The following is a 71691-nucleotide window of genomic DNA, read 5'->3' as shown; positions in this document are numbered from 1 at the left end:
GTTTTTAGTAAAGAAGGTATAAAAAATAGATTTTTTTTCTTTTTGCAGGGAAAGATTCACCCTGAGCTAACATCTGTTGCCAATCTTCCTCTTTTTTTTTCTCCTCAAAGCCCCAATGCATGGTTGTATATGCTAGTTGTAAGTCATTCTACTTCTATGTGAGCTGCCACCACAGCATGGCAACTGATAGACAAGTGGTGTGGTTCTGTGACTGGGAACTGAACCCAAGCTGCCAAAGTGATGAAAGCACCAAATTTTAACCACTAGGCCATCAGGGCTGGCTCAAAAATAGAAATTTTTGTTTGTTTGTATTGTTAAGAAAGATAAACTTGTCCTAAAGTACTAGGGGAAAAGGAGGTATGGGATAAATTCTGAATGTAAAAAGAAAGTTGTAGAAGGTTTGTGGAAGAAGAAATCTGAAAAAAAGAGTTTTGTGCATGGTCAAGTTGGCTAAGATTAAAATGAATTTACTTAAGTGAATAAGTTTTAATATCAAAAGTAAGATGATATGAAGTTAGAATTTGGTTTTCTCTCTCTCTTAAAAAGATAATTTTCTTCAACTTTTAGTGTGTTCTTGATATAAAGATTATAAAAAAGTTTTCTTTATTTTTAAGTAAGTCTACCTAAGGCACATAAATTCTAACTTTTGTCAAAACGGTTTCCTAAAATTACATGGGAAACATTGTCAAACAAATGATGATAAACCTTCTTAGGTTATATTGTGTGGGTGAATGTTATTAATATGTGTTTTAAAAATTATATAAAGTTTCTAAAATTCTTATCTGTCCCAATTACCAATCATAATTCTAGTTAGTGTCTTAAAGTGTTGTGTGTCACAGAAATAGCTGGGTTTCTTTGTCAGTTGCCATTTTTGAGTCTTCTGTCATTTACAGAGAGTTATTGTTTTACTCTGATGCGTTTGCAAATGTTTCATCTTCAGAGAGATTCATGGAAAGGACTCTGACACTTACTCTAGAATACAAGCTTCTGATAAACTTTCAGATTATAAAACTGAGCTGGGTATGAAATTATACAACTCTAACTGAGAAATTGATGGCTTCATAAAACTGCTAACAAAAGACTAAGATGGAGAATTGTTACACGGGACTGAATGAACTGATGAGGATGATTATAATTTTTATGACTTCTCATCTGAAATATTGCTGATTTTTTAGTGTTTTGGTTTTTCTGATTTAAGGACACCTTTTCTCTTTTCTCTTAAGCTAAATGTGACTTATAGCAATTTAGTAAATGATACCTTTGTAAACAGAATTGAAAAATTTGTCTTTTTATCCATACCTGATTCCTCCAGACTTTGGAGACTCTTGGTGAGTAAAATTCTTATTTTCATGGCAATATAGTTATTTACATAAGTTCAATAAGAATCTTTTCTCCTTATAGTAGGACACAATGGGAAACATTGGTTATATTACCAAAGCTTCGACTGGAATGTCATATTAGAGAGAAACATGCAGACTCAGATATGACCAGACAGCTAAGAAACAAAGATTGACTTTATCAAATAAAGCAATTTGGAATTTGGCCTGGTACCTTTCTTACAGGATTCCAAGCAACCTTACTGGGTAAGTAAAGAAGGTCACTTCCATGGCAGGTGCAAAGAAGTTGGGGTATTTTGGGGAACCTCGAGGGAAGAGAGGAATTCACCAAAATCTATAGGCATTGCAGGTGGAATCTGATGAAAAGTCCTTGCCTTGGCTCTCCTGTCCTCAAGAGGCCTTTAATGTTCAATCTGAGATTCCTTATAAAAAGTTCCAGCAAAGCAGATTTAAAAGAGCCCATATGATCAATTACTATTCTTGCCATACTTATGTAAATAACTGGGCCAAGTTTATTGAAACCAGACTTATTTTACCAACCAATTAGTCTTTCTTTGTCTATCTTTAGTAAAAATGAGGGTGATTTTAGAGAGAAAAATTATGTTTCAGTAGAAACTATAATATACACTTGTGGATATTAGATTCTAGACCTGTTGTGTTTGAGGGGTTTTTTTTGTTTTCTATCTGTAAACTGAACTAGATCCTGAATTTTCCTAGTCTCCTGAAATATCTGGCTACAAATGTCCAAACTAATGTCTTCAATTTTTTCCCCCATCATTTTCTTTTGGAATCATTGAGAACTGAAAACAATCTTTTTCCTGGAGCCCTGCAAACTAACGCTGGACAACTTGATAGAAACGTAAGAGACATTCATGTCTGTTGCTGTGTAAGCCACTCAAAAAGACACCTGAACACCTGGTGATACCATCAGAGACAATTCAAACTACAAAAGATCCTTTGACCCTGACATCTAGAAATCTTTTTGACTGGTTGCCCCCTGGGCTCCAAAACTGATTTATAATTTGCCATGACCATTAGCCTTGTTTTTCTTTTTGTTTCTCTAGAAATACTTTTTATTAAATACACAAGTAAACCTGGTTACTTGTGTAGGGGAGCAGAATTTGTCACCTCAAGATGTGTCTCTGTGGAATGAGGATTATTTTGGGCAGTTTATTTTTAAGAAGCTGCAGTCAGGGGAGAAGCTCTGAAAACCAAGTAGAAGTCACCCTTTGTAATAGACATTTACATTTGTAAGGGAAATCTCCATTTGTACAAGTGTCTCCCTCTCTGGTACCATGAAGAGGGAGATGACCTTATCTCTAGAAATTCTTATCAATGCAGATGGCAAGGACTTAAATCTGCATAATTACCTTAATCTTATTTACTGTCCTTTTCTGGTAATCTCCCATAATTGACTCCTGCCACCCCAACATCCTCCTTTTGTCTTTAGCTGAAGATGGTATTTAAGGTGGCAACCTCAGCCATTCTGGTGAGGAACTCAGTTTTCCTGGGTTTCTCCCATGTATACATTTTATAAAGCTTTGTTTGATTTTCTTCTGTTATTGTGTCTCATGTCAATTTAATTCTTAGACCAGTCAGAAGGAACTAGAATGGGTAGAGGAAGTTTTCTTCCTCCCCAACACTTGCTTACACTGTATATACCTAATTTTGGGAGACACTTCCTGTTGATCCAGGAGGCCTGGAGGGAATTTGAATTAAGAAACTGGACACTGCCAGATATTCCTCTGGACCACCTTTGTTGTGGAGATGGGGTAACGTGCAAAAATTCTAATAATGTAAAGTGTCAACCCAAAACCAGGAGAAAGGGAATATTTCCAAATGAGTGCTAAAGAATTTCATCCCTCCAGCCCTTCTTGGGCCTATGCCACTCACCAGTAGGAAGCAGCTAGAATGGCTACCCCGTATTTCTCAAGATGGAGGAAGCAACAACCAAAAAGGGGGATTTGTAACCACAGGACCAGCAACAGAATTTGTCACCTCAAATTATGCCTTTTTGGCATAAGAATTATTTTAGGCTGATTATTTTTTTTTATTTTTTATTTTTTTTAAAGATTTTATTTTTTCCTTTTTCTCCCCAAAGCCCCCCTGGTACATAGTTGTATATTCTTCATTGTGGGTCTTTCTAGTTGTGGTATGTGGGACGCTGCCTCAGTGTGGTCTGAAGAGCAGTGCCACGTCCGCGCCCAGGATTCGAACCAACGAAACACTGGGCCGCCTGCAGCGGAGCACGCGAACTCAACCACTCGGCCAAGGGGCCATAGGCTGATTATTTTTAAACAACAGCAGACACAAGGAAAAACTGTTCCAACCTAGTAGAAGTTATCCATTTGTAAGGGAAATTTACATTTATAAGAGAAATTTCTATTTGTGAGGGTGCCTCCCTCTCTGTACCAGGAAGGAGAGGATGACTAAGTTTCTAGACACTCTTATCAATAGAGAAGCAATGACTTAAATCTACATAACAACTTTACCTTTGTTTACTGTGCTGATCTCATCTTAACCGGAGAATGTTAAGGCTATTTTTCATGGGTGGTGAGCCAGCCAGGAGCATGAGCAGAAGAGAAAATTTTGATCTGCCAATTGAAACTCATCCTGCCAGTGCTTCCACATACCAGCCTGCCCTGCCTGATCCTTTAAACCTTATCCCAGACCCTGGGTCGGGGAGACAGAATTGAGAGTCTTTCCTTCTGTCTCCTTACCAATTGATTGTGTAATAAACTTTCTTCCCTTAAAGGCTGGTGTACCACAGTATCAGCTTCTGTGTGCATGGGTGGAGACAGCCTTTGCTCAATAATAAAACATTTCTATGCTTGTATTTTTGGCAGCTAAAATAATGAGAGGTAAAAGAACTCTTTTTACAGAAAGCAGGAAATAATGCCTCCAGAACCAAGGATGAAGCAGTTACCCTAAGTCTGTCCTGAATTTCTTTTTTTACTAAAATCATGACCCACTTTTATCATTTATTAGCCTTTAAACTTGAAATATCTGGGTTTGTTTCCTCTCAATCTATTTTTCCTCAATTTGCGTACAACTTGCTTTTTTTCCCCAGTGTTTTCAATGAGATCATCGAACACCAAAACCTGAGTCTTTAATCCCACTGCCAGAAAGAAATAAAATACAAAGAAACCTTCCATGGAAAACATGTAATAACATGAAAGTTTGCTCTTACCAGCAAAAGCCAAAATATGAAAATCCAGACTGCAAAACTGCTAAACTGTGGTTGAAATCTTTTAAATAAGAAATAAACACACAAATCAAAATTCTAAATTCTTCTTTTCTTTTCCAAAACAATGAATTATAGACTTTAAGAAAACATAAGTAGATACTTCCTTTTTAAAATATTGTGGTAAAAAACACATATCATAAAATTTACCATTGATCATTTTTTAAAATTTTTTAATTTTTTATTAAGATTTACCATTGATCATTTTTAAGTGTATAGTTCAGTAGCATTAACTATATTCACATTGTTGGGCAACAGATCTCTAGAACTTTATCATCTTGCAAAACTGAAACTCTATGTCTATTGAACAACTTCCCATTTCCCCCTACCCCCCATTACCTGGGAAGCACCATTGTTTCTGTTTTTATGAGTTGGACTAATTTAGATACCTCATATGAGTGGGATCATAAAGTATTTGTCTTTTTGTGACTGGCTTATTTCACCTAGCATAATGTTCTCAAGGTTCATCCATGCTGCAGCATGTCATAGGATTTCTTTCTTTTTCAAGGCTAACTAATATTCCATTGTATGTGTATACATTTTCTTTATCCCTTCATCCATCAATGGACATTTGGGTTGCTTCCACCTCCTGGCTATTGTGAATAGTGCTGAAATGAGCATGGGTGTACTAATATCTCTCCAAGATCCTGTTTTCAATTCTTTTGGATATATACCCAGAAATGGGATTACTGGATCATTTGATAGTTCTATTTTTAATTTTTTGAGGAAACTCTGTATTGTTTTCCATAGCAGCTGTACCATTTTACATTCCCACCAACAGTGCACAGAGTTCCAATTTCTCCACATCCTTGCTAACACTTGCTATTTTCTGTTTTTTCAGTCGTGGCCATCCTAATGGATGTGAGGTGATAGCTTGTTGTGGTTTTGATTTGCATTTCTCTAATGTTTAGTGATGCTGTGCATCTTTTCATATGCTTGTTGGTCATTTGTATGTACTCATTGGAGAAATGTATATTCAAGTCTTTTGTCCATTTTTTAATCAGGTTATTTGTTTTCTTGTTGTTGAGTTGTAGGAGTTTCTTATATATTCTCGAATTAACCCTTTAACAGATATATGATTTGCAAATATTTTCTCCTTTCTGTAGGTTGCCTTTTCACTCTGTTGACTTTTTCCTTTGATGCACAGATGTTTTTAAGTTTGGTACAGTCCAAGTTGTATATTTTTGTTTTTGTTGCTTGTGTTTTTGCTGTCATATCCAAAAAAATCATTGCCAAATCCAATGTCATGAAACTTTTCCCTTATGTTTTCTTCTAGGAGTTTTATGGCTTTAGGTCTTACAATTAGGTCTTTAATTCATTTTGAGTTAGTATATGGTATAAGATAAGTGTTCATTTTTTTTTTTTGTATGTGGATATTCAATTTTCCCAATACTAATTGTTGAGGAGGCTGTCCTTTCCCCATTGTGTTGTGTTGGCATCCTTGTTGAAGATCATTTGACCATACACTAGAAGGTTTATTGCTGGGCTCTCTATTCCATTCCATTGATCAATGTGTCCGATTTTATCCCAATACCACACTGTTTTGACTGCCGTAGTCTTGTAACATGTTTTGAAACCAGGAAGTGTAAGGCCTCCAACTTTATTCTTTTTCGAGATTGTTTTGGCTATATGGGGGTCCCTTGAGACTCCATATGAATTTTAGGATTTTTTTTCATATTTCTGCAAAAATGTCCCTGGGATTTGGATAGCGATTGCATTGAATCTGTAGACCGCTTTGGGTAGTATGAAACGTTTTAACCACATCTTAAGTCTTCCAATCAATGAACAAGGGATGTCTTTCCACTTACCTATGTCATCTTTAATTTCTTTCAGCAATGTTTTGTAGTTTTCAGTGTACAAATCTTTCACCTCCTTGGTTAAGTTTATTCCTAAGTATTTAATTCTTTTGATGCTATCCTCAATGGGGATTGTTTTCTTAAATTCCTTTTGGAATTGTTCATTGTTAGTATATAGAAATGCAGCTGATTTTCATGTGTTGATTATATATCCTGCAACTCTGCTGAATTTGTCTGCCCTAAATTTAGCACTGTGGAAATATAAACTTTTTCATGGAGAATTTTACTTCATTAATCTTTGTTGGAACATTATTGGGTAATATAATGGATGACATCCTCAGCCATATTCTTCAGAAAATAAAGAAGTATTTTTATAGTCATTTCTTTTATTTGCTCTTTCATTGCCAGATATGAACTAAGTGCCTACACATTTCAGGCACCATGCTTGGATCTGGGTACAATTGACAGATTAAGCATACTTAGTCTTTGCTTCATTGAGTCTAGATTCTGGTAACCAAACAAATAAAAACAGTAACAAATGGTGATAAGAACCATGAAGAAAATGGTCCAGGAGTCAGGTCCGGAACTACAGAGAGGTCTCTCTGGGGAGGTGACATGAAAGCTGAGACCTGGGAGAAGCAGACCACCACTGAGCATGGATGGGGAGGGATGGTGGGTCCACCATCAAGGGAGAGGCCCTTGTTTATAAAGGCTCTGAGGAGGGAAAGAGCTTCGAGAAACAAAAAGGAGGCCATTACAGCTTGAGTGTAGTAGGCAAGGAGAAAAAAGGCAGGAGATGCAGGTGGGAGAGGTCAGAGGTCATGTCCCTTGAAAAGTCCAAGGAATGATACTGAATTGTAGTTTAACAAAGGAGAATTCATAGGGTATTTTGAAGTCCACATACTGTGTTCTATGTTCAGAAAAGTGAATGGTTCGATGAGCTCTCTCCAATACTTTGCCATGCTCTCAACCATGCTTAGACAAGGTAGAAAGAAATTCTTCTCAGGCTGAGCTCTCTGGGAGAGCCTGAACTATAGGAGTGCTGTGTGACTGGGAGAAAAGAGACACCAGATGGTGAAAATTAAGGACCTGACTCGTGTCCCTCCCCTGTTAGAAAGCTATCTCATGTTCCTCTTATCATGCCGTGCAGTCAGAGAGTTCAGTAAACACTGCACAAAAACCCTAACATAACTCTGAACAGACTGCCAAGGAGATGCAAGCAGAGTACTTTTCAGTAACAGGAAAATTGGGCCTAACATAAACCCTTCAAATAAAACCTATGGAGATACTCAGTTTCTTGGTTTGTCAAGAAGAAATTTTTCAGAGAATTTTAGAGTATACCTAACAAGCTAATTTGCCTATCACTTTGGGAAAAGTTATTTTTGTTCTTTTTCATCTTCTGACAGAGCTTAACCATGGTTCCATAGGGCCACTGAGTTAACTAGCTGAATTAAGATGAAAGGAAAGCATTCCATTCGGGTCCTTGCAAAGCTTTCCCATATGAGTCAGTTCAACTAAACACGTTATACCATGTTCCGTAGAAAGAGGAGACCTCATAGACCATTTATAGGCTGTTTATTGGGTTCAGTGGACAAAGAAGGAAGAAGTGATTCCAAACAGTGTGCTCCCACTCCACTGTAGCCATAACCTCAAGGTGGTACCCTGCATAGTCTGGTCTCTTCCTGGGGCTGGATGGGGCAGCACACACTGCAGTGTTAGTCATCTCTCTTGGGTCACGGCTCTGACTGCTCTGTACTGGCATTTTCAGTTGTTTGTTCAACAGGTGAGAGTAAGGGGGTTAGTCAGAGCTTACTGAGTCATCTCAGCCAGCAGGGTGTGCAGTGCTGTGATGGTTCCCTGTGCCGGGGCTGTCTCCTTTTAGGTCAAACTTGGCTCCGAAGCAGGGTCTACTTCTTCCCACCCTGTCCGAGTCTATTACTGTGGATGTGGAGCTTTCTTTTCAATGACTCATTTACTAGAAAGTCATGCTTATTAAAAGGCAAAGGTGGTTGTAGTAGAGGAGGTGGTGGATAAGTATTTGCTTGACTGCCTTATCTTACTGAGTAAAACCAATAACCAAACAATTTCTAGGTCAGGTCGTGGTGACCAGCACAAGATTCTTACTTTTGCTTTTCTTTCTTCGCTGCTCAAGATGAGATTCACAAATAGAATGTCAAGAAACTCACCGTGTAACTACACTTTGAGTAAGTATCTTCTAAGGGTAACAATGCCTAAGGATTCATGTGGAACCCTTTGGAAAGGATTGGGGCACACTATTAAAGAAAAACTCCAAGCCAGTGTTTTTCAAATTGCAGATTTATTTGTGGGGTATAGTAACTGTCTTCCAGAAATTTAAAAATTTGCTTTCACTTTGATGGTAAGCTTTAAAAAACTAATATAAGCATATTCTGGAATCATCAGAATGAACCTATGTGTGTTTGTGTTTAGGGTTTCCTTGGGGCATAGCAGCACTATTTTGATCATTTCCAGGTAATGGGACCTAAACAGAGGTGGACTTAATATGATCTATTCCAGCCAAAGGTGATCAAATGATATTAACTGTCTGTGTACTGTACAATCAGCAACTCATCACAGTTTGATTTAAAAAAAGTAATGGCTAAATTGGTTCATTGCTGGGTGCGTGGTAGACAAGCCATGCTGTACTCAGAAGAACCTTCACTCTGACCAGATTCATTCTGCCAGGGGCAATTCAATTTCAACAAAATAACAGTATCCTAAATATTGAACTAACGTTTTTTGCTTTTATTGTTTTGTAGTTTTGAGTATAATTCATTTATAAATTGGATTTGGTTTGTGGTTGTATGAGACCTAAAAACTGAAGATTATATTTAGTTTTATATTCACATGTATTTATATAATACTTTAACATTGGGAGGTGCCAAAAGAGCTTTTTCTTTAAAGAGGTCCAAACATTTCTCAAGTTTTAGAAACATTCTGCTAAATAGACAGGTCTCATGATGCAAGATTGTCCCTCTTGCTCTCCTAGCTTAAGGTATTTGTTCTGGTGGTTCTCAACCCTGACCACACTTCAGGATCAACTGAGGAGCTTAAAAAAACAATACCCACCCTAAGAGGATGGGAAAAGATATGCCATGCAAACAGTAACTAAAAGAGAGCTGGAGTAGCTGTGATAATATCAAATGAAATGTTGCAGCACTGTTTACAATAGCCAAGACGTGGAAGCAACCTAAGTGCCCATCAACAGACGAATGGATAAAGAAGATGTGGTACATATATACAATGGAATACTACTCAGCTGCAAAACAGAACAAAATCATTCCATTTGCAATAACATGGCTGGACCTTGAGGGAATTATGTTAAGTGAAATAAGGCAGCAAGAGAAAGATAATCTGTGTATGACTCCACTCATATGAGGAATTTAAAACTATGGACCAAGAACAGTTTAGTGGATACCAGGGGAAAGGTGGGGGGGGGGGGGGGTTGGGCACAAAGGGTGAAGTGGTGCACCTACAACATGGCTGACAAACATTAATGTACAATTGAAATTTCACAAGATTGTAACCTATCAATAACTCAATAAAAAACACACACACACACACACACACACACAAATATCAAATGAAATGGATTTTTAAGACAAAAGTTGTTACTACAAACAAAAGTAGTAAGGGTGAATACACCAGGAGAAATAAAAATTATAAACATATATGCACATACCAATAGAACCTCCAAATACATGAAGAAAGATGGATAGAATTGAAGGGAGAACTAGAAAATTCAATGATAATAGTTGAAGACTTCAATATCCCACTTTCAAAGATGGATAGAACTAGGCATAAAATCAACAAGGAAATAGAAGACTTGAACGATACTGTAAAACAACTAGACTTAATGGGCATCTATAGAGTGCTCCATCTAACAACAACAGAATACACAGTCTTCCCAAGTGCACATGGAACATTCTCCAGGATAGATCATATGTTAGGCCATGCAAAAAGTCTCAATAATTTTTAAAGGATTTTTAAAGTATGCTCTCTGACCACAATGGAATGAAATTAGAAATCAATAACAGAAGGAAATTTGGCACATTCAAAAATATGTGGAAATTAAACAACATGCTCATAAACAACTAGTGGGTCAAAGAAGAAATCACAAAGGAAATTAGAAATACTTAGAGATGAAAAAAGGGGAAAACATACCAAAACTATGGGATGCAGCTAAAGCAGTGCTTAGAGGGAAATTTACAGCTAAAATGCCTAAATTAAGAAAGAAGAAAGATCTCAAATCAATAACCCAATCTTCTACGTTAAGAAACTAGCAGAAGAGCAAACTAAACCAAAGAAGCAGAAGGAAGTAAATAATAAATAGCGGAGTAAAAAAATAAATGAAATAGGGGCCAGCCCTATGGCCAAGTGGTTAAGTTCACGAACTCTGCTTTGGTGGCCCAGGGTTTCACCGGTTTGGATCCCAGGCGCGGACATGGCACGGCTCATCCAGCCATGCTGAGGCGGCATCCCACATGCCACAACTAGAAGGACCCACGACTAAAATATACAACTATGTACTGGAGAGCTTTGGGGAGAAGAAGGAAACATAAAATCTTTAAAAATAAATAAATAAGTGAAATAGAAAATATAAAAATAATAGAGAAAATCAACCAAACCAAAAGCTGGTTCTTTGTAAAGATGAATAAAATTGACAGACCTTTAGCTAGACTGACCAAGAAAAAAGAAAGACTGAAATTATTAAAATCAGGAATGAAAGAGGAGATATTGCTATCAATCTTACAGACATAAAAGGACTATATAGGAATACTGTAAATAGTTGTATGCCAAAAAATTAGATAACCTAGATGAAATGGATAAATTTCTAGAAAGACACAAACTACAAAAACTGACTCAAGAAGAAATGGAAAATCTAAACAGACCTATAGCAAGTAAAGAGATTGAATTAGTAATCCAGTACCATTAGAATACAATTTCCCAAAAAGTAAAGCCCAAATCAGCATGGTTCCACTGCTGAAGTTTACAAACATTTAAAGAGAAATTAACACCAATTCTTCACAAACTCTTCCAAAAAATAGAGGAGAAGGAAACCTTTCCCAACTCATTCTACAAGGCCATCATTACCCTGATACCAAAACCAGACAACAGGAGAAGAAAACTGCAGACCAATATCCTTTATGAATATCAATGCAAAAGTCCTCAACAAAATACTAGCAAACTGAATCCAGCAACATGTAAAAAGAATTATACACCATGGTCAAGTGAGATTTATCCCAGGAATGCAGGTTGGTTTAACATACAAAAACCAATCAATGTGATACACCATTTTAATAGAATAAAGGACAAAAAAGATCATCTCAGTAGACACAGAAAAAGTACTTGACAAAAATCCAACACCGTCTCCTGGTAAAAACACTAAGCAAACTAGAAATAGAAAGGAACTTCTTTAATCTGATAAAGGACATCTACGAAAAACCCCACAGCTAACATCATAGTTAGTGGTGAAAGACAGCAAGCTTTGCCCCTAAGATCAGGAAGAAGACACCTTATCATTTTTATTCAACTTTCTACTGGGGCTTCCAGTTGGGGCAATTAGGCAAGAAAAGCAAATAAAAGGCATCTATATTGGAAAGGGAAAATTAAAACTATCTCTGTTTACAAATGATATAATCTTGTATATAGAAAATCCTAAGGAATCCACACACACACACACACAAAACCAACACTGTAAGAGCTAATGTACAAGTTCAGTGAGTTTGCAGGGTACAAGATAAACATAGAGGGAATTTCATTTCAAGATGGGCAAAAGGTGTTACTGTGTCAGGCTTAGCACTAGTCTAGGCTACTGTGGGGTTGGACAGTCAGCCTTAGTGACAGGGAGTCCATGCTGCTGGGTCCGTGAGTAGGTTCCTTCATGGCTATTCCAGTCACGAGTCCACTGTGCAAACATGGAGGGGACTGAAGATGGCGGCCAGCTGACCTCCATGAGACGAGTGGGCCTGTCCATCTGGCGGTCCAGTGCCTCCTCCCTGGGGGATGCTCTCTGGTGAGCACTGGCAGAAGTCATAAAGACCTGCCTCTTGCCCAGAACTCTGTGTCCCTGATATTCCAACTTCTCTCATTCCAGGCCCACAGCCATTCCTGTTACCCATTTGAGTTCATGGGTACAAGGAAGGCATGCAATTCACTATTCATTTAAAAACATGTATTAAGCACTACCTTGTGCCAGGCATGATGCTGAGCACTGGGATCACCACAGTGAGCGAGACTGTCACTGTCACCATTCCTGCCTTCTTGGAGCTGACAGTCTAGCAGGGGAAAGGTATTAGACGAGCAATTTCTAGGGAGATGTGGAAGTACACAGTGCTGTGGGAACTGCAGAAGGAGGACCTAGCCTAGTCAGGAGAGGAGGGGTCATCACAAGAGTCGCAGAGTCTTCTCTGAAAAGTGTCTAGGCTGAGAACTTAGCCAGGAGGATGGGGTGGGGGCTGGGCTGGAGAGGGGGAGTCTTCCAGGCAGAAAGAATGCGCCATGGATCTGAGGTGGGAAAGAGCATGAAACATTCAAGGAACAGAAGTGAGGCGGGGGCAACTGGGCTGGAAGAAGGAGCCTTATTAGGCATGAGAAAGACTTGGGGCTTAACCTGAGGATGATGGAAAAACGTCTGGTATGTCCTGAATGTTGCCTTTAAAGGGCCACTCTATCCTGTGAGGAGAATGACTTGGAGAAGGACGAGCGAGGAGCAGGGCTGCCATTTAGGAGCTGGTGTGCGGCCGACCAGATGGTGGTGTAGACAAGGGTGGGGGCCACGGGGTAAAGGGAAAGATTCAAGAGCTATTTAGAAGGTAGAATGAACAGGGCTTGGTGAAGGATTGGATAAGGAGTGAGGAAGAGGGGAGGGTCAGAGAGATCATGAAGGTTTCTGGTCTGAGCAAAAGGATGCATTTCCCAAGATGCAGAGAGCGGAGGGGAGGGGAGTCTGGAGGTTCATTTATCATCTCCATTCATTGATGTCCTAGTAAGAGATCAATCAGTGGAGATGTGGAGGAAAGTCAAGGGATGAGTAAAAGGCTGTCCCTGCCCCGAAGAGGGTGCAGTCTAGGGGGCAAAGAAGAAATGTCCACAAATAAATGCAATCCTGTAGATTGCACTGTCAAAAATCTTACTGATTTTTGACCAAGTAATCCAACTCCTGGAGAGTGATCTGAAGGCAATAACTCTAAAGAAAATGGTGAATCCATTTCAATTCAACACACCCTTTCTGGAGCAACTACTCACAATACACCAGGTGCCATTTGGCCTGAGGAATCAAAGACGAATGAACCTGACCTCAAGTTGCCCACAGTTCATTGGAAAGGAAAAAATAAGCATAAAAGTAACTGTGGTATGAGACAATGTGATCAGAGCCAGGTGAGAAATGAGGAGAGGTGGGCAGCAGGTCAGATTCCGCCCAAAGGCCTGCACCCCCATAGGATGGGGATGCCCCCCTCAGCGCCTCCTCCTTGGGGCAGAATTAGATTGGAATTTATTTTTCTGGATATATAATGTTTGCAATATTAGCTCTCTTAACCATTGTTCTAAATTGTAAATAAAATGTTATGCGTAATGTAGCTAGTATAAACTTCAGTATACAGCATTATTTGTACTGGTTTGGGGGTTTGGCAGGGTCTAAGAGGACGTTTGAAACTTAACATTACCAGGGTTGCCAGATGAAAATACAGGACCCCCAGTTATACATGAATTTCAGATGAACAAATGAATAATGTTTTAGTATAAATATGTCCCAAATATTTCACAGGGCATAAATTAAAAGGTTATTTGTTGTTTATCTGAAATGACAGATGGGGCACAAAGACAACTTCATGTTTATGTGGTAGAAGTCATTTAAAAGATTTCACAGAGGGAATGATATATTTTTATACTAAAAAATTCATAATCATCTCTTTCCCTAAGTAAAATGCCAGAGTAGCCAAAGCATTATACAACAAAAAAATTTTTAGTCTAAGTATGCCCCATGCAATATTTAAGACACACTTACACTAAAAAAACTATTCATTATTTACCTGAAATTCAAATTTAATTCAAATTCAACTGGGTGTCCTGTATTTTTGTTTGCTAAACCTAGCGACTCTGAGTGACATACACAGCCTTAAGCTACACACTGCCTTCTTGTTTCCTCATGACCCACTCATTTAGGAACCGATTTCTAGAAGACCAGCCAGTTGTGAATCTGAACAGGGTAACCTGTCTGCCCCTACTGGTGAATCCAGTCAACGGATGTGCCTTCAACGCCCTGCTTAACTACTTAGTAAACACTCACCAAGTGTCAGCTACAAAGTTAAAAAACCAGATAGCCCTTGCTTTCGTGGGACTTGCCATCTAACAGAAAAGGATCTATGTTGGCAAATGCTATAAACTCTCTCCCAGGGAGCACGGGAGACAGATGTGCAGGTAGAGATGGGCACAAAGATGACTCCTCCACGTGCGCATGGTGGGAGCTCCTTTAGGAAGATCAGAGTGGATGATTTACCTTTATTCCATAAAATTCATAATTATCTTTTTATGAGTAAAATTCCAGAGTATTAAAGCATTATAAAATTTGGAATAAACAATAGAGTCGAGTACACACACAGACACTATTTTTTATATACTTAAGGACTAATTCAATCTTTTGAAAAAAGGGACCATCTTTCTATTGGAGAAAGAGGAAAATCTCTTCCTTCTTATTCATTCATTCACTTTCCCCTCAGCTTCTTCTTCTCTGATGGATCTAAGAAATTTTGAGGAGGAGGATGGGGGTGGGGTGAGGTGGGGTGGGGTGGTGAGAGTCATGTGAGGAGAAATGCTTAATTTCAACCGACTGTTGAGAGGTGTAATTTTTCTATTTCCCTACCTTCTCAAGACTTTTTATCTTCCAAGCCAGAATATCTGATCTGTCAACTTTTTTTCTTCATCTTCATCAATGGCTACTTCCTCATTCACAAGACAGCCTCTGCTAAAACAAGAGTTCCGAGTGGGGACAGACCACAGGAAGGGTAGGACACTTGTATATCCTTTGCATTAAAAACATATCAAATTCTCTCCTTGCTTTTTTTCTCTCAGGTCAGGTAGAAAATAATCCTATTTTTCCTCCATCAATATCAATGTCCCGCCACAAATATCCACATGTATTCATGTGGCCCACAAGACCTATAATTCTGTCATCTCCTAAACCCAAGAGAAAAGGTAGAGAGAAAAAACTGGGTGCTATTGGTACTTGTCACTACTGTTAAGTAACAGGGCATCTCTTGGGCATTAGAGAAGAATCTGTTAATATTTGCTTCCCCATCCATTTTGAAAAAAATTTGAGGAAGCCCATTAAAAACACAAATATAGAGCCGGCCTGGTGGCGTAGTGGTTGGGTTTGTGCACTCTGCTTCGGTGGCTCGGGTTTCACAGGTTTGGATCCCAGGCGCGAACCTAGCACTGCTTGTTAAGCCACACTGTGGCGGCATCCCACATAAAATAGAGGAAGATTGTACAGATGTTGGCTCAGCGACAATCTTCTTCAAGCAAAAAGAGGAAGATTGGCAACAGATGTTAGCCCAGGGCCAATCTTCCTCACAGAAAAAAAAAAAACACAAATATAGAAGAGTTTCCAGCTTGAATATCAATTGTGTTCAACTTCAGATTTGAATGTGGCTACCTCAGGAGAGACGTAGTTACATATAGGACTACAGAGACTCCTTAGAAAGAGCTTATCCTGAGAAGAAATACCGGTAAAAGGAAAACAGTTTAGTTCAAGAAGGCAGAGCACGCAACACTACTGCAAACTCATTTATTCAATTCCTCCAGCCAAGTCTTAAGTTGAGATCATGGAAAAGAAAGGAGCAAGCAAAAGGGCTACCTGTCCAGGAGCTCCGTGGGACAGTGACAGCAGTGGTGGCTCTTTCACGATACCCCATGCTGGACATCGGAACATTCGGTGGGGGCACAGCACCTCTATTATGAATGCCTCATGAAGGCACCAGTTGAAGCACTTTTGGCGCAGAAATGTTTATTAAGTTCAAGCACAACAAAAAAATCAAAGACTTTTGGCCTCAGTGTTTATTATATAAAATTATTTACAGTAATAGGGTTTAAGACAAAACTACAAATGAAAAACACAAAAGCTTATTGTATAAAAACACTGACGACATGGTTACGTCCTTCCATAACTCAATAAAACATACGAAAATGGTCACAAACACCGACTTGGTTCAAATTTTAGATTTCATTCATTTGTAATTATTTTCTGTGCATCTTCTATGTGCAAGGCAGCGCACTGCCATAGATGCTGGGGGTACAGTAATGCATAAAAGTCAGCCCCTGCTCTCATGGAGCTTCCAGTCTCCTGGGGACAGACACACACCAGATGAAACAAAAACACAACATGTCAGGGAGTCACAGCGTAACGGGGAGGAAAAGAGAGGTAGGAAAGTTTCTGTCCACTCCAAATTCTGAAGAGGGATCTGAGGCTACTTTAGAAGTCACAGTTTGGGGAGAAGATACAAACCCTAAATAATATTTTTAAAATAACTTTTTTACAGGTTGCAAATTTCTGGTCAGATCCTAAAAGTTTAGGGTTCTGAGCAGCATTTCTAATTTTCTAATTAGAATCTCTCCTAATAAATCCTTTACGGCCATACTAATGGAATGCGGCCCCCATCACATACGTGTGTGTGTGTTGCTGTAAGTAGGCATATACACGTTGACAGGCGCATGTCGCTATTCACATATGTATTAATATACTATTATTTCTGGCTGTGACGATACAAATCTTTTACACAAACTCTTAGATTACATCCAGCCTCTCCAAGAACTATCAACATTGCAATTCTGAGCCAGTTTATTGGTGCTCCCAAGTATATGGTATTTTCAAGTACATCATTCTTCAGAAAAAATACTTAGCACCTTCCAAGTGAGCACAGCCTGGAAACACTACATGCGGACCGTGATGAAGGATGGAACGGGAGTGCATTCTCACGTCTAGAGGACAAGGGAGAAATGAGGGTGTTTCTGTATGCTGCTGCTGATGCCCCCAGGCTTGTTCATCGAGGCCCACAGAGGGTCTTACCACGTAAAGACCTGCAGTCCCACATCTTAGGGACCCGACCATTTCATCGGTGTCTTTTCCTTTTAGTGTCTGAGTTTTCCCTCCTCCACGTCCCACAAGACACTGTTTCTTTTTAGGAAATCCAGTCCACAGCTGCTTTCTCCTGTGGGAAATCTGGGGCCTGAGCGCTGGAGGGGACCGCTGGATGGGCAGAGTATGAAAGCAGTGGTGGCAGGGGGTCACGCCAGGCTCCCAACCTACCCTCAAAGAGGCAAATTTCCATAGACGGGGCTTTACGAATGGAGGCTGACCCCAAAGACCTGCTCTCAAAAGGTGTGCTGGGGTCACTGAGGGATTCTCCAGCAGAGAGCTGTGTCTCAGGGGGTTCCTGGGCCGCCCTGATCCCTGCCATACTCTGCCACAAGCTGGGACCGCAGACCCAGGAAAGCACATGGAGTGCTCTGCGGAGCTGTGCCCATGCCAAGGGCGTGCTGAGTGTCAAGCCCCGCCCTGGGCAGCTGCCTCAGCCTCTCCTCCCACCCAGGTGAAGCTGTCATCTTGGCAGACACACTACATAAGGAAGACTGTTACGCATAGGCAGGCGCTGGGTGGCTTCCTCTCCTTTCCCCTCACTGGTCCCTCCCGGCCACAGAAGTCAGGTAGAGGGTTTCGCCTTAGAGGCTGCCAGAACTCCTAGACTCCTTTCCTGCAAAGGATCTCCAGGAATAATCCCAAACACCAAACCAACTTAAACATAAGCTAGAGGTACCTTTGAAAAGCAGTATACAATTTTTAAAATTAGGTTTTCTTTCCAGTTACATTTGCCCCTCACTTTGATAATAAATAATTTGCATTTTCTTGAGTATACGCAGGCTGAGCTGAGGGGATCCATGAATACTGCCTGCCATGGTAGAGAAGCCGGCCTGGTATGAAAAAAGACCCAGGGAAGCCATACAAACGAACAAACCCATTTGCCGCTGCTATTCACGGGTCTTCAATTTTTTTAGAAGTGGGTGGCCAGGTCTTTTTTCCTGGTCTGTCTAGGCTGGAAGCTCTGCTGAATCCTGTCCACCACGGGTGACCCTGCTGGCATTTTAAATACCAGTGGCCCAGCTTTCAGCATCACAGCAACATGTGGCCACTGCAGCATGACAACCAACAGATGGGTAGTGTGGGTCCCTGACCAGGAAATGAACTTGGGCCATCACGGTAAACGCCCCGAATCTTAACCACTAGACCACCAGGGCGGGCTAAACAACCCCAAGGTATGTTGAAAATTAAAAGCTAGTTATACACATTATGCTTCATTGTCACTAAAGTCACCCGCTTCTTTCCTACTGAATTATTCTACTTCTTACTCTGTCTGGTCCATCAGTAGCATTTTCTGGTCCCAAGGCTTCTTGCGTGCATTTGTGCCTAACCTCCACAGACTCCCATATCTTAAAAAATAATAGGAACTCTGCTAGTCAGATAGTTCTCCATTTCTCTACAACTTTTGTGAATGCAAATTCTAGTCAGAAGCCACTGTTCTAATAAGTTATGAATCAGGAACTCTTAATGTATCGAAAAGATTACCTGGTTTTAATCCTAAACTGCGGCAGGGAAAGGCAAGTGTGATGTTGGAGCCAATGTCCTTGGGATTAGTGGACAGAATTCCCCTGAAAAATTTTAAGGATCACGTTTCTGGTATCTGTGGATGTTTTTTAGAGAAAGCGATTTTTTAGAAAACCTGTGGTGGCGGTATTCAGCTTTTCTAAAGAAATTTCCAAAGGGCCTGCTTCGGTGTCAAACGAAAAGACCAGATGTTCTAAACATCTCTTGAAAAATAATGCACTATAATACTGGGAATGGAGAATGAACCAATGACACAGAGCAACCAGCAGCCCCGTGACAGTATTAACTGACAGGAACACACGTACTGCCCTTAGCCACAAACAGTCAGCACAGTGGTACTTAAGATACCATCAGAAAGACAGTCGACATCTTCCGGATTTAACTCATCTCAGCCCAGACAGGTCTTCCAAGCCTTTACACGTGGCAGAGAATGTAGGGAACTTTTCTCCAAATTCCTGTAATTCTGCTTGTAAACAGTTAAGTGCTTGACTATATTTTTAGAATCTATGACTTGAAGATGTTTTTTCTTCCCCATAAACCGAAAATCTTCTTGATACTTACTGAGAGAAGCAAAGAGGTCAGGCTCCCGGTAAACTCCCACAAAACTCCCTACCATTTGAGAGTTGGTTTCCGGTCACACAGCTCCCTGTAGTAGAACTTCTTCACTTAGTCCACTTCCACTATTTTCATCTTCATTAGAATAGTTTCCTGAATCCTGACTAGTTTGGGAGCCATATTTTTTGTAATCTTCACCAGCGTGATTAGTTTCTTCTGCTGCGCTAACAGTGTTGGTATTTTCAATTACAAAACATCTTTCAATTTGTTCCGCAGAAGTAGAAAGGAGTAGATTCTTTAGTAAATGTTCAGAGAAATACTAATGTAAAAAAGGAAAAAAAATAGAAAGAGATTATTTAAAATAACGAAAACTAGTTTTCTAGTCCTTATAGCTTCAGTTTCCTAAGTCCATTATCTAGGAAAGCCATGTTAGGCATGCATATTAGAAAGTCAGCTCGGAGCATATCAATTGCATTGTAATGTTTAGAACAGAAGCATCACTAGTGAGGTCACTTACGTCTTAATACTGCTTTTGGTGAGTACATGAAGAGGACCTAAGACAGGGCAGGGGGTGGAAGAGCACGGAAGAGGCAGGAGAGAGGAGAGCACTGGGACTGTGCAAATTTTATTTTGAAATAATAAAAATTCTTGCATCCAATCCACAAATATCCAGAAGAAGCACAAGTGATAAACTAATTTTTCCCTGTGCAGCTAAGATTAATTAGATGTTGTAACAAGCTAGTTTGAAGTTCTCTGAATGACAGCTGAGTATTAGAGTATACAGGAAGGATATCTAAAAACTCAGGGATATGAGAGTGAAATAGGATTCATGGGGCATTTTCACAGTGCTAAGCCTTTATGGGGGACCTGCGCACACCTCCATGGAGGAGGAGCACTGGCTGCATCGTATAGCCTAAGGGTACCCGCTCAAGCACTCTTCCGTGATTTGCTCAAGTTCACAGAGCTAATAACAGCTTATCAACAATTCACTTTCAGGCCCTCTAGCCGCAGCGCCTGAGCTCTTGACCATACTCCCAAGGCAGGCAACCTGCAGCCCCGCCCCCACAGGGACATACATCCCCAGGGCAGAGTCTCTGCCCAGGTCTTCATCACTGTCATCCTGAAAGCACTAAATGATGACCTCTTTAAATATGCTGACCTCACAGGAGGGTCACACAAAAACCTGTGAGGTGTCATGAGAGAAAACTCAAGTTGCGTTATTTCATTTTCTGTCATTTCTTCCAGTGAACACAGTTTCTGCACTGATGATAACGTTTTAGCCTTTTTGTTAATATAAAGACTTCCAATGGCACAACAAATGCCACAGTAAACTGCCAGAAAAATATGAGATTAAGGATAAACTTTACTAATCTGTGTTGTACTACATTAAATGACCGTATCTAAAGCTAATGTACGGAAACTTTGAAGAAAACACCCAAATCAATCTGTATTATTTTCTGACTATCAAGGAAACATATACATTCTGTTGAAATCAAATATATTTCCCAGGGCCAGCCCCATGGCTGATTGGTTAAGTTCATGTACTCTGCTTTGGCAGCCCAGGGTTTCACCAGTTCAGATTCTGGGTGGGGACCTACGCACCGCTCATCAAGCCATGCTGTGGCAGCATCCCACATAGAAGAACTAGAAGGACTTACAACTAGGATATACAACTATGTACTGGGGCTTTGGGGAGAAAAAAAAGAGGAAGATTGGCAACAGATGTTAGCTCAAGGCCAATCTTCTTCACCAAAAAAGATATATATATTTCCCATTTTAAGAAAAACCCAGATGTTGATCAAAAAAAAGAACATACCTCATCTACAGCAGAAGGAGGTTTACTTGATGGAAAGAACACATAATTGATACATCTCCAGAGGACTCTCACAACATAAACGACAGCTGCGAGAATAAGTAATGCAATGCAAATCCCAGCTATAAGCAAGGTTCTGGAAGTATTTCCTAAAAACAAAATAAATGCTGTTTAGCATCAACACGTGTTTGGACACACAAATACATTAATAGTGCTGACGTCTGTGTGTAAGATTAGCTATGTGAAAGGAAATACAAAACCTATTAAATAATACCCTCAGGAATACTTCTGCCAGCCTGGCACACACCACAGGTGCAGGCAATGGGATCTACATTTAAGGAGTGGCTCAGGCCAGTGAATGAGAGGTCCTTAGTGAAGGACACAACATTGACACAGAGCTCCAAGCACACTCAGTATTCTCCAGCCCTTCTTCTGAAACACACGGCTAGCACAAGTAAACACACCCTGTGACTAAGCTCCCACAGGTCAGCCCTACAAGCTGTAAAATACCAAATGGAAGGAATTCACTCCCTTATACAAAAATTTGCACTTGAACTAATTAAGTGCTTTCTGCATGACAACTATATTAAGCATTATGTAAAAAAAATTTAAAATAGTCTTCCATTAAATGCTAAAGAATAGTAATTAAAGGGAATTAATTGTGGATATTGGATGAAATATAAAGCATTAAAAATACTGAATTGAGCTGAGTATTAACAGTATTTTCTAAAACTGTGAGACTTAGCTTGGAGGTCTACTTTCGACTCATCGTTCATGAAGAAAATATTCTCTTTTTCAGTAAAAAGGAAATATTTTATAATTTTCAACGAATTCAGTTATTTTTACTGTCTAGTTACATTTTTTTCAAAAGAGACATAATGAAAGATTCTGACCTGGTTTTGTCTTCTCACACACAGTGTCACTAAAATCACTGCTTTTATTCCACTTTTCCTCAAGGATGAGCGCTCTGGCCTTGACACAATACACAGTCAGCGGTTTCAAGTTAAGAAAAGTAAAATCAGTTTTTTTCTGTAGAATTTTACTCTATTAAAAAAAAAGGTAAATCATTAATAAAATTTAGCCGCCTCACGAAATCAGATAGCAAATATCTATTTTCTGAGTTCTTTAGATATTCAATCTAAGGCTGGTCTCTCCCAAACACTTGGTTGGTATATGTTTAAGAAATATAAATTCGTTTTGGGCAACACATAATAACCCAATCGGAAAATGAAAAATGCTGCTGCCAGAAAAGAATGTGACATATTCCTAAGACAACTCTAATTTATAAGTACATGCTGATTTGGTTTAATCGCCGTCCTATGACTCTGCTTAGTGGCAGAATGGTTTAGGGCAGGGGTTCTGACCTCAAACTGGCTGTATTAAGGTATCACTTACAGCTCTGCAGCCTCAGGCAAGTTATTTAATTTCTCTGGGCTCTATTTCCAGATCTGTAAACGAGGACAATGACTGCTCATATCTGTATTAGTCTGCTATCGCCATAATCACATTATATACCACATCACCACAAATAATTACAACAAAATAATTGTGTAACAAAACATTCCATGGCTCACAACATATTTATTTTCCTCACTCATGAGCGTCCCTATTGGCTGGGGGAGCTCACACTGCGGCTGTGGATCGGCTCTAGGTCTGCTCCACGAATCTGTCTTCCTCCTTGGCCAGAGACCACGCGGAGCATGCTTTCCCCTCGGCAACAAGAGAAGCATGAGGGCCAAACTGAACCACGCAGGCGCATTTCAGGCCTCTGCTCACATCGCCTCCACTCACTTTCTACCGTCTAAAGCCCAGCATGACTGAAGCAGTAATGAACACTCCAGCCCAAGTATTTGCTGCGCAGTCATTTAGTCAATCGTACTGTCTGGCAGGGCTGTTTTGAAGAATGATTGAGACAATTCATGGAAATAACTTAGCACAGGACCTGATAAATAATGAGCATTCGATAAATATGAGTTGCTATTAGGACTGTAATTATTGATGTATTATCCAGAATATGACAGGATGGCGACTAAAAGTTATTGAATCTCTATTATTGGTCAAACAACGTGCTAGGTATTTTCCTAGATCTCACCTCATTTTAAAGCTTATAAACAGCCTTTCCAAAAAACTTAGTTACTATGACTACCACCACTTTAGAGAAGAGGAACAAAGTCTCAGAGAGCTAAAGTACCTTACCTAAGGCTACACAATATGGTAGCTTGAGACCAAATTTAGGTTTTCCTGATCTGGGGACAACTGAGAAGTGACCATAACTCTCAATGGGCTAAATTATGCTATGGTTACAGTGTGTTCAGATAGTTAAAATGAAAGTCGCCAAGCCACTGGAATGGCCTTAGCTTTCCAACAGAAAATGAAATAAACTTACAGAATTTACCAACTCAACTGCACACAGTTTTTACAGGTTGATTCCTTGATTGTAATTCGACGGGGAAATAGGAATAATACAGCTTAACCGACGTTGTGTCTAATCTTTCTCAGTGGGTTTTGAATTTTAGTGTTTCTCAATCTTTTCTTCCTCTCCACCTCCCTAAGGAGCCTTTTAAGATGATTTTTTTCTAATCTCTCCCTCACCAAAAAGTTGAATACTGAAGAATAATATGTTGTTGGGCAAAGTTGAACTCTGGAGGCATGCTTTCCTCCTGGAGGGCCACAACCGTCATAATCTAAGATTCTTTCGCCCCCTAAGAACCAATTTCTGCCCCATGGGAGGTGCCCTGCCCCAGGGGGTATTTGGCAATGTCTGGAGGTATTTTTGGTGTCATAACCAGGAGGGAGCGCTACTGGCATCTAGTGAGCAGAGGCCAGAGATGTTGCTAAGCATCCTATAATGTGCAAGACAGCTCAAAGAACTATCCAGTCCAAATGTGAATAGTGTTGAGAAACCCTGGTTTGGATGAATACCTGGGAATCACATTAAAAAGGCAAATTCCTGAGTTCTACCCCCAGAGATTCAGACAGAGTAGGAACAGGCTGAGGGATCTGAATTTTAAAAACAAAGTGGGGCCCAGGTGCAGGGGATCCATAACTTTACGATGTTTTGACATGGAAAGATGCTAATATTCTTCATCTTGTAAATATCTGAGTTAATCACATGGTCTGAAAGTTTAAAAACTTTCCTAAAATTTTAACTTCAAGCTTTGTTTACCCAAATCATAGTTATAACTCTAAACTGCAAATTTATACTACACCGTCTTTTTACCTGAGTATCTGAAGTGTTTTCCCAAAAATTAATTTCATAAGTTAGTCGGTAAGGCTGGTCCACAGACTTGTTTTCAGACTCTTTTGGAGCACCGATATAGACACGCAGAGAACCATTAACGGATTTCAGGTTAATAAGTGGGGGAAGGATGATAGCTAGAAAAAAATTGTGAAGACGCAATGTTCAATTCCGACAAGAAAAACGATTTTAAGAATTTACACCAAATTGAAGAATCATATCTAAGGCAAAAAACTACTGGCTTACTTTGTATTTCAGTATCAAATCTTTTCTCTTCAGACCAAAGAGATGTGTTATTTCCATTAGACGCTTGTACACGGACAAAGTAAATTCCTCTTGAGAAAGTACTTCGAGGAAAGACACACTGGGTAGTCTTGACATTTTCACAGTCTGGTAGTTGTTTCCATTTATCCTCATGTTTCCCAGGAAACTTTTTTAAATAGCCACTTTCAAGACAAAAAAATTTTTTTATTCCAAACACATTAATTCAACAAATATTTACTGAGTACCCAGAATACATTAGACTCTGTTAGGGGCTAAGGTTACAGAGAAAAACAGTCCACACCCTCAGAAAACTCACAGAACAGTGGAAGACACATGTATACAACACAAAAGACGAGCAAAGATCCTGCTCCAGAGTGTGATAAAGGAGTGGTGTGCTGGAGTTGGCTCGCACCAGTGCACAAAAACAACCATCAAATTCTCAGGAATGCTGTGAGCCAGTTGTTAAACACAGCCATTATTAAAAATTAAATTGTATAAACTTAAATCGTATTAAAAAGTAATAAGTACTCAAAACTCAATTCTGTCCAAATTATTTGACTACATTTTATTATCTACACTCAAGCCTATTTATGTCTATTGTATCTCTTGGGTGGAAATATTACATAATGGAGATGCTACTGTGCTGCTCTTCCCAACTCCATATTCACCAACACCATGTTGGTGGCTTCCAAGTGGCCATGGTGGGAGTACCTGTAGCATGAAAACTAGCAAACACTACAAATAAGGCTTTTCCCTTCTGGAAAGCCAGTTGCTAAACATGTACCAGCACATCAGTGGGGAAGGGCTGTAACAGAGAGACACACCAGTGTTGTAAGAGCAAGTCTCAACAGAACATGGGCGCCTAACAGAGCCTGGAGAGGTCAAGCCAGTTGCTCAGAAACCAACAGCTCAAAGCCCCCCATTTCAAGCCTGGGATTACAACAGCCTCCCAACTGGCTCCCTCGTCTTTAGCGTCCCCTAGTCCATCACACCACAGAGAATGCAGCCATCTTCACCCTCCTCGAGTGCACACCTCGTGTGACCTCACCCCTCAACACGAGATTCCCAGTGGCACCCAATGCCTGTAGCATAGTCCGAGACTAAGCCTAACCTTATCCCATCCTACTTATTCAACTTTCTCTCTCATTGCTCTCCCACGCCCAGATGCTCTGCTCCTCTCGGAGCAGGGCTTCTTGGCTGTGGTAGGCAAAATTCCAAGATGGCCCCCAGGATTCCACCCCCTGGTGCCCATGTCCTACAGAATCCCCTCCCCTTGAGTATGGGCAGCAACCATGAACTCCTGACTAGGTTACATGATATGGCAAAGGGGTGAAGGGATTTTACAAATGAAATTAAGGTCCCCAATCAGTTGACTTGGAGTTAATCAAAAGAGAGCCTATCCTGGGTGGGCCTGATCTAATCAGATGAGCCCTTTAAAAGAGGATCCAGACGTCAGAGATGCCCTCTCCTGATGGTCTCCAAGAAGCAGGCCACCATGAGCTCTACAGTTGCAAGAAATGAATTCTGCCAACAACCACAGGGGCTTAGAGAGGACCATGAGCCTGGCGTGAGATCGCAGCCCCAGGTGACATCTTGATTGCAGACTTGTGAGACCCTGAGCAGAAGACCCAGCTAAGCCATGTCTGGACTCCTGACCAGAATTCACTGAGACAAAAAAGGTGTTTTTTAAGCTGCTAAGTTTGCGGTAATTTGTTACAGGGCAACAGAGAATGAATACTTCCCCTTTGCCCCCACCTCATTTTAAGTCTTCATACCCTGAGCTTTCCCCTGTGCTGTGGCCCCTGCCTAGGATGCCCCAGGACGTCAACAACAAGAGTTGTCCACTCCGAAAACGGCTGATTCAACAACAAAGGCCTTGTCCACATCTCATCTCCTTCCAAATGTCCTCTTTGGTCTCTCCAGCCCCATCCACCTTCACAGTTCGATTTCTACAACCCTTATAATCTGCACACCACTCCTCAGTGCTAAATCACCCTTTGCTATGCCATGTCAGCTAACTGCTTCGGATTTTCAGAACCATGTGTTTTATTTTGCTTATCTTTACAATTCCTTCAGTGCTTTGTATGGTGTGCCAAGAACGCAAAAGAAAGTCAGAGGGGGCTGGCCCTGTGGCCTAATAGTTAAGTTTGGCATGCTCCACTTCAGTGACCTGGGTTTAGTTCCCAGGCATGGACCCACACCACTCATCTGTGGCCATGCTGTGGCAGCAACTCACATACAAAATAGAGGAAGACTGGCACATATGTTAGCTCGGGGTGAATCTTCCTCAGCAAAAAAAAAAAAAAGAAAGAAAGAAAGAAAGAAAGAAACTCAGAGACCAGCCATTAGAAACTCTTATCCCTCTTCAGTCTCTGGCCCTATTATTTAACATACTCCTGAAAGTGAAGTATACACAAAAGATTACTGCTCAGTTTCCCAATCAGTGTGTGAGTTTATATATATATTGAGGGGCATGTAGGCACATGAACATGTTTCCACTATGCAAACTGTTCTTGGTTTAAAACTAACATTAAAGGATCACAGGAGTATCAGCGACCCTTCTCTCTCGTTTTTCTGTTTCTTTCTCATCTCTGTCTTCTCACTCTTCCATTCCTGCCTTAGCTATACTTGTCTTTGACCCCTCTATTCCTCTGCCCTCAATAAATCTGTTTTCCCCATTCCTTTTCTCCCCATAATCCACTTCTTCCACTTGATTTTCCTCTTCTCTTTATCCCCTACAATTTTCCAGTCAATATGAAGTAGACACAGTTCTCTTCCAGGTAGGGTGCTCAGACTTCATCCATATCTAGCTAATCTCTACTCAACCACATAGAACAGAGTTCTCTCCAACTTTCTTAATTTCCTAGTAAAGCAATCACTAAAAAATCTATCAAACGCACTGAAATAATCAAGAAAATGGGAAGGCTAACTTGAATTGAACAAGGCAGAGTGACTGGACTGAGACCATTTCAAGGACTCATGGAAAAAGTGAATCTGGAAGACAAGATCAGGGGCACCTGCCAAGTACTCCAGATTGGGGAAATAACCCGCACAACTGGAATCACGCTGTTTTAAAAAAGAGCAGGTAAGAACACTAGGTATTATTAGAATACATTCATTTTACAACAAATGAAGAAACTGAGGCCAAAAGAGGTTAAGTGATTAGCTCAATGGCATCTGGCAGAGCTGGGACTAGAATTAAATCTCATGTTTCCAATATATCATAGCTGCCTCTTGATCGGTCAACATGCGTGCACGGAGTGGCAGGTGTCTGAAGTAGAGTGAAAAGAAGGAGAAAAGAAGCATGATAAACAGGGCAAACTAAACTAGGCAAAAGGAAATTTATGGAATAAAACTTACTAGAGCCACTGAGCTTGAAAAGTCATGTTTTCATATTTGTAATCCCATTTAATAATATAGTTCCAATTATTACTATCGATTTGTATATTTTCTGGCGGAGGCAGTTTATTTTCAACTAGAAGACAAAGAATACACAAAAATGCAAACATTTTTACTCTAGGGACATAGCATATGGTAAGAATTCTTAACAGCGTGGGCAAGCAGATAAAAGGCTTACATTTTATCCTTATGAGAGAATAGTTAAGTAAGTGATGGTTAACATTCAGACTACGTAATACCACGCAGCCACTCAAAAGAACGTGATCTATTTATATGCACCGACATACAAGAGGTCCTCAAACATTAGGTTAAACAAGCAAGTCATAAAATATACCTAGCAGGATCCTATTTTTTAATTTAAAAAACAAAACCCAAAAAACTGTATGTCTGTGTCTATGTTCTCTAAGCCCTGAGAAGGTAGGAAAGGATACACACAAACTCCCAGCCATACTCATCTCTGCTAAACGGACTCGCGGGTAAGGACGCAGGTGAGACAAACTTTACTTTAAACCCTTCTGTATTGTCTGATTTCAAAAACAAAGCATATTAAATTTACAATTAAAGTAATAAAGCCAAGCTCCCACCCTTGACCTTAACTGTCAGCAAGATGTCAGTGATTAAACATATCCGGATGATTTCCTGTTTTTACATCTCACTTATAAAAGTAGACTTTTTGCAAGACTGACTATTCTTCTAGCAACTACCTCCTCCTTTTTGTGGATTCTGAACAAATAATAACAGTTTTTGTCATTAGAAAACATTTGGACTTTTAAGCAGAATTAATTTTCATTACTATCTACTTGAGACAAAAAAACCCAAATAACATTTTTTTGCTTATATAAACGCTGTTATAATGCTTTTCTTTTAGTATCTAATAAACCATCCTATAAACTTCAGCAGCTAAGGGGAAAAATGCCGAAATTAATAGTTTGCGAATCTGTCTACATAGTTATTGAATCTAAAGCAAAACTTGGTCCTTACCTGTGGTGTTTATACAGGACACCGGGCTATACAAACCAACTTTCCGCTGCACACGTAGTCTTGCTCTAACTTTTAAACAATAAGTAGTCTCTGGGGAGAGTTTATAAATTTTATCTCTGGGATAGACAGTTTCAGTCCTTTTCTATAATGAAAAAAAAATAGAAGTTTGTTCTTTAAAAAAGTGTAAGTCAAATTTTAGAACTAATTCATGTCACTTTTTCCTCAGCTCAAACAAAGGTAAAAATAATGCTTACTTCTCCGCTTGAAGAGTTTTTCCAGATGACTAAGCTATACGTAAAGCTGGAACTATCCATGGCCCACATGACGCTATCTTGTGTTCCAGGAGGAGAGATGTTCAGTATTACTGCCCTATCTTCAGCTTCTAAATGTACTTCTGGAGGACCAATCTGAGCTGTAAAAACAGAAATGTTTGCTATACAACTTTATTAATACAATTCCAAAACATTCATTCAACAGGTACTTCCGAGCACTGAGGATGCGCCTGGCATAGTCCAACGGAGAGAGTTCCTCATGGAGCCTACAGTCCAGTGGGGGATGCGGCAGAAACCCCAAATAAACAGAGACATATAATGTCCTGTGTGCTCTAAGGAAACATGAAGTAATCTAAAGGGACAGAGAACAGTAGGAAGAGCTGTTTTAGATAAGTGAGTCAGGAAAAGCCTGTCTGAGACATTTGAGCTGAGACCTGAATAAACTGAGGGAGTAAATCATGTGACTATCGAGGGGAAGGATCTTCCAGGCTGAGGGTCCGTCTGGTCAGAGCCTCTAACATGGGAATGTGCTGAACATTTTCGAGGGACAGTAAGGGGTAATGAACGGCTGAGTGGCTGAAAATGGGCTCAGAGAGGTCGCCAGCAGCCAGATAATGAAGGAAGAACTTAGCAGTTAACTAGTCTGTGAAGTCACGGGAGGGCTGAGATCAGATGATGCCACGACCTGACCTTCATTCTGGAAAGATCATCCTGGTCAATGCACGCGGAAGCAGGGAGACCAGGAGGAAGCTCCTGTAGTAGTTAAGTGATAAATGAGTGGCTTGTTGGAGGCGGGTGGCCGAGGTGGGAGTGAGAGGGGACCGGATTCAGGACAGACTCTGAAGGCTCATCCTTCAGAACCTGTGGATGGATGGGATGAAGGGTGTGAGGAAAAGAGATGTCAAAGAGGACTCCAAGCCTCTTGGCCTGAGCAAACAAATAGTTAATGGCCCTAAGAGAACTGGCAAAAACTACAAGAAACGCCAGTTTTGAGGGGGAAAATCAAGAGCATTGTTTGGCCGTTTTAAATCTGAGATGACATTTAGACGTCTAAGTAGAGGTGTTGAATGGAGAGTTGGCGATTCCAGACTAAAGGTAAGGAGAAGGAATGGGGCTGGAGACATCATTTCGGGAGTCAAGAGCATACAGATGGTATTGGAAACCGTAAGATTACCAGGGAGTGAGTGCAGAAAGAGAAGAGGTTTGACGACCCACCAACATTTAAGGTTTGGGAGACAAGGAGAAACTGGTGAAGGAGTGACCAGTGAGCAAGAGGAGAGCCAGGAAAGGGCAGTAGCCTAGAGATCCAGAGATGGAAGTTTCAAGAAAAAGAGAGTGATACCCATGTTGATGCTACAAAAGAAATGAACCAGAAGAGGCCTGGGAATTCACTTGGCATCATGGAGGTCACTGTGACCTTGACAAGAGTGGTTTTAGCAAAGCGATGAGGAACGAAGCTCGAATGGAGTAGGCTGAAGAGGGAGTGGGAGGAAAAGAAGTAGAGAGGGGCGCTATGGGTAATTCTTTGAGTTCTGGTATAGGGCAGTGGTTCTCACACTTCTTGGTCTCAAGATCCCTTGAGACTCTTAAAGAAATGGAGGGTCCCAAAGAGCTTCTGTTTATACGGGTCATGTCTTACGATAGTTAGCATATTAAACATTAAAACTGATAAAAAGCTTAAAATATTTATTAATTCATAATAAAACAATAATGACAAACCCTTTACATGGTAACAAATATTTACTATAAAAAATAACTATATTTCCCAAAACAAACAAAAAAACTTAGTGGGAAGAGGGGTGCTGTTTCACATTTTGTGCAAATCTCTCTGATGTCTGGCTTAATAAAGACGACGGATGTCTCTCACACCTACTCCCTCATTCAGTCACCATAACACACAGCAAACAGCCCCTGGAAAATTCCACTAGACACTCGAGAGGGAACGAAAATGAAAAAGGCACCTAAGTCTTAGAATTATTATGAAAAAAGCTTTGACTTTACAGACCTCCTGAAAGAGTCTTGGGGACCACTCTTTGAGAACAGCTACCACAGGGAAAGCAGAAAAATGAGGCCACACCAGGAAGAAGATAAAGATTTAAGAGAATCTTTGTTCTTTTTTTTCCTTTTTAAGATGGGAGATTTTACATTATGCAAATGAGTAGGCATAGTAAGTGAGCTGTTCTGGCTAATATTTTACAAAGAATATAATGTAATTCAGCTGGTAACTTTTTCTTACCTTTTTGAAAGGGTATAAATGAGTCGACCTCATACCATGGAGAAGTGTCATTCCCTTTTTCTGCTCTTACACGCAATTTAACTTCGTCGTAAACATTTAGCTGGAGTGAAGAAAAGTCGCATTGGGTACTAGTAACATATTGACATCCAGGTAATTTTATCCAGTCATCGATCTCAGGTCTTTAAAATTAAAAAGCAAATGAATGAATGAGCAAATGTATAACTACAAAAGAGCGTCAAACACATTTTCTGTTTACTAACATTATAAAGCTAGTTTAAGGAGCTATTTCTTCCACTTGAGTTAATGTCCTGGTAACACTTGAGTGTGTAACATTCCACTCTTTTTCAATGCATAAATTCCAAATTATTATTTATAAAATGGAACAATTTTGACACAGTTAATTTAATACCGTTCTAGAATTTTGTGTGTGCATTAGGATTTAAAAGAAGCTGAGGGAGAAATGATCCATAATGCAAAAGCGGACTTAGCGTTGGCTTTGTTAAAAATAGTTGTGTGACCTCTGGCCAATTATCTTTCTTGAGGGGTGGGGGGTGGGGGAGACTGGCCCCAAGCTAACATCTGTTGCCAATCTTCCTCTTTTTGCTTGAGAAGGATAGTTGCTGAGCTAACATCTGTGCCAATCTTCCTCTGTTTTGTATGTGGGATGCCGCCACAGCATGGCTGATGAGTGGTTTGTAGGTCCACGCCTGGGATCCACACCCGCAAACCCTGGGCCACCAAAGTGGAGCACGTGAACTTAACCACAATGCCACTGGGCTGGCCTCTTGGCCAACTACTTTGTATTTCTGGATGTTCTCTTCCTCACTGAAAAATCTGAGAACTGGATTTGATGATTCCTTTCTGACCTGCTCCTATGAATAGATTTACTAGCACTAAGAAAGACCTCAGAATCAGTATGGTTTGAGAATTTCTTCTGCCCTTCTCAAAATCAAACCAGCCCTTCCACTTTCTGCTCTCCATAATTTCTTCTCTTACATCACTAGAAACAAAGAACTGAAAATGTTAACATAAACTAACAAATTCCTCAAGGTGAATTTGCTCCATCAAAAAGTTTAAGTGATTGATGATGGATTCTTCAAACACATGAAGAAATTCAATGGCACGGAGACCCTAAAACAGAAAAGACATGTTGCTACAAAGCAGGAGAAGAGACTAAGGAGGTGAGGACCAGAAAACAAACATTAGGTTTCAAAACGGCTGCCTATGTTAGGCCCTGTCTCCCTAAAACCAGGCAGAGAAACTGTTCTCTCAGAAGGTATTTTTGTCAAGCCTGATTCATAGTTCCAGCATCAGCTTTTTTGGGGGTAATATTGTAGACTTCATTTTAAAGATGCTTTAAGATAATAGAAGCCAGGGATGATACTGAAATAATTTTTGTGCTGACCCAAAGACAAGTCTTCCTTATTTTTCAAAAAGGAAACATTTTAAAAAATTACCAAAAAATGTATACAAGCATATGGAACACTTCATTCCGGGCCAGTCTCCCCTTCCACTTTACCTCTGGGGAAATTAAGAAACTCTAACTAAATCGGAGTTGGGAAGGCCTGTAGGGGGAGCTCTAAGGCTCTGTAATACACGTCAGTTACACCAACCAGGAGACCTACCCTTAAATCTTGGACAGGGAGTAAAAGTACTGCTGAAGGGAGATCTCTCATCCCATTCAGCAATAGCCAGCCAATGAGAAACGCTGCAGCTCAGCCAATGAGAAGCTGTTTCCGCCCTGAACTACTACTTTGCCCGGTGGACTTTCTTTAGAACAGCCCCTCCCTACTCTGCCTTTTTCTCTCTAAAAGCAGCTCTCCTCCTTTCTTTTCTGGATTTCCTCTGGCTTGCCATAGCATGCACATCCTGAACATCTTGGCTATTCCCGAATAAACTCATTTTGAGATAAAGCAACAGGTAAATTTGCTTTCTAAGTTGAAACCTATCTGAGATTAAAGCTGGCATTTAATGATACCGTTCCTGAGAAACAGCTCCACATCAGAATCTATTTTTAAAAATCCAGTGACTCCAGAGGCTGGCCCTGTGGCCGAGTGGTTAAAGCTCTGCTTCGGGGGCTTGGGTTCGCAGGTTTGGATCCTGGATGTGGACCTACTTGACTCATCAGCCACATCGTGGAGGTGTCCTGAGTACAAAATAGAGGAAGATTGGCACAGATGCTAGCTGGGGGCTCATCTTCCTCAAGTGAAAAAAAACAATGAAGAGCAAGGTTGGCAATAGATGTTAGCTCAGGGCGAACCTTCCTCACCAAAAAAAAAAAAAAAAAAAAAATCCAGAGACTCTTATTATAAACAGAAAAACTTATAAAAAATTTAGGGGGCCAGCCCCATGGCCGAGTCGTTAAGTCCACGCACTCTGCTTTCAGGGCCCAGGGTTTCGCGGGTTCAGATCCTGGGCGCAGACATGGCGCCGCTCATCAGGCCATGCTGAGGTGGCATCCCACATGCCACAACTAAAGGACCCACAACTAAAACTATATAACTATGTACCAGGGGGATTTGGGAAGAAAAACGAAAAAGTAAAAAACAAAAATCTTTAAAAAATTTAAAACTAAGCCTTGATATGGTTTCAACCCACCCTCACTCTTTACATCTGTCTTGCCTGCTCCAGGAGATGCAGCCACACACAATATTACAACTGCTTTTGCATATAAGAGAGCTACGGCAGTGGTAGCTACTTTCACATTTTCTTAAAAAAACCCCAACTTTGTCATCTAGAATATTTACATCATAACAGAATATAATTTGAAAATGAACATGTAACCAATATGTAACCAAAACAAAATTCATTTCATAAAAACAGCTTCATAATATAACTACATGCCATCTTTATCTCTCCTATTCACTGATAGATTCTTAGCACCCAGGAGAGTGTTTGGCATCAAAAGCACTCAATAATTATTGAAGAAAAGAATGAATATTCACACTACATACAGCATAATAAATTTGAGATATAAGGCACAAACACTGATCTCTTAGCCTGCATTCTACAGGCACTGGAATCCTAATAGCTTACTTATGTGTCTATGTAGCATTTGTCACCAGTGGTATATGTCCTACATTCTGAGAAACACAATATTAAAAAATAATTGTCTGCTGCTGCTATTAACGACATTGCAATGGATCACTTACTCTGTCCCACTGAACACTTTATATACAATTGTTCCACACTCCTAACCACCTTCTCAGTTAGACACTTTATTACTGGGGTGTCCCAGCCCCATCTTCCTGGGGCCATCCTGGTTTAAGCTTATTGTTCCAGCTTATCTAAAATTAAGAGCCTCTTTTCACTCTCAAAAGTATCCTGGTTTGGATGGTAAATTATATATGGTCCTATCAGTTATTCTCTCTACTTCACAGATAAAGAAACTGTGATAGAGTAAGTGGCAGAGGACGGATTTAAAGCTAAGCAGCCTGGCTCCAGTCCATAATACACAGCCCTGTGCTGTCTCCTTGAACTTGGCAGCCTGGCATGTTTTTACCAGGCAATTATTTATAAAGCTAGCAGAACAGAACAGAGTAAGAACACACTGAAATAAGGCATTTGATGCTAAAGTCAAATGGAAGCGTGGAAAGACAACAACATAATGTGTGAAGGGACACGGATATGAGAGCCCTGTCCGTGCCTCTGCTCTTTATTATAAGGGTAACTTTCAATCAGGGAATCTGAAATCACCTCTGTTAGACCGAAACCAGTTCTTTAATAAGAAAATTCTGAACTAAGCAAAATTGCTAACAAAACTCAAAGTTGAATTTAAAGAAAAATCTCTAGAGAGAAAAATTCTTAAATTATCAAATCCGAGAAAAACTATAGATGTATCTATTTGTGTGCACGTGTACACATATATATACATGCATACACACACAAATTACTAAAGTAACCCCACAGTTTTATTAGCGATCACCTGGAGAACAATAGGCCGGGGCTATGGTTGCAGGGGTGGGGATCACATGAGACCTGGCGGCCTAGTCCAAGACTGTGGACGGGCCTTTTGGGGTACTCTCCCATATCCTCAAGAGATGCTCTAGTTCAGACCCTAATTCATATTTAAAGATGCTGGAGCATCCAGAACAGAGACGATACGGCTGTGGACCACAGAAGCTGTCTGCCATCCTCATCCCCAAAACCTCTTCTGCTTCAACGCCCAAAGATGAATTTGACTAAGTCTCTATTTGTAGAAATGAAGTTATAAACACTACATAAAGTAGACATAAAATTTCTCTAAAAAAATGAAAAAAACAAATGTTTCACAAATCTGAAAAAAAATTACGGTGTTCAAATTATAAAACTTTTTCAGATGATTCTGGCAAATCAATAAGTAGAGTAACGTACATTTGATAATCTACTGAAAAAGTCACATTGCTGACAAACTCATCGCTTCCGCTCCACTTCAGGATACAGCTGTCATCCACGATGTAGACCTCTACATTTTGAGGAGATTTTAGGTTTGTTCCCTCTATAAAGGCAACAAGAAAGAGACAGTTATACATACACTACAGTTATTTTTAAAAACGATATTTGTCCCTTCACATCACAATTAAAGAATATTTAAATATAACAAGATTAAATATATAAAAAAACTTTTAAAAACCTATGACTGCTCTCAGCACAAGGAGACTGCTAATTATTTATATCTGCATTTGAGAGAGCTGGGAAAGGGTCGAGTTTTTTTAACCTATAAAAAGTGAGTGCTATATGTCAACTATATCTCAGTAAAGCTGGAAAAAATAAAGAAAAAAAGTATGCACTGTCTTTCAACTGGAAAAAAAAAAGTCTGTATAAAAACAGAATTTTTCTTTGGTCTTGGAAGTGATACTGATGTAAAGAACACAAGGTTCAATGGTTTTACAGCCTCAGTTTGGTTTCACATTCTACATTCAGAGGTAGACAGAATTATCAATGTTTATCACGTCAGCCAAGCCCGACCGGAACCTGCAAAGGTCTTGGCTGCTGAGCATACCAAGTCTGAACCCTTCTGTTTATTTTTATGTTTATTTTATTTTTATATTTACATGTATTTATATATGTTTATTTTATATTTATGTTTATGTTTATTTTCTAGAGACCTACTCTCTCTCTTATACTTGTAGTAAAATCTTCCGCCCTTTGGATGTCTTCTCATTTTTCCTTTCTGGTCCCTCCAATTTGCGTTTCTCTTCCTCTCTGACCACCTGAATCCTCCTAGACCAGCTCCAGTTCGAGCCCTTAGAGAAAAACTTCCTCAAATACTGCAGCTCATGCTGCCCTTGCTCTTCCTTTCCATGTTGCCACATGAATCTGTACTGCTCAGTTTCACGCTACAGTCGATGTCCTCAGCACTAACATTGTACTAACATCTAGTGGGCGCTCAAAACTCGTTGAATGAAAACGTCTTTAAAAAAAATTGCTTCTTTATGTTAAACACAAATCTCCAACCAGATTACAAGTTCCTGAAGGGCTGGGTCTATATACGTTCACGCTTAATCTTCGTTTTACTTCATTACAGAGTAATCAGTGTAATGTTGGGGTCACAGAACTTCATTACAAAGCGCTTTTCTTTCACTATCGTAAGCTACAGTTTTTAAGAGATCAGCTTTTCCATTTATTCCCTGTTGCTAAAACATTTCTAGCCTTTCCTTCTCCCTCAGGGCAAACATGTTACGTCCTTGTAGACTTCCTGCCATAAGGGTCCTTGCGTAGAACTTTCTCTACTGGGATCGCTTCTACTTTCCAGTTAGTGATATTATGGTATAGAGGCAAAAGGGGAGACATCTGAGAAAACATTTTCTGAATTTTTTTTAAAATTTGGGGAGGTACTCATCGAGTGTCCCCACTCTCAATTTTCCGTTTTACACTCATATTCTCCAAGACTTCATCAATGAATAGAATACTTCCTCTTATCCCACTCTTCGAAACTTAGTTTCCATCCCATTTCTTGGAATTTTATAAGATTCTATGCAGGCAAAGGGCAGTGATTGGGGTTTACAGAGGTTAACAGAAGATCTGATGGCATTTGTAGTCTCCAGTCCAGAATATTTCAGTAATTCTGGGCCTTGATTTAGGAAGACGAAACCTGATGGAGTAGAGCCAGGGACCTCCTCAGGGATGCAATCCTGCTGCTGCTAAAGGAAGGAGATCCTGGAGTCAGAGGCATCTCGGCACATGGGAGAGCAACAAATACCTGGCTGATAAACGGACAGGGACTCGGAAATACAGTTATTAACCAGGATTGCAGATTTCATAGATTTTGTTCTATTAGTATTGTGACTAGAAACCAGGCAAGGAAAGGGTTAATGAAAATCTGATCCATAAGTAAATAGAGTCTATCAAACGTTTTCCAGATGTCGATGAAAATAATCCACAACCAATCTATAAATGAAAATTTGGGTGAGTTTATTCTGAGCTGAAATCTGAGGATTATAACCCGAGGCCTTTCTTCCCAAAGGAAGAAAGGGCACCAAAGAAGTGGGGTGTACAGAGTGGTTATATACCCCCAGAGAGGATGTTTCACATAGGACTGAAATGTCCCTTTTACAACAGTCGCGAGACTGCTCTGTCGGCACAGCCATTGATGGACACAGCAGGTAGGTCTTCTGTCTCAGTGAACGCAGCAGGGTGGCAGTCTGTTGTCTCCAGCTGAGCGGTCACAGGTGAGCTGGGTGGTCAAAGGTGAGTGCAGCAATCAGTTCCTAGCCTAAGGAAAGATGCATATCCCTAAGGAAATGCCAATGAGGGGGGAAGTTGCACCTTTATCTCAAGGGCCTTTGTTCTGGCCATAGGAAATGTCTAAGCAGATACACAAAGCTGCTCAACAGCCACAGTCATGTCCTTTTGGAAAAAACAAAGTCAGGCCGAATTAGGTTTATACCAAATGTCTTCCTCATATACTCCAATATATCCTATTGCTTGCCATTTTTATTTGTCACAGACAAGGAGAAAACTAAATGTACTGTTTTTCAGAAGCTGGTGTCCTCCTTTTTGCAGATTTTGCCATCCTACAGTGAAACTCACATGATAGCAGCAGGACCCGGCAAACTGCTCCAGCTCCAAGCGTCCAAAAGTTACCTGGGACCTGTTATGTACTGGCATATCCCACTGAGCTCCGTATGTAATGGCATAGAACTCAGTATGTAACCGCCTGCACATGCGCCCTGATTAGGCCCAGTTGTTACACAGTTGCAACCTATCATTGCACTCTGATGTATAAAATCTCCACCCACACTAAGCTGGGGGAAGGGGTGGGGGCGCACTGCGGTGGGAGCTATCCTCCATTACTTGTGCAAGCAATAAACCTTTTTTCTTCACTCACTTCGCCTTAGTTGTGCTTTTTGGCTCTGCATTCACCAAAAGACGGACCTACTGAGTTTGGTCACAGAATTAGCAACATCCTTTTGATAATAGTGCATTTCACCCTTTTAATATGCAAAATACATAAAAGGGCACTTAATCCAATCCTTCTGTTTATATAATTGGTTGCTTCCAATCTTTCACACTCATATTGATGACCAGACATGATTTACTAGCTTTTTAAGTCTGACAGAAATTCAAACATCTACATCCACACAAATATGAATTTCCTCCCATATTTTGGCTAGTTTTCTTAGGCGAGGGTCCCAGAACTGCATTTATTAGGTTTAAAAGTATGAATATTTTTTATGAATTTGAAAGATAGATCAATGTAACGATCTCAAGTTAGGATTAACATTTCATTTAGTTTTGAACATTACGACTCCTTTGAGAAGAAAATGAATTAGATAATTGAAAGATAACTGGGCCCTTAACTACAGGTGGATAATAACTTAAACTGCTTGGCCCTTAGGAAAACAGTCCAGTCTAAAGCCCAGGGCTCTCATGCTAGATTCCTAGGGTTTTAAAGATTTTATTTTTTTCCTTTTTCTCCCCAAAGCCCCCCAGTACATAGTTGTATATTCTTCGTTGTGGGTCGTTCTAGTTGTGGCATGTGAGACGCTGCCTCAGCGTGGTTTGATGAGCAGTGCCATGTCCGCTCCCAGGATTCAAACCAACAAAACACTGGGCCGCCTGCAGCAAAGGCCGTGAACTTAGCCACCAGGCCAGTCCCTGGATTCCCAGGGTTTGATTCCCACTCAAGCACTGGCTAGCTGTATAGTCTTAGACAAGCTACTCAATCTTTCAGGGCTTCAGCTCATCTGTAAAACGAAGATAACAGTGCCTGGCTTTGTTCTGAAAGCTACAGGAATTTATACCTTCAAAACACTTAGAGCAGTGCCTGGCAGTTAAGAGCACCATAAATGCCAGGTGTGCATAAACTTAATTTTAGCTGCTCTCCTCTAACCTAGGTTAAAATTGGGATCTTCCCGTACTTCCTCCTGGAATGTCAATTCTACCTGAAAATTCTCGGAAAATTCTTTTTATACTAAAGCAAACATGAGTTTAATGCAGAATTTTCATGAACAAAAGATTTCAAAGAAACGACCCCGGGTTCCACTAGGACCCTAGCACCCACATCCCACACACTACATCTGTGGAAGCGTTGGAGAAATAGGACACAGTGTATCACATCGAGGCACAGTTTTCTAAACTGACAGCTAAGTATTTTGAACCCACCAGGCGGCCGCAGGGACCTCCGGGATTCCTGCCCTCGGTCGCTAGGCCCCGTTTCTCTGTGGGTACCCCTCCTCACTACAAAGTCAGCCTTCTAATAGTTGCCATTCCCCCGAGGCATCCCGGCTAAGCATTAAAAAAGGCAGCAAAGCCGCCTGATGGCCGCTAGCCTTTGTGTTTTGCCGGTGTACTTTTCTTTTATTATTACTTTTTATTAGACTGTACGAATCCTGAGGGCAGAGGAATTCTTGCAATGCTCATCCTCTTCCCAAGTGGGTCTGAGTAAGTGTTTACCAAACTCAGGAAATACGTTTCAGAAACAGCAACACAGTTCGTAGCTAAAGCCCTGTTCGTTATCAATCGTGCCCAGCCGCGCCGCGGGATTATTCGGAAACAAACCAACCCGACGCGAAGGCCCTCGCACACCCAGCAGCGCGAGGGTGGGAGCCCGGGGCGCGGCCGGAGGGAGGGCGGGAGGGGCGGCGAGGACGGCGTCCCCGGCCGGGGGACCGGTACACTGGCCCCCAAGCAAGCGGCCTACAAAGAACGCGAACACCACTCTCTCTTGTTTGATTTTCGATCCCGTCAATTCAACCTGAACGCCGCGACCACGGACGACCGGCGGTCTCCCAGAGGGGACGTCTGTCCCTCCCACCCACCTCCCGGGGCCCAGGCTTCCACGCCGCCGCCGCCCAGCCTCGCGCGCCCGAGCCTGCGCCGGGACCCCTCGTCTCTCACCTGCGGCTGCGGGCAACACCCACGGCGCCCCGGCGACCAGCACCAGGGTCGTCGCGCCCAGGACGGCGAACATCATCTGCGGACCGCCGCTGGCCCTGCCAGTCACATCCTCGGCTACCCCGACCGGCGAGCGCTCAGCTGCGCGAGAGAAGCCTCTTCTCGCAGGCCGCCTCTCCCCGCCCCTCCGCCCCGCCCCCGCCCCCGCCCCCCTCCGCTCTCCCTGCCTCCGCGCTCGCCCCGCCCCTCGGAGTTCGCCCCGCCCCTCCGCTCTCCCTACCTCCGCGTTCGCCCCGCCCCTCGGAGTTCGCCCCGCCCCTCCGTTCTTCCTTCCTCCGCGCTCGCCCCGCCCCTCCGCTCTCCCTGTCTCCACGCTCGCCCCGCCCCTCCGCTCTCCCAGTCTCCGCGCTCGCCCCGCCCCTCCGCTCTCCCAGCCTCCACGCTCGCCCCGCCCCTCGGGGTTCGCCCCGCCCCTCCACGCTCGCCCCGCCCCTTCGCTCTCTCCCCCTCCCCCTCGCTCGCCCCGCCCCTCCGCGCACGCGCCGCACCGCGAGCCTGGCGAGTGTTGGGCCTGCGGCGTGGGCGGCAGAGCGCCGCCGCGCCGCCTCGTCGGTCGTCCTCCTTCTGGCCAGTGACTGCCAGCTCGCGGTCCGCCCTCGTATTCTCGTAAGACCGCGCCTACGTGGAGGCCTTGACCCTGGCAGGCACGCGGTGCGCTGCCAGTGCGCCTGCGCAGGCCGCGCGGCTCTGGAGGCTCTCCGCCCTTCCTGTTGCCTGTGGCCCCCCGCGCTGCCTCGAGCTCGGCGTCGCCCTCTCCCGCCCGGGCCGCGGCCCCCGGGGGCTTGGGAAAGAGGGGTTGCGGCGGCGGGGGCAGCGAGGGAGGCTGGAATGAGGAAGCTCCGCGCGGGGCCGGCCGAGTCCTGCGTGCAGAGCGCTGCCGCGAAGGACGGCGGTGTCCAGAGTCAAACCAGGACGCGTCGAGCGCTTGTTTTCGGGGCGCCTGGGCCGGGGGCGCACGGGCCCCGGGCGGAGAATCGGGAGGCCACCGGGCTCGGTGGGCTCCAGATCGGCGGCCTCTAAGCTGTGATCGCCGACCTTTATGAGTAAACAATTTGAGCCCACCATCCAAATGGTGATTTAAATACCTTAGAAATAGATAATGTACATTGTGAAAATAAGCAGGATGAGAGACGGAATAAGCCATCAAATGCTTAGCTATTAATTATAACAACTAAGCAATGTAGTATTATCAATTTTATGGTAAAATGAATATTTGTAGAGAACAGCGCAATTGACTATGCCTTAGAAACAACTTTGAGGTATAATTTACATATTATGAAATTCACCCTTTTTAAGTGAGCGGTGATTTTTTAGTCAATCTACCCAGTTGTTAGGCCTCATTTTTAAAAACTTTGGATTATCGCCTTGCGACTATTTTTAGGTTTGATTTCGAGTGTGTCAGTGTTTTGTTTCAAGGACGTCACGAATGGAAAAATACCCCACGAGGATATGTGGATCCAAATGGAAGAAGGAAATTCCTGGTGGCAATCATACTCGTGTTGAAAGCCTTTCCAATGATTCTTTGAGTAAAGTTTTTATTAAAATTTCATTTCCTGCTGTCCACATGTTGTTCTTGCAAACTGTTCTATATTTAGAACAATGGGCTCCAAACTAAAACATTTCACTTGAAAGATTTTTTAATATGTTGGCAATTCCCCCCCCCCCCCCCCACTTTCTTTAGTGGGCAGCTAGAATTTTTATAGATGCACGCAACATTTTAGGCAACAAAAATCAGAAACAAATGGAAATATTCCCAAGTATATTTAAAAATGCAAGAGTTATGGGCTGGTCTGGTGGCTATTGGTTAAGTTCTCATGCTCTGCTTGGGTAGCTGGGGTTCACAGGTTCGGATCCCAGGCACCAACCTAGCACTGCTCATCAAGCCACTCTGTGCTGTCATCCCACGAAAAATAGAGGAAGATTGGCAGAGATGTTAGCTCAGGGCCAATCTTCCTCACATAAAAAAAAAAAAAAAAGCGAGAGTTATGTATATAATATATACCTGTATAATTTCTTTTGATTTTTACTTGCTTACAATAAGAGCAGTTTTATAAGGGCTTCAATGGTTTGGTTTTTCAGTATTGCTATATAACATGCTAACGTTATCCACTTGTTAAAGAAAGGGTCACTAAATATCTTTTGTAAAAAAACATGTAATTTATCTCTAAGTTGACAGCATTTGCAGGGCACAGAAGATTTTCATGGTCTTTCCCCATCTTAATACAATATATTGTACAGATTAGATTGTATTTCAATAAACTTCTATTGTGTTTTAATAAAATTTACTGTAGATGTGACACCCGGTATCACTTTATGCATTTCACTTGCAAATTATTTGCTGTAACAGTTTGTTTATGGATGAAGCATGAATTAATTTCCTGTGTGTTGCTAGCTCTGTAACCTTAACCCAGAACCTCCCCCCTCCCCAACTCCCTCTATTCAAGTCAAAATGACCCATCAGAGGTCCCACTTGCAGTTTTTTCCGTAAAACATGTTCTTTTTAACTTTTTATTTTGAAATAATTTCAAACTTAACAGAAGAGTTGCAAAACTAGTAAGAGAACTCCTGCATACCCTTTGCCCAGATTCACCAAATGGCTAATATTTTGCCACACTTGTGCTCTGTCTCTGTGTGTATATACACACACAAATATACATACAAACTCACATATATATATATATATACACATGTATATAGTTTCCCTGAACTTGTTTAGCTTTCTTTAATCTGGAACAATTACCTGGCCTTGGTTTTTCATGACACTGGCTGTTTTTTTTTTTTCATATAAGCCAATTAGTTTATGGAATGCTTCTCGGTTTGGGCTTATCTAATATTTCCTCATGATTAGGTTCAGATTATGTATTCCTGGCTGGAATGCTGCATAAATTGCAGGGTGTCCCCAGGTAGCTCATCTGCAGGCACGCTGTGTTCGAGAGCGCCTCAGTGGTGATGCTAATTTTGATCGCATGGTCGAAGTGGTATCCGATTTCTCCACCGTATAGTTACTGTTTTTCCCCTTGCAACTAGTCTGTGGAGAGACATCCTGAAAATGTGAACAGTCAACTAGTTTGGTGGCAAGGGGTATGGATTTCGGCAGTTTTAGAGCAGTTTTAGGTTTAGAGAAAAATTGAGCAGAAAGTACCAAGAGTTCCCATATACCCGCTTTTATCTCCCCGTCCCCCACCCCGCCCAGTTTCCCCTATTGTTAACATCTTGCATTGATGTGGTACGCTTATTACAATTAATGATCCTATATTGATACCTTATTAACTAAAGTCCATAATTTACGGTTCACTCCTTGTGTTGCACATTCTATCAGTTTTGCCAAAAGCATAATGCCGTGTATCCACCATTACAGTATCATACAGAATAGTTTTACCATTCTAAAAATCCCCTGTACGCCATCTATTCATCCACTTTATTTGTTTGAATGCTCAAATTGTCCCAGTTTTGGCCAGTGGGAGCCATTTTGAGCTGGCTCCTGTTCCTTTTGATAAGTTCTGTCTTTTTTTTTTTTTTGAGCACTTCTTTTACTTCCTGGCATAAGATGTTCCAGGTTCAGTTCAGTTTTTTCCTGCCCCAGCTCTGAAATCAGCCGTTTCTCCAAGCAGCCCTGGTTTCTTTTAGGGAGGAATGGTATTTAGAAACCAAGATCTGGGCACTAAAACTTTTCGTTTGAATTAAAGAAGTAAATGCATGTTGTGCGGATATCTTGTCTGTTCCTCGGTGGCTAACGGAGTTTCTTTCTGTTCCTTGGTGGCTGACAAAGTTCTCTGTGTATTTCACTTTTGAAAAGGACTTCTTAGAAACAGCTGCCTTTATGGTGTGTTGCCGTGTAGTTACATGTCAAACTTCCCACACTGAAATTTAACTCTTGTTGCTTCAAATCTTCTGCCATATTTTCTATACATCTTCCAATAGTTTTTGCTGGAAAAGGAGTATGCTTTAGTTTATCGTTGTATAGTGGCAAGAAGAACAAGTGTTTCCCCATGACATGTGGCTTTTTGTTTTTCACCATTAGGTTTACGAGCATCAAAAGTAGCTTTTAAATACTGTCATCGATTGTAGTGAAATTTTGTAAAGAGCTGGAGTGAGTACGTGTCACATGACTTGAACACTCTTGAAATACTCTTGTAGAGCTTTGCTTTTTTTTTTTTTTTTAAAGATTTTATTTTTTCCTTTTTCTCCCCAAAGCCCCCCAGTACATAGTTGTATATTCTTCGTTGTGGGTCCTTCTAGTTGTGGCATGTGGGACGCTGCCTCAGCGTGGTCTGATGAGCAGTGCCATGTCTGCGCCCAGGATTCGAACCAACGAAACACTGGGCCGCCTGCAGCGGAGCGCGCGAACTTAACCACTGGGCCACGGGGCCAGCCCCTGTAGAGCTTTGCTTTTATGGTCTTCCTAACGTGCTGGCTTCATACTGTCAGCAGCTAATATCTCAAGGCTCAATATCATTTAGGGGAAGATGAATGGTTAATGACAATGAATGTGAAAACATTTCACAGATAGTCTTCTTGAAGGCTCTAATCCGATTGTGATTGTTTTTATATCATAAGGTGGCGCAACAAAAAGTTCGTACCAGCAACAGGAGAAGGGTCCGTTCTGACATTGTCTAATTCCCTTCTGTGTTAATAGCATTATCTTTCATTCCCAGTTTATTTGCAGGAATACTTGTTACATCTGTTTCCTGAGCATTAGTTTAGTTACAAATGGCTCTGTAATCTGTAAACATGCTTGATCTGGCCAAGTAAACAGCTAAACAAGCTCCAGAAGTGAAGAATATCAAATATTGGCGAAGCTTAATTGATTTCTTATTTAACCACGCAAATTGAATTTCATTGCATCCTAGTGGACCCTTTATTTCAATACAAGCCCCAGAATGGGTGTACTCAGTAGAGAAACCCTGTTCTAGAACCTTCCAGAAGAATTAATTTGCTTCTTTTGGGGCAGGGAGGTTGGTAGAGGAAAGCTCAGAGTCACCAGCTGAGCAGCAGCCCAGTGGAGCAAACTTTTAGGGTGTACAAACACTAGCTCAGGATGCTCGGGGAGGAGAACCTGACCAGCTCTGCTCAGGAATCTCCAGAATTGCCTTTGACCTTGGGGCTTTACCATCTATTCCTCTCCTCATCCCAGCAGGCAGGCAATTAAGTGAAAAATAGCGAGAAACCAAACAGTATGAACACTCAATTGGTTTGGTGGCAAGAGGTATGGATTTCGGCAGGCGACCTGGAGAAAGAGGTGTTTAAGTGGACACCAAGATTCTAAGTAGGAGATGGTTAGGAAAAGAATAGGGGAACAGTGTTCCAAGCGAAGGGAACATCATATCTGGAGGCCTGTGTTCAGTGCAGCTGGAGGAAAGAGTGAGGCAGGCTGCAGGCTGACTGCGTACAGGGAGAGAAAGATATCTGGTTCTATATGATACCATGGAGGACAGCCACGGCCCTTCCCAACTGGTAGCTAAGCATCTCTGAAACAGACCACTGGGCTGCTGGTTAAGAGTATGAGCTCGAAAGTTGACTTGCCCTGGGCGGGTATCCCAGCTCCATCACTCTGAGACCTTGGGCAAGTTATTTAATCTTGTTTCCTTGTGGGGACCATCAGAGTATGCACATCATAGTGGCGTGGTGAGGATTAAATTAATTAATGCATGTAAAGAGTTTAGTCCAGTATCTGGCATATGATGCTCAATAAATATTGGCTGTTTTCTCCCGTGACCATTGTGGTTATTGTTTTTTCTACTTCAGGGGGAAGAGCTGGTTCTGCTAGAGAAAACCTGAAGGATCACGTGGCCCAACGAGCAAAACTTCATTCTCCAACCTCAGCTGGGCTGAAATTTAAAACCTTCTGCACTCATCACAAATCTCTGCCCCACCACTTCTCATTTTCAACAGGTGCTCTCCCACCACACTCCCCCTTTCTGGGAAAATTCAAGCAATCAACAGATCAGACCTCAGCTTTCCACCACCAAAACCTCAAACGCACCTGAACCTGCAGCCATCCTTTCTTTCCCTCTGGTATTTGGAAGACATGCTCCCCTCAGTTGAATGATACTCTCTCCATCTGGTTCTGTAAGCAGCCTCTCTGTAGAGATGGCTTTCCATTGATTATTTTTCCCTTCCCTCATGGCTTCGTCTTCTCACTTTGCCTCCTTCTCATCAATAATTAAACATTCTCAAGCCTCTCCCATTTTAATTAGGCATATCTTTTACCCCCCAAGAATCAGTCCTTTCCCCTACCATCCATAACCAAATTTAGCTACATTTGTCCACACCCATCTTCATTTTCTCACTTCTCGCGTGCTCCTCAGCCCACTAAGTCTGGTTTTCTGTCCTGACCATAGTTCTTACCCTGTTCTTGCCAGGATCACCAGCCGGTTTCTTGTATTCAATCTCATTAGACTCTTTACAGCCTTTATCTTACTTGCCTTCTCAATAGCATTTGGTATTAGCATCTTCTCAGGGTCTCATGACTTCACACTGATTTGCTGTTCCTTCTGTCTCTCTAGCCATTCTTCTCAATCTGCATTGCAAACCCACTCACTGCCGGTCATTTAAATATTGATGTCCCTCTCTGCTTTGTCCTAGTCCCCCCTTCTTCTCATTTTAAGTAGATCTCCCCTCATGGTCTCTTCCCCTCTGTGACTTCACTGGCTGTCATTTATGCTGATGGCTCCTCAAACTGTCTTCAGCCTAGATCTCTCTCCTGAGATCTGGCTTTTAAACTTGTCAGCATATTGGAAATAGTCCCCAGTTACCCTGCCCCCCATTTGAGGAGTCCAGTTCCAGGCCAAAATCCTATGTGTGATGTTTTAGTCTGGACCACAGGCAATAACAAAGCTTTATCTGGCAGGCCTCCTGGGAGGAAGCTGCCCTCCCCACACCAGCCTGGGCACTCAGCAGGGCACTGGGGTTTTCCAGAGGGAGTTGTAGTCAAGGGCTTGGGCTCCCCCAGGCCAGCTGTGCTCAGATGCACATCTGCGTGCCAGGCACCTCCATTCAGATGCCTCAGCTGAGGCATTTTTCTCTACTTTGATTCAATATTTTTCCACTCCTAGTCTTTCTCTCTCTCCCCACCCTCCTTTTGTTCAGGAGGCTTTTATTCAGGGACCCTTGGGTGAGATATTGTTCCCCATCTGTGCTGCATCTACCTGAGTCTCCTGAGCAGTTCTGTGGGGAAAAGGGAGCCGGTGCCTCTTTTGCTTACCCTGTGGCAGTCAATGAATGAAGGCTTGCTTGTTAATTTCCATTTGGCCCTTGTCCTGATGGACTAACTAGACCCTGGGTTGCTTGATATCATCCAGCAGAACCTTCCCATTTGAAACAGGTGTCTCTCTTCAGCTGAAGGAAATGGGGCTTGTTGAGTTTCCTGGATCTGTGTTTATAGTTTTTATCAAGTTTGGAAAATTATTTAGCATTATTTCTTCAAATATTTTTTTCTTTCCTACCCTCTCTTTCCAAATACACATATATTAGGATGCTTTAAGTTAGCTGTTGCTTACTGATAGTTTTTTCGGGTTTTTTTCCAGTCTTTAAAAAAAGAGAAAACTCTCTGGCTATCATTTTTTGATACTTTCTATTGCTATGTCATCAAGTTCACTGATCTTTTCTTCTTCAGTGTCTAAACTCCTGTCAATCTTAATTGAGTATATTTTTCTCTCAGACATTGTATTTTTCATCTCTAGAAGTTTGATTTGGGTCCTTTTTAAAATATCTTTCATGTCTCTCTTTAACATACTAATACTTTCCTCTACTGTCTTGAACATAAGAAATATGATTTTAATGTTCCAATCTGCTATTCTAGCTATGGTTTCTATTGATTTATTTTTCTCCTCTTTATGGATTGTGTTTTCCTGCCTCTTTGCATGCCTGGCAATTTTTGATTGGGTGCTAGACATTGCAAATTTTACATTGTCGGGTGCTGGATGTTTTTGTATTCCTATAAATATGCTTGAGTTTGTTCTGGGATGTGGTTAAGTTACTTGGAAATAGTTTGGTCCTTCTGAGGCTTGCTTTTGTTAGATGGGACCCGAGAAGTGTTTAATGTGTGGCTAAATTTGCCCCAGTATTGAGGTCATATGAGTACTCTACCTGATGCTCCATGAACTATGAGGTTTTCCATTTAGCCCATTATGAGCTGTAGTATTGATCCCTTGTTTCTTTGTGTGTGATTCTTTCCCTGGCCTCAAGTTTCCTTGCAACACACACTTTTATCAGTATTTAGCTAAATACTTGAGGGTGACCCTTTACAGATCTCCAGAGCTTTCTCTCTTTGTACAGCATTCTCCTCCCTAGTACTCTGCCCTGTGAAGTCCAGCTGCCTCAGTCTTCTTGGACTCCTTGTTCCATCTCCTCAACCCACAGGGCTCTGGATTCCTCCTCTCTGTGCTGAGGTCTGGCAATTCTCTCCAGCAAGTCAACTTGGGCAATTCCAGAGCCTTTATAATTTGTTTCTCTTCTCTCAGGGATCATTGTCCTGAGCTTCCTCTTGTCTAATATCTAGATATATATATTCTTCCAGAAGTAGAATTCCCATCATTGTACTACTTTTTAGATCCTTTCTCCTCTCAATTTTCTCTGCTCTCTCCTTGTTAGTAGAAAGTTGTATTTCCTTGATGACCCTTGATGTCTCTCAATCTGTTCTCTCCAGTTTTTATCTCTCTGTATTTTTGCCCTTAGTTCTGGAGGATTTACTTGACTTCTAATGAAATTTTTATTTCTGCAATTATGCGTTTAATTTTCAAAAGCACTTTCTTATTCTTTTCTTTTTAAAAAATAGCATCCTATTCTTTTTTTTTTTTGAGGAATATTAGCCCTGAGCTAACATCTGCTGCCAATCCTCCTCTTTTTGCTGAGGAAGACTGGCCCTGAGCTTCCTCTACTTTCTATGTGGGATGCCTGCCACAGCATGGCTTGCCAAGCAGTGCCCTGTCGGCACCCAGGATCCGAACCAGCAAACCCCGGGCTGCCGAAACAGAAAGTGCGAACTTAACCACTGCGCCACCAGGCCAGCCCCAAAATAGCATCCTATTCTTGTTTTATGGATGCACTACCGTCTCAAATCTTTTAGGATTTGGATTTTTGTAACATTCTCTTCTGTTCCAATATTCTATTTCTTCAAGAATCAATTTGTTGTGTTTGTCTTTCTCTTTTATGCTGCTAGATTTTCTCATTTTCTGGTCATTCTTGGGTATCCATTTATATTTAAAAGATCAAAGGTTTGTTTTTTTTCTCAAAAAGCCCCTAAAATGATTCTTGAGCATCATAACTGATGTCTTACTTAGTAGTATAAGTTCTTTCTGGGTTGGAGATAATAAAAGGTGATGAACACACACTAGTAGGCCCCTCTTCTCAGTACAACTGCTGTGACCACGGATTGTGGATGTGAGGCTTAAGAGAGGCTGTGGAGAGCCAGGTGTACCCACCTGTTTCTTATCTCATTTTACTCATTTGCAAAGCTTATTCGATGCTCCTGAAATAAACCAAAATAAAACCCCATCCTAAGCAGGGACTGAGTCCTCATTTTCCAATCCTAGGATCCGGACCAGACATTATTATCTGACTGTGCATGTACCAGTGCTATTCGTGATCCATCTGTGACCCCTAGGATCCTCTTTACTTGTTTGTGTACGTCAGCCTGCCCCTTCTAATGGCAAGTACCTGTGCCTTTGCTGGATGCAGGCCAGAAGTTCTTGGAAAGGATGTGTGGGGGTATAAATGCCCCAGCCCCCTTCAGCCCTTGGCCAGAATACTTCTGAGGAATGAGATCTACACCATTTTCTTGAGCTTTTCCCTGGGATTAAGATTTACTCACCCACTTTGATAGTTGGCTTAGTGGAAGTCTTCCCTTCCTTGTATAAGCTCCCCTCTCCTCTGGTGCTGTCCTTGTACCACCCAGAAAAACTATGTGCTCTCAATTGTCACCGCTGGATCTCCTTCTCGGGGCAATCCAGTTAAGACAGGTAGTAATGTGGGCCAAAAGTTGACACCCTTATCATACCTCTTTATGCCAAAAGCCCCACGCTTCCCTCTCCCAAAGTTCATTAAGAGAGTCTGGTGAAGAGGGGCCAATTTCCACTCTTGTGCTTCCTAGGCTGTGTTTGACCCTACTTATGGCAGGAAGAATTCAGGCACCCTAAATGTGGCAGATTTGTTTCTGAGACTGTTAAACCACAACGAACACAAACCTGCAAGACCAGTTGGGATGTAGGCTCCAGCTGTCATAAAGAATCTCTTGTGCTGATGTTGGGGTTTCATATCCGTTTATCTCCCCCGCAATAGGGTCCTTTCCTACTCCTGCAAAAATAGAAAGTCACAGTAACACAGAAATCTGCAAATTTCGTTATCAGTTAACAACTTGTGTGTCATTTAAGGCAGTGGTTCTCAAATTTTAGTGTATATCAGAGGACTTGTTGAAACACAGATGAGGAGCCGGCCTGGTGGCGCAGCGGTTAAGTTTGCACGTTCTGCTTCAGGGGCCCGGGGGTCGCTGGTTCGGATCCCGGGTGCGGACATGGCACCGCTTGGCAAGCTATGCTGTGGGAGGCATCCCACATATAAAGTAGAGGAAGATGGGCACGAATGTTAACTCAGGGCCAGCCTTCCTCAGCAAAAAGAGGAGGATTGGCAGCAGATGTTAGCTCAGGGCTAATCTTCCTCAAAAAGAAAACCCAAAACAAAGCAGATGAAAAGACAGGCATCACCTTTAGAGTTTCTGATCCAGTGGGTCTGGGGTGGGACCAGATAATTTGCATTTCTAATAACTTTTCAGGTGATTACTATTGTTCAGGGAGCACACTTTGAGAACCAATCCTTTATAAATAATTTTGATGTTCTTCTCACCGTACCTTCGATGATTATTCTGTCCCTTCTTGTATTCCTTTCGCTGACTCTTCTAATGCGATCTGTGTGGTTTTCCTGTGATTGCATTGTATCTAGTGGGCCACCCAAGCGTCTTATTAGTGATGATAGGATATTTAGAATTGTGTACTTACAGAATTATCCTCTGGCTAGTCTATTCCACATTAGCAGTTTTTTACCTCAGTAAAATATTAAACTACTTCATTTTTAATTTTAAACACAATTAGCAGTCTCGTTCTTTTCAGATGTAGCAATTAACATGTCCAAACATCTTTACAACTACAGTGCAGTTCCTGTCAAATGTTGTGAGGTTTCCAATCTCTCAGGACACTTTGTACAGGATAATGTGTTACTCTTTGAGGGAAAAACTCCGATCTCTCCCTTAACCTTGATGTGTTTGCACTGTGTTTCCCAGAATAAAGAATAAAGTCCCTGAGGAGTTTGTGCATCACAATGTTTCTGGGAAGTTCTATGGAAAGTGATGCCAGAATGAAGAGGCAGGAGGGGAAGAATGACCTCAGCTGAGAGCTGGTGGAAGGTGTGGCCAGCAGTCCAGAGCCAGGAGGGCCACCAGCAAAGCCTCACAGTGTGGGGGAGACCCAGGGGGCCCTGGCAGGTCGGAGGGGATGAGCGGGAGAGCAGGAGCAAGGCAGCTGGGAGGAGAGGGTGCTGGAGAGAAGGCAGGTGAAGGGAAGCAGTGAAGGTGTAGCGATGACCCGGTCAACGTGTCCTAAGCAATGGGGAAGCGGAAACGATGTCTCTGATAGACCTTAATCATGACATATGCTACAATTTTGTATAGGAAGAAACATTGTGGCATTCAACTGCTCTGTGTAAGAGCGAGGTACGGAAAAGAAGGTTAGAGGCTCTTTTGTACGAAACACCATTAGCTAGGTGGGGGAAGGGTCTTTACAGCTTACATCATACACACTATCTTCCATGTTGCCTTTATTATAAACCTTCTCCTTATGTTTACTAATAATTAAGAAGAAGAAGAAAAAAATAAGGCTTTGTGGAGAAATGTAATTTCTTTGATGACAAATATATAAGGTATGTTTTTTCTTGGCAATTGAGTTTGCTCAGACATTGTAAATGAACACACTTGTTATACTTAACCCACCACTGGAATCTACGACACCACCAACTGTCTGACCGCACCAGTCGTGTTATTTCAACTCATCATTGTGGTGGAGATTCTTTTGTTAGTCAGAAAGCAGTAGATTCTAGTCTTAGCTTTATTTTTACGGACTTGCTCAAAAAACACTGCCTGAAACATTCTATATGCTCATCAATGGATGAATGGATGAACAAAACGCAGTATATATATCCACTGGACTATTACTCAGCCATAAAAAGACATGAAGTACTAAAACATGCTACAATGCAGATGAACCTCTAAAATTTCGTGCTAAGGGAAAGAAGCCACACATAAAAGGTCACATATTGTATGATTCCATTTGTATGAACTCTATCCAGAGTAAACAAGTCCATAGAGACTTGGCTGCCCGGGACTGGGGGAAGGGAGAAGGGAAGAGATTACTTAATGGGTATGGGTTTTCTTTTGGGGGGATGAAAACGATTTGGAACTTGACAAGAGTGTTGGCTGCATAACACTGTGAATGTACTAAACGCCACTAAATTGTATACTTTAAAATGGTAAGTTTTCTGTTATATGAATTCCACCTCAGTTGGAAAAAAAAAGCAAAATATTGCCTGTGGCACATCAGATTCAAATATAATGTGAAGCTTTTTCTTCCATGGCAGGCCCTGAACTTCACTCTGCCAGAGCACCTGACGGTGAGTTTCCCAGATGCTCCTTCCAGCACCTTGCAGCTCCCAACAGAGGAGGGGAGCCTGAGAGATGTAATAAGAACCCTGGTACGAGCCACACCCTGTGACAAAGACAGAAGCACGGGGTCATGGGCGGGAGAGAGAAAGCAATGAGGGGGTCAGAATCTGCCATAACTTCTGCGTTTTAGACTGAGAGAGAATCGATGGGACAGTGCTCAAATTTCCATACGGGGCAAAAAGATGCTGTAAAGCCCCAGCTATGGGTACAGATATAAGCAAACCACAAATTGAATAATTTAAGGTTTGTGTGTGCTGATTCCAAATTGGGTACGTGTAGCGTCTAGGAATCTGAAAGATGGAAAGTCCTAGAATGCAATGCAACAACCAGTAAAAGGGATGCCGAAGACCTCGACTCTGAGTCTTGAGTCTGCCGCTAACTTACCGGATGACTCTGGGCATTCATCCGAACATTCATTCAGCAAATAGAGCTTGACCACCCTTAGAACAGTGCCTACCGCTTAATAGGTACTCAGGCGGGGCATGTAAGTCCATTTTTGGTGCACCTTCAAACGCTGGCTGGGTCCTCTTCTCTCTGGACTGCTGTGGAATCTAGAAACACAGCAACATGTCAACATCACTCCCTGGGAGGGCTTTTCCTCCAGCCCTTTCCCCATCTAACAGTGCCATGCTGGCCCTGCTGTGGCAGAAATGCATGTGGCACCGGAATGGGGAACCAGCCACCACGAAGCACCTGCTATGCCCATTGCCACGCCAGGCACTCCGCAGATAGTCTGTAGATATTGGACACCCTGCCTGTACCTGACCCACGTTCTCTTCTCTCCCCAGTGCTGGGCCAGAGCTGGGGCTCTGGGTCCTCTGCCTGGTCTCTCGTTCTTTCCAAGGGCTTCGGTCCTTCTCCCATGGGTATCATCAACGTTTGTGTCAGGGCTCAGCCGAGCTGGAGAGAGCGCTGAGCTGCCAGGAGTCAGAGTAGCTGATCAAAGCCCCAAGCTCCAAATAAGAGTAACAGAAGCCTTGAATCACTTACTGGGATGGTTTAAGCATGAGGACACCCCTGTTCTATTTCTTCCACAGAAGGTGCCCTGGTGGAGGGGGCAGGTGGATCGGCTGGGGTGGTCTCACTGTTAAGGGGACACTCAACAGAAGGCTCCTGCTGGCTTATGAATCTGGCCCCAGGGGGAGGGTGGGGCGAGGAACGGAGAAGGACTGAGCGCAAGTCAGGGGATAACAGTGTCTTCAAGGCTTTCCCTTCCTCCCCTCACAAGGAGGACTTGGCAGAGGCCCCTGGAGAAAACCTCAGATAAAGAGATCCAGGAGTGAAAACACCGGGCCGGGAGCGGACGTGTAATTGTGTGGCCAGCCAGGAGCCTAGTCCTTACTGCAGCTCCCTTCAGAGACCCCATGGGGCCTGCCAGGACAAGCCTTGTAATTGCCTGTGGTCAGGTCTGAAAAATCACACAGAAGGTTTTTGGCAGAGAGCTAGACTCTTCGGTTTCCTGTCTACTGAGGCCACCGACAGAACACAATCACGGTGTATTGTCGCTCCCTTGAAATACCCAACCCTCGACTTTCTTATTCTCCTCCAGGCACTGTCGCATTTCTCTGAGCCCTAAAGTCATACTTCTCAAAGGAGTCAGCTATGCCTGTGGTCTCAACTTCCCCACACCCTCCTCCTCACCCCTCAACTCCCTAAAATCTAGATTTTATTCTCATCACTCCAAAGAAACAGGTCTTGCTAAGTCTCTGTGTTAGGCTGGGTGCCCTAGAAACAGACTCTGAAATGAAGATGTGTATGCAGGAAATTGATTTGGAAGTGCTCTCAGCAACAACGCTTGTAATGAGCGAGGGAGGCAGGGCTGGGCAGAGGGAGAAGCTGAGCCCTGAGGCAGTCAGAACAGAGATCTCAGCCAGACCCACAGAAAGCTCTGGAAGAGGGGTGATGCTTCAGTGTTGTCCAAGTTTAGGTAAGGGGCTGGCTTTTGTACTCCTGTTTGGAGCAGGAGTTGGGTGTGGGCTGCTCCCCAGTGTGTGTGTGTGTGTGTGTGTGTGTGTGTGTGTGTGTGTGACATCGCACAATGCAGCTCCCCTGGCTGAGGCCCATTTCTGGCTGGAGGCTCTGCTGTGAGCTGTCAGCTGCCACCACTGCTAGCAGCTGGGGGAATGAGTACCTCTGTCCTGAAGGGGGACCTGGACGGCACACCCACGGCCTCGGTGCCCTCATGTCTATTGCAGCATTTCCTGTCCTCTTCTTACCTAACTTCGCAGAAGCTTCAGCACGGTTGACCACTCCCTCCTAGAAAAGAGCCCTTCCTTGGTTCCCAGGAGACCACACCTTTGTTTTTTTCTTCTATCTCTCTTATTCCCTTTCAGAGTCTCCCCTTCCTCCTCCTGGGCACTCCATTCTTCTGGTTCTTCTCTCCCAGTGATCTCACACCGTCTCACCAGTTAAAAAAAAACAATGCTCTTGGATGCCAATGTTTATGTCTCTAGCCCAGAACTTTTTCTGAGCTTCTAGCTAATACATGCAGCTACCAGCCTGTGGGTACCTCACAGGCATCTACTCGTCACAGCCACAGCAGATGTCTTGGCTTCCCTGCTCCACTGTAACTGTTCCTTCCCTGCCTGCTCTTTTCCATTTCAGAAAATGGCACCACTTCCAATCCAGCTTCTCAAAGCTGGAACCCAGGGCTGTATCCTAGATTTCTCTCTTTTACTCAGTTGCTTCTGCCTTCTCGAATGCCTCCACTGCTCTCCTGCCCCCACCTCCAGCACACCCCACCAAGGAGAGCCTCCCACTCCCTTCCCATTCCACACCTGACCCTTCCCACACCCTCCTCCACACGGCAGCCAGATGTGGACCTGCCATGACTCAGAGAGAATCCAAGCTCCTGCACGCCAGGCACAGGTGTCTTCTCTGGGTGCCATCCCCATCCTGCCTACCTCTCCAACCTCAGCTTCTGCTGCTGTCTGCAGCATCCTCGCTGTATTTAAGGCTGCAGAGTCATGGAAGGGACCTGAGTGTGGTGTCACCTCTTCCTGACCTCAGGATGAATTCAGTTAATCTCAGGAACATTCTACAGTGGGAGTCACCTGCTTTTGCCAAAGGGAGTTTGACTTTCATGGCTCAGTAACCGTAGGCAGGGGTAGGGGGCTCTTGGCAGGAAGGTGCCAGAGGATGGTGGCCCTGGGCTGGTCAATGGGCTGTACCGTTTAAGAGAGAGTCTGACTGCTGTCACCCACAGGCCCGTGACAGCCCACACGAGCCTCCCTCCTGGCCTTTTTCTTTCTGCCCAGGAAATTCTTATAGTCAGCTTTTCCTTTTTCCTTTTTCTTGCTGTGGCTCCTAGTTAGACAATTTATCACAGAGCTGCAAGTGGACATAAACGTTTTATCCTGTACATGTAGACACAGTCAGTGAGTTTAATACTATGGAGAACATTGCTCATTTGCCTCAATTTACCTTTTTTAGAGAGAAATATCCCTGAGATCATTGCCAGTTATAGGAGTAACATGGTTAGAGGTGAGAGGTTCATCTTTCGAAATTTTCCAGGAAAACCGAGGTCTACTCAAGGAGTCACTGTCCACAGACACTTACCTGCAATGCTCCATATCTAAAAAGCTCTGAAAACCAAGTGTAGTTTTTCCCTCCTTCCTTTGGTGGCAAAGCTAGAACTGAACTCATTTGATGGCAAGCCCTTACCTGGCCCGAAGGTATTTGTGGCAAATGTGACCCAAACTGATGTAAATCCGCTTATAGTTTGAATTTTTCCTTTTAGTGTGACTATTCAAAACTTCTATCTCAGAAACGTTAATATGCTTGATTTGATTGCATCTGAAATCTTTTTCACTTTAAGAGCTCGTTCTTAGTCTCCAATTGCTCTGGGGAACCTGTGGTGTAGTTTCAAGTCGAGTCTGAAGGCCTGAGGACCAGGAGAGCTGATGGTGTAAGTTCCACTCCACGCGCAGGAGGAAAACCAATGTCCTAGCTTGAAAAAAGGCAGAGGGAATGAATTCTCTTTTAGTGAATTCTCTCTTTTGTTCTATTCAAGCCTCCGATGGATTAGACGAGGCCCCCCCACATTGGGGAGGGCGATTTGCTTTACTCCGTCTTCGGAACCGAATGTTCATCTCATCCGGAAACATCCTCACAGACACGCCCAGAATAGCGTTGAGCCAAATATCTGGGCACCTCCGGTCCCAGTCAAGTTGACACATAAAAGTCACCATCACATTCGTCTCCCTTCACTAAAACAGAAGCCCTATGAGGGCAGGGACTCTATCCGTTTCCTTCTCTGTGGTGTCCCCAGCACCTAGAATTCCACCTGGCTCCAAGTGGCTGCTTAGTAACTGGTTCTTGAGCGAATGGATGAAACTAACCCATCTCTCCCTGGATTGAGGGTCTGGAGGCCCGGGATGGTGCATGTTCAGTGGGTTTGTGCCTAAGCTGGGACTCAACCCAGGGCGCTGTTATCTATTGCTGCATCAAACTTAATAGCTTCAAATGACGTTTATTATGTCATAGTTTCTGCAGGTCAGGAATCAGGCGCAGCTTAGCTGGCCCTGGCCTCTCTGTTCAAGGTCTCTCGCGGTGTCGGCCAGGGCTGCAGTCCACTGGGGGCAAATCCACTTTTAAGTTCACGTGGTTGTTGGCCGAATTCTGTTCCTTTAGGGTTGTTAGATTGAGGACCTCAATTCTGTGCTGCCTGTTGGCTGGAGGCGGCCTCAGGTCCTTGCCACGTGAGCCTTTCCGCTGTGGGAGGTTGCTTCCTCCAAGGGCGCCAGCTGAGAAGGCAGCGGAGAGAGCCTGCTAGCAAGATGGAATCATAATCATCCGTAACCGAAATACGGAAGCAGCATCCACCACCTTCGTCACATTCAATTGAGTCATAGGTACTGTCCACACTCAGAAGGAGGGGATTACTCAAAGCTATGAAGACTAAGAGATGGGGAGCAGGTGGCCATCTCATCTTTGAGTCTGCCTGTCACAGGTGGGTAGGCGCACAGACTCTGGAGCCAGGGTTCAAATCCCTGCTCTGTCACTTCTTTCCTGTGTGATCTTAGGTAAGTTACTTAACCTCTCTGTACTTTAGCTTCAACCTTTGAAAAATTAGGCAAATAATAGTATCTGCTTCATAAGGTTGTTGTGGGAATTAAATAAGGATACAGAAGTGCTTAGAACAGGGCCTGCACACGGAAGAGCTAAGTAACAATTGGCTGTTACTCCTGCTCCTTTGGGCAGGCGTGCAGCGTAACCCTTAAAGGAAGTGCAGTGAAAGCTGCCCCGTGTTTCCTCCTTCTGTGGGATTGTTCAGTCCAATCTAGACCCTGTTCATGCCACAATTTCTCCTGCTTAGAGACTTTACCCCCATAGGTTGAACTTTCTGAGAATTTTTGAGTCATAAACCAAGGGCAATAAATCTGGGATCATCAAATGCCAGCTCGTGGGTTAGTGGCTGCTTAACGAAGAGTTCTGATGGGCGTGGAAACAGAGGCGTGGTGTGGTGTCTGATGGCCCAGATCTGATCGTTGAGGTAACCAGGAGACGGAACGTGAACTTGACTCAGGAAGAAAATTACATTGAGTTTCTGCTGCATGAGACAGACTTCTTCTTTTGTTTTTCAAGGAAGTGAACTGGCTGGAGCATGGTCTGAACTCGGGAGCTCAAGATACAGACCGCAAGCTGTCTGTCCTTAAGGTAAGTCCCTTGCTGAGGAAAGTGAGGTATCAGGTTCCCATAAAAGAAGTGGGCCGACCCCCTGCTCTCCCTTCTTCCCATTTTAAGCACTAAGAAGAGGTTATAACTGGTCAGCGGGAAGCGAGACAGCCTTTCACTGCTGTGTGAGTTTCCTGGCTGCCTGAACACATTACCGCAAGCAGAGTGGTTTGAAACAGAAATGCATCCTCTGACACATCTGGAGACTAGAAGTCTGAAATCAAGGTGTGGCAGGGCCACGCTCCTTCCAAAGGTTCTGGGAAGGATTCTTCCTTGCCTCTCCCTAGTTTCTGATGGTGGCCCACCATCCTTGGCATTTCTTGGCTTGTAGACACATCACCCCAATCTCTGCCTCCATCTTCACATGGCCTGCTCCCTGTGTGTGTCCCTGTGTCTCTTCTTATCAGGACACCGGTCAATGTATTAGGGTCCACCTTACTGTAGTTTGACCTTATCTTGAGTTAACTAATTACATTTGCCAACATGCTATTTTCAAATAAGACCACATTCTGAGGTTTGGGGTAGATGTGGATTTTGGGGTGACACTATTCATCCCTGTACAGCTACTAAACATTTTCATGTATTTATCTTCACTAGTTTCAAATTACCTCTCATTATAGCACTGAAGTCCTCAGAAATCTGGAGCCACGGACAACTTATTGTGTTCCAGTCCTAGGATTTATTCTTGATTAGGACAAAGTCATGGAATGGAGTGAGCCTGTCTATGAGCAAACAACCGATGGTGATGAGTCCTGAGATGCACCACCTGTCACTGCTTCCTTTAGGCTTTTTAAACAGCTGTGTAGACTCCCAATGGGTGTTTGAGTTGGAAGCCTCCTTAGACATCATTGCGTCCAGCTCAAACTCCAACCCGGTTCACCCCTGGCTGATCGGCTTCATGCTGGGAAGGAGACCACCACCTTCTGAGCCAGCTCGTCCGCTTGTAGACCCAAGGGATTGATGGACACGTCTCTGTCCACGGTGCCGAAGTCTCCCTCGGTGCGCCCACCTCCGCTGGTCTGCCTTCTCATCAGTCTTCCACAAGACAGCCCGGGAAATCTTCAGACCCCGACCCCCGATCGTATTCCCAGTTCCTTTAAAAAAAAAAAAAACAAAACTCCCTATCCTGTCACCCTGCTCACAATGTGCACAGGTTTTCAGGGTGGTACCAAGACTTATATATAATTTTCCATATATGGTCTGACACAGGCCCTGGACACTTAGTATTTCTCTTCCTTTTTGTTTCAAACTTTTTATTTTGAAATAACGTGAAACTGATAGAGAAGTTGTAGAAACCATACAAAGAACTCCTCTGTGCTCTTAACCCAGGTGCACTGATTGGTGCTTGGTGTTTTTAGAAAACAGGACGGGCCCGTGACAAGGCTGTGAGGGTTCAGCAGATCGTCTGTGTGGCCTGTGCACTGGGATTCAGGGAATGCGGTCGCAAGTTGCATAACTTTTGGGGGACCTGTCACACACAGTTACCATGGGCTGGGTTTGACATTAAACACATTCTCCAGCTCATTTGCAATTCTTGCCTTCTTCCTTCTGGCACTCACCCATGAGAAACCTCGGTTCAAGGAGAAACCTCTGGTAAGAGAGTCTTGTTAGTTTTAGTCCATCATGGCAGCTTGTCAAAGTCTTGTTGAATGTCTCGTGAAACATGTTCATCACTCATCTTAGCTTTGTCTTATCTGCAGATTTGAAAGAAATGGCTTCCAGACCTTTATTCAGTTTGTTGATTAAATGACTAAAGGTAGTTCTGGGCACACCTTCCTTATGCTGAGGGAAGTTATTAACTGATTGTTTCTTTGGCCACAAATCCTTCTGATTCTATTGTTATTGTCTAGGCTATATTTCCTCTTATTTTGCACATGGTTATCATGAAGACATTGTTTTACATGGCCTGCTGAAATCCACATACCCCATGTTAATTGTAGCAGTTTCCAAACTAGGTTCCTTGACTAGTCTCATGAGTATTTATGGATATTCTTCCAAACATGGGTCCTCTCATCAAATGTTTAAAAATGATATGTACTAGGGGCCAGCCCAGTGGTGCAGCAGTTAAGTTCGCGTGTTCTGTTTTGGGGGCCCAGAGTTGGCTGGTTCAGATCCCGTGTGAGGACATGGCACCACGTGGCAAGCCATGCTGTGGCAGGCATCCCACATATAAAGTAGAGGAAGATGGGCACGGATGTTAGCTCAGGGCCAGTTTTCCTCAGCAAAAAAAGGAGGATTGGCAGCAGATGTTAGCTCAGGGGTAATCTTCCTCGAAAAAATAATAAAAATAAAAATGATGTGTACTATATTCACCCTTTGGGACAATTCGCTACATGTATTAGCATACGATATGCTCCAAAAAGTCCAGCAATAATAATACATTTTCAAACTCATTTTGTTTGATCAAGTGCATTGCAAATTCCTCCATCAAACCATTCCCATTTTTATGGTGACCATTTTAAGGAACACTAGTGTTAAGAGAAACACCGTGAAGGAGAAGCTGGTCTATAACATTCCACTCCTTCACTGTGCAAGTGACCCCACCCCGAGAAAGAGATGAGGTTACTTTGACAGTGTTCAAAACCATCCATTCAATAATCAATCCTAAATATTAATTTTTTTTCTGGTAAATCAGAATTAATCTTAATGGTCTATAATTTCCTAATGGTTTATAGTTGCTTTTTCCCTCTTTCTGAAAATGTGATTTTCTTTTTCAACATTTGGTGTGTTGTCATCTTCTTAATCACTGTAATTTCTCCAATCTCTGTCACTGGGTTCTGCGATCACTGTTGCAAGGTCTGTTAGGCCTGTGAGGCAATGTACAAGTTGAGTGGCTTTGTCTTTGCTCTGGAGGGGTGTCTGGGTAACTCTTCTTGGTGTTTCACAGTTCTTGGCTCAGTGCTGTGTATGCAGTAGGCTCTTAATACCTGACCTTCGTTCTAGGCCAGTGTAAGACCTTTGGAAACCTGAGTCGCTGAGCATTCTCAACAAAGTCTTTAAACAATAATTAGATGTGTGGCTACGTCTAGGCCGCCAGTTGTTTTTACCTACCCTCTCTGTATTAGTTGTCTACAGCTGCCATGACAAAGTCCCACAGGCTGGGTGGCTCCCCCCACAAACACTTATTTCCTCACACTTCTGGAGGTTGGAAGTCTGAGATAAGGCATCTGCAGGGTTGGTTTCTCCTGAGGCCTCTCTCTTTGGCTGGGAGATGACCGTCTTCTCACTGTGTCTGCACATGACCTTTTCTTTATATCTGTGTCTCTCTGTGCATTCTGATCTCCTCTTCTTATAAGAATAGCAGTCATACGGGTTGGGGCCAACCCTAATCACCTCATTTTAACTTACTCACCTCTTTAAAAGCCCCATCTCCAAACACAGACACATTCTGAAGTCCTGGGAGGTTACGGCTGCAACATAGGATTTTTGGTAGGATGCAATCCAGCCCATAACACTCTGTCTTTTCTCGTTTTATTCGTCTCTTGAATCACTTGTATTTGAATCAGAATTCTGCACCTCGGGAGCCCCCATCCTGTGTGAGTCACTCAAACCCCTGATCATGGAGTCAGCCCTCTCTCCTCTAAACAGCTTCCTTCTGCCTCCCCAAGGCATGGAGTCCATGTCCTGGTCACCTGGTGTCCTGTCCTTCCCCGCTGTGTAATGTGTGATGTGGGGCAAGTCCTGAACTGCCCTGGGCCTCAGCTGCCACATCTGCAAAATGGGGGGAATAAAACGGTGCCACTGCGGCGGGAGTTGCGAGGACTCAGAACAGGGCCCAACAGAGTAAGCCCTTAATATGTGTTTGATATTACTATTATTACGATTATTATTAAGAAGCATTGTCTTTGTCATGTTCTACTAAAAGCTCAGGCCATGGAACATAGTATGAGACATAAAAATCTGACCAAAAAGAATGCATTTCAATTATTTTGTGCATATTGTAGGGGAGGAAGACATTTCCTCTACCCTCTCTGGGATCTTCTTGCCAGAGAACGAAAGAATAGCAGGAGAAAATTAAACAAAGCTTTATAACATGTATACATGAGAGAGGTCAGGCAAGCTGAGTAACTCGCCAAAATGGCTGAAGCCCCCACCTTAAATATCATCTTCGGTTAACCACAAAGGAGAATGTTGGGGGTGGGGGCAGTCAGTTACACGAGGTTACCAGAAACAGGAATAAGATTATTATGCAGATTTAAGTCTTTGCCTTTGGCATTGATTAAGAGTTTCTAGTGATAAGTCATCCCCATTCTTCCTGGTACAGAGAGGGAGGCATCTTTACAGATGGAGATTTCCTTTACAATGTAAATGTCTCCTAACAAAGGGTAAGTAAATTCTACTTTTCAGTTGCTTTCCTGTCTGCAAAGTAACCAGCCCTAAATCCTCATGCCAAAGAGACATATCTTGGGGTGGCCAATTCCAGGCCCCCACAATATAAATTGTCACCATTGAATTGATAAATTCAAGGTTATTCATTTTTTATTTCAATAAGAAAACACCTTAAAAGAATGATCTATATAAGATGTTATTTTATGCACTTCCCACATTTAATTGTTAATTGTCTTCAAGGTGGGCATCCTTTTGGTCACCTTCCATATGGTTACAGAGTAGAAAGCTTGGGCGGATAGAAGATGTTAAGTATTTTGCCAAGGCTGCTCAGCTGGTAATGACAGAGCCAGAATTGGCACACAGGCCAGGCTACCTCTAGAGCACAAGGTAACCTCCCCATCTGTAGGCGTTTCTTGTGGCTGCTGTAACAAAGTACCACAAACTGTGTGGCTTAAAATAATAGAGAGGTATTCTCTCATAGTGGAGGCCAAAAAGTCCACAATCAGTGCCACTGAGCCAAAATCAAAGTGTTGGCAGGGCCGGGCTCCCTCCAGAGGCTGGAGGAGAGAGTCTGTTCCTTCCAGCTTCGGGTAGTTGCAGACATCCCTTGACTGTGGCCACATCACTCCGATCTCCACTTCTGTGGTCACGTCGCCCCCTCCTCTTCTGTCCACATAGTCTCTCTCTGCCTCCTTTAGAAGCACACTTGTAAGAAGGGCATTTGGGGCCGTCTCAATAATCCAGTCTTTATCTCAAGATCTTGAACTTAACCCCATCTGCAAAGACCCTGTCTCCAAATAAGGTCACATTCCCAGGGTCCAGGGGTTAGGACCTGTACATCTTTCAGGGGACATTTTTCAGCCTACCACACCATCCCATCCTACCGCCGGATTAATTCCATGGTTTAATGAATGCATGATGCTGTTATGGACAAAGCGGGGAACTGCCTCCATGGCGCCCCGTCATGGAAAAGGTGAGAGGTGCTGACATCGTAGACTATAGGAAAGGCATTTCCAGACATTTTAGAACAAAGTAAGGCCACCACCAAGGCACCGTAAAGAGAAAGAGGCCTTAGGAACTGAAATTACAACTACGTAGTAATGCAAGAAGATGAGAGAGGAGTGCAAATAAAGTAATGTTTACCTGTGAATGTTTTTGAGCCCAGACTCAAAGAGAATCTATTGTAAAGATTTAAAGTGGGCACACAGCCAAAGGCAATTGTTTCAGAGCAGCTGGAACCAGCTAAGAGGAAGGCCAGTAAGACTGTAGCACCAGAATGAGCCAAGAATCTCCTAGAGGTGAGCTTTTGAGACACCACATTTGCAGCAGGAAGAACAAAGCGGGGGTGGGGGTGGGGGGGTCACACTGCGTAGAAGGTGTTTTGTAAACGGAGAGCCAAGAGGAAGCAAAACTATTCACCTGCTATTTTTGTTCTCACTTCGCCGTCAAAGAGGCGAGTCAGACAGGAAAAAATAGGTGGGACAAACGTGCTGCCAAGCATATGGCGTGTGGTAAAGTGGCCGTTGGAATGAACTCTCACCTCCAAGCCTAGAAGACTTTGCAGACTTGACTCTGAAACCAGACCCTGTAATACCTGAGAAATAAGGAGGGTGAAGGTGCTGGAGAAGGAGTCCAGAGGAGTGAGCATGAAGGAAACACAGGGACCTATGCAGATCAGGGTCCTCACATCATGACGTTCTCTGGTTTGGTGCATAATGTAGAGAACCTTCTAACTGAGGCCCAGAGAATAATTTTGAGTTTAGGGAGATTCGCTGGGGATGGAGACGTTTAGTTGAAAAGCAATAGGGAGATTTAACCAATATTGTTATATTGAGCCAGCTCACCTGCCCTTTTCAAGAATAATAAAGAGGGTGTATCTCTTGGGAGCTCCCTGCCCCGTCTCCCATCCCTTATTCCATAAGCCAGCCTGGACACAGATCCTCTTGCCTATACTCCCCACCCCAATCACCTTCCCCATTGGATGCAAATGAGTCAGATGAAGACATTGAGCCCAAGGGAGATCCTGATGGCGCTGGACCAGCCAGAGGGCTGCCAGCAGAAATTTTAAGAGGGAAGAGACTATTTTAGGAAGTGGTAACAAGGAGTTAGCTTGGGGAGCAGGGAGCAAATGCATGCAACACTTTACCAAGAAATGTTTCTCCATCTCACAGTGAGTGTTGAGATCGTTTAGTGGACTGAGGAAGATGTCTCAAAGGATGGAGAGCTCTAAATTGGCAGAAGTCTCAGCAAACACCCAGTAGCACCTTTGTTGTTCCGAGTGCTGGGGAAACAAGGTTAGGACCAGAATGTGGTCCCGCTGCTCTAATAAATAACAGTGGGGACAGACACTGTGAAAAGACTGTTAAAAAGTGCAGAACTGCTTTGGAAAAGAGCCTGGCAGTTCATTAAACAGTTAAACATAAAATCATATTACTCAGCAATTCTGCTCCTAGGTATATAACCAAGAGAATTGAAAACAAGATGTCCACACAAAAACTTGTACACAAATGTTTATAGCAGCATTATTCATAATAGTCAAAACGTGGAAACAGCCCAAATATTCAACAAATGATGAACTGATAAACAAAATGTGGTCTATCCATACCATGAAATAGTACACAGCCATAAAAAACAAACAAGTCTCAATACATGCTACAGCATGGATGAACTTTGAAAACACAATGCTAAGTGAAAGAACCCCATTACAAAGGATCATGTACTCTATCATTTCACTTATATGAAATGTCCAGAATAGGAAAACCCATTGACACAGAAAGTAGATTAGTGGTTGCCTATAGCTGGGAGAGGATGGGAGAAAGGGAGTGACTGCTAATGGTTAGGGGGCCTCTTTTTGGGGTGATGAAAATGTTCTGCAATGAGATAGTGATGATGGCTGTGATACCAAACCACTAAATCTTAAGTTCGTGTACCTGATGCACAATAAGCCCATCACTGAGACACTGGAGCTTGGTGATGGAGAAAAGTATATTCGAATTGGCCAAAGTGAGAAGGTGGGAGGATAGTTTCTCTCAAATCCACCTTAACAAAAGAAGAAGGCAGAGGTTTTTATAGAGCTAAGGGGCTGGGCAGGAGTCGTCTTGGAGAAACAAAGGGGAAATCTGTTTCTTTCACTCCAGATAAGCCCTTGGGCAATCAGGCTTCTGAGTATCAGTGGCAGCTGGAGGCCAGTTACCTGGTGATCTTAACTTCCTTGAAGGCATTCTTTTCTTCTGCAGAAGAAGCTCATAAATCCTTGTGACCCTTGAGTCACCCCTCAGATTAAACAAGAACACAACAAATTAGCAAGACGAACTTTTTTCATCTGCATCCATGCTGGGAACAAGGTTGAAAGGTAATCATGTTCTTATTGAATATTTGCAGTAACCCTCAGGTACTCGGCTTCAGCTGCACAACTTTGTGAATATGTTACTGCACAAAACTGGGGTTTACTTGCCCAATGCACAGAGACAGCCAATTAATTACAGCATCAGCCTTTGGGAAGAGAGATCAGCTTTATCCTGTGAGATGGATCTGCAGGGAGAACAGGCGGCATGTGCCCTTAGGTCTATTTCCTTGATTCAGGATTTGGGGTGAAATTTAAGTGGCTATGGAAAACAGGCTGGCACCCGGAAATGCTGGTGGTACAGGTTTTGATTGATGGGCTTCAAGCATTTATAGAAAGGTATTAAACATTTATGACAGGGTTCTAAACTTTTATGACAGGGTTCTAAACATTTTTGATGAGGCAGGGAAGGAATTTTAACACTGGATCTTCTTATTATTTTTTATTTATTTATTTTTTTTGAGGAAGATTAGCCCTGAGCTAACATCTGCTGCCAATCCTCTTTTTTTTTGCTGAGGAACACTGGCCCTGAGCTAACATCCATGCCCATCTTGCTCTACTTTATACGTGGGATGCCTACCACAGCATGGCTTGACAAGCGATGCATAGTTTTGTACCCAGGATCCAAACCAGTGAACCCTGGGTGCCGAAGCAGAGCGTGATAACTAACTGTTGCATCACTGGGCTGACCCTGGATCTTCTTAAACGAGGAACCCCTCACTTCTGATAAGAGTCTGATTTTCAAGTTCCAGTTGCGTCCCGGCCCTGGGGTTCTGTGGGAAGGAGGATCTTTAGTTCCATGGTCATTTCAGGTCAAGATTTCTTCTTTTGCACATGCTCTGACTAAGTGACTTTGAGAATTTTCTGAAAGGCAATTCTTAATCACTCTGTTGATAAGAGTTGGGGTCAGTTGAACTCATCCTGGAGGACCTGTGGTTACAAATATACTAAAAGCTTTTGGATTGTACACGTTAAATGGGTGAATTGTATAGTATCTGAATTTTGTCTCAGTAAAGCTGTTATTACTATTTTTTTAAGTGCTGAAATTGAGGTACACACAGGATGCTGGGGCAGAACTGAGGAGGGCCTCTAACTCGTCTAGAAGCTTCACCGAGAGCTTCCTGTGTTCTCTGAACCATCGCTAGCATTGCTCCTCTGTGCAGGTTCCTGGAGGCCCCCTCCAGTGTTGTGCTCAGCCACAAAAGCTTCCTCCAGTGTAAAATAGGAATCATCCAAGTGTGCGTGTTTCCTCCTTTTATTTGGCAAATGTAATCTGTTGCCATTTTTTAACACCATATTTTCTAGCCATGCATTCCACAAGAAATGTCTGGAAGGCTGGAAGAAGAAAGGGCAAGTGCTGATGTTTTTTCAAACTTAATCTTCTCCAATATTTGGTTCACCCTTATCACAGCTCTCCATTTCTTTCTTCCTCACCTTTTGGTGAGAATGAAGTCTTGAATTAAATGGAATTTCTAATGACTCTGGCGATGGCTATAGACCCAGGACTCCATCCTGGCAGGAATCCTTAAAGCCAAGCTTTGAGGAAAACTCAAGTTTGGGGGTGCAACAACCCCTTAATTCTCATATCTGTCTCTAAGGATAATCAGAGCATCAAATGAGGACCAAGAATATTTGACCAAATATTGAATTTAGAACTCTCCAACCACTGGGCTCATCTAAACAGCCAAAGAGCTAAATTTTAAAAGCTCATTTAGTAAAAACACTCTGTCATTGGTCCTTGCCCTCAAAGATGGCTTCTAACATTAAAACAAAGTTTGCCATTGAGGGTCTAATTTCTAACCCACTCGTCTGCTGCTAATTAAAATAAGGGCTACAGTTTGGCAACAGGAACCAAAAATGTTAAAAATGGAGAATAGAGGCGTTGTAAAATTCAGAGTAACTTCTGATACACAGTTGCAGTTGAAAAACAACTTGAACTCAATTTACAAGTAGTCAGGGTAACCTCACAGAATATAACCTTTTTCTTTTACCTGAAATATTTTCACTGGCTTCATTTTTCTCTTGCATATGTTGTATAATGTTTTGTTAACCTACATAGAATTATCTCCATCTAATCTGCATTTGTTAACGACTATTTAATCTGCGGTGTAATTGGCACATATTCAAGAAGGCTTCAGTTTACTTTTTTTTTTTTTTTCAGGGAAGAATTTGCCCTGAGCTAACATCTGTTGCCCATCTTCCTCTTTTTTTTCTCCCTAAAGCCCCAGTGCATGGTCGTATATCATAGTTGTAAGTCCTTCTAGTGCTTCCATATGAAGTGCAGCCACAGCATGGCGACTGATAGATGGGTGGCATGGTTCTGTGCCCCAGGGAAGTGAACCAGGACCCCGACGCGATGAGAGCACCACACTTTAACCACTAGACCATCAGGGTGGGCTCAGTTTACCCCTTTTAATTATTCATTAGTTCAATAGATTTTTCTTAATACTAGGCACTGTGTTAGGTGCTGGCCAGCAAAAGGGGTAGCAGCGTGGAGAATTGCTTCCCAGATCAGCAGAGATGAGCAGCTCAGAAGCCTTGAGCTGTGCTGGGAGGGAAAGGTGTTGGCCATGCAAACATATCCCAGAGATGCTCACAACCTCAGATGACTTCTGACCTTCCTGTGAAAGCACAAGGTGATGGGTGGAGCCTGTGAGCTGGGCATTAAAAGCGAGAGTGACCCCTTTGAAGGCTAGAGAAATATGCGAGTGCAGGTCAACAGGTTCTCACAACCTGTTGGTGCGATAGATAGAGGAGGGGTTTTCCTCCTTGGCTGCACACTAGAATAATGTGGGAGAGCTTTAGAAAATAATGATGCCTGACTCTCATGGCAGAGAACCGGAATTAGTTGGTCAGGGCGAGGCTTGGGCGTTGACGTTTTTAAAGCTCTCCAGTGGGAGAGCTCTACAATGGGTAGCCATGGCTGAGAACCAGTTTGAGAGGAGGAACAGAACCCCTTGAAGGCTAACGGTGGGCAGGGGATGAGCCCCACGAGGAGGTGTAGTGCCTTCCTTTCCCACAAGTCTGGGATGCCAGAAAGAGCCAGCGAGGGGAAGGATGGGGAGGAGGGGCAGTTGTTTGGGGCTGGTGTCTCTCTGGGCACCTTTCAAACAAGCAGCACACATGTTTCTGCTACCAAGGTCTTGGTGGTGGCCCATGAGATCACCTGCTGAATCCCCCTCTGCTCTCAGAATTCTTGGACATTTTCTCAAAGGTGGGGTTCTTCCTTCCCTCTTCACTTCCTAACTACAAAGTTTGAAGCCTCTGCAGCTGGTCGCCCACATCTTCCTCCATATAATGGGGCTCCAGAGACTCCACAGGCCGCGGAATCCACCCGGATGACCAGCGGCGCACAGTCATGGCCCTTGTCACACGCCCGGGGTAAGCTCTCAGCGTGGCTCTCGAGGCCTGCCTTGGGCTTTTGTTGCAAGGTTTCAGAGTTTCCTGCGGAAGGCTGAACCACAAAGAATAAGTGAGAAAATAAAATGTAAAACATTTATCACAAAGCCTGGCACACAGTCGGCACTTAATACACAGCACCTTTGTCAATATTATTACTTATTTTAAAAGAAAAGAGAAGAAGATTCAAGTACATTTAAGAGGAAGACACCTGTTGTCTTAATTCCTCAGGTCTCAAATAGTTGCGTGATGTGGAAAGAGGGATTTGAACAATCCTGGGGAGAAAAGGCCTCTGAGTGTCTGACAAACCAAGGATGCAAAGAAAAAGGAATCAGCAGGACAGCTGCCCAGGGCTGGGGTTGGTTCCTCAGTGTCCTCAGCAGCATCCTGGTGGTGCAGGGTGAATGCCGTCAGCTCTGCTCTTCTCCTGTATCTCTCCAATTAAGTCCTGTGAAGGGGACACAGGCTCAGCCCATCTCCTCACCAGCCAGTGTGGACACTGTCCACACCAGGGTCCAGTGCTCAGCAGTCCTCTGCAGTTTGGGGCCACCTCTCAGCACAGGCAGCGTCCTCTCATGTGGATGGCCCCCAACAACACCCTTCTTCAAGCTGCAGTGGAAAGGTTACCTACCAGACAGAAAGCCACTGGGACAAAACCATTTGTAAGGTTAAGCAGCAAAATAAATGTGAGATGCCTGAACAGATTTTTTTTCTGAGACAAAGACCCATTACCAGCTCATTTTAAGAAAATACTGTGTTTGGAACACATGTGGGAGTTGACTATATGTTCGAATGATGACTCTTTGTACTCATTTGTATATTCATCACAATTTTTCCAATTTTTTATTTTGAAAACTTTTAAGCCCATAAAAAAGTTGAATGCCAGGTGCCCTTCATCTAGAATCACCATTAACTCTTCACCACATTTGCTTCCTTTTTCTCTCTCCATACACACACACACACACAGAAACATCTTAACATCCCTGACATTTAGATGTGTCAATAATTGATAATGTCGTACAGCTCAAGTGACCACATTTCTTTCTGTT

The 71691-nt window shown here is 42.7% G+C and overlaps 1 protein-coding gene and 1 long non-coding RNA gene across 5 annotated transcripts; one reads left to right on the top strand and one right to left on the bottom strand.

Moving 5' to 3' along the window:
* Positions 1 to 16436: 16436 nt before the first annotated feature.
* IFNAR1 (interferon alpha and beta receptor subunit 1) lies at positions 16437 to 42165 on the bottom strand. Of its 2 annotated transcripts, XM_070597181.1 has the most exons (12): positions 41678 to 42165; positions 41133 to 41270; positions 36165 to 36288; positions 31812 to 31990; positions 29558 to 29715; positions 29304 to 29445; positions 28284 to 28398; positions 24906 to 25105; positions 24642 to 24796; positions 22315 to 22465; positions 21425 to 21570; positions 16437 to 19927 (listed from the first exon to the last, which is right to left on the bottom strand). In XM_070597181.1, exons 2-12 carry the CDS (start codon positions 41206 to 41208, stop codon positions 19688 to 19690), a joined length of 1686 nt encoding a protein of 561 aa, XP_070453282.1. In that variant the 5' UTR covers positions 41209 to 41270; positions 41678 to 42165; the 3' UTR covers positions 16437 to 19687. The 2 variants fall into 2 exon arrangements, with proteins under 2 accessions (XP_070453282.1, XP_070453281.1); XM_070597180.1 differs by lacking the exon at positions 41678 to 42165 and having other exon boundaries at positions 41133 to 41336.
* A 13541-nt stretch (positions 42166 to 55706) lies between these two features.
* LOC103549128 (uncharacterized) lies at positions 55707 to 61102 on the top strand. 3 transcript variants are annotated; one of them, XR_011533969.1, is made up of 6 exons: positions 55707 to 55822; positions 57713 to 57802; positions 57908 to 58846; positions 59230 to 59389; positions 59482 to 59553; positions 60192 to 61102. It is a non-coding gene; the product is annotated as an uncharacterized lncRNA (long non-coding RNA). The 3 variants fall into 3 exon arrangements; XR_011533970.1 differs by lacking the exons at positions 55707 to 55822; positions 57713 to 57802 and having other exon boundaries at positions 58632 to 58919; XR_544438.2 differs by lacking the exons at positions 55707 to 55822; positions 57713 to 57802; positions 57908 to 58846 and having other exon boundaries at positions 58999 to 59389.
* The last annotated feature ends 10589 nt before the right edge of the window (positions 61103 to 71691 follow it).

This window comes from Equus przewalskii, chromosome 27 (assembly GCF_037783145.1).
Source record: "Equus przewalskii isolate Varuska chromosome 27, EquPr2, whole genome shotgun sequence".
In the NCBI taxonomy this organism is placed as follows: Eukaryota; Metazoa; Chordata; class Mammalia; order Perissodactyla; family Equidae; genus Equus; species Equus przewalskii.
This window is presented reverse-complemented; position numbering and strand designations above follow the sequence as displayed.

What these genes read in the sequence shown, in the direction of transcription:
- IFNAR1 (XM_070597181.1), bottom strand. Translation starts at nt 41,208, where the DNA reads ATGATGTTCGCCGTCCTGGGCGCGACGACCCTGGTGCTGGTCGCCGGG. An exon ending in GTGTGAGAAGACAAAACCAG is followed by an intron (nt 21,571 to 22,314) that starts GTCAGAATCTTT and finishes TTTTGTTTTTAG; the next exon opens with GAAATACTTCCAGAACCTTG. An exon ending in CTCCTTCTGCTGTAGATGAG is followed by an intron (nt 19,928 to 21,424) that starts GTATGTTCTTTT and finishes TTTTTACATTAG; the next exon opens with TATTTCTCTGAACATTTACT.